The 70,455-nt window shown below is 44.4% G+C and overlaps 4 protein-coding genes across 4 annotated transcripts; 3 read left to right on the top strand and 1 right to left on the bottom strand.

The window, feature by feature from the left end:
* The first annotated feature begins 32,205 nt into the window (after window positions 1-32,205).
* LOC118115187 (uncharacterized protein C2orf81 homolog) lies at window positions 32,206-33,417 on the top strand. The gene is given in 4 exon segments (XM_047341254.1): window positions 32,206-32,530; window positions 32,657-32,869; window positions 32,944-33,082; window positions 33,197-33,417. Coding segments are annotated over 4 exon segments (804 nt in total). The 5' UTR covers window positions 32,206-32,299.
* Window positions 33,418-35,587: 2,170 nt separating this feature from the next.
* Window positions 35,588-51,790, top strand: nol6 (nucleolar protein 6 (RNA-associated)). Its single transcript, XM_035166406.2, has 26 exons — window positions 35,588-35,793; window positions 36,890-37,090; window positions 37,221-37,337; window positions 37,458-37,637; window positions 37,737-37,905; window positions 38,077-38,205; window positions 38,315-38,478; window positions 38,558-38,678; window positions 38,828-38,886; window positions 38,993-39,094; window positions 39,175-39,290; window positions 39,382-39,559; window positions 40,328-40,450; window positions 40,772-40,920; window positions 44,091-44,166; window positions 44,824-44,964; window positions 45,152-45,269; window positions 45,625-45,779; window positions 45,932-46,095; window positions 46,332-46,484; window positions 46,612-46,709; window positions 46,882-47,006; window positions 49,042-49,131; window positions 49,244-49,444; window positions 51,202-51,303; window positions 51,419-51,790. The coding sequence occupies exons 1-26, from the start codon at window positions 35,755-35,757 to the stop codon at window positions 51,566-51,568; spliced, it is 3,420 nt and encodes a 1,139-aa protein (XP_035022297.1). The 5' UTR covers window positions 35,588-35,754; the 3' UTR covers window positions 51,569-51,790.
* LOC118115322 (E3 SUMO-protein ligase ZBED1) lies at window positions 40,914-44,131 on the bottom strand. Its single transcript, XM_035166407.1, has 2 exons — window positions 42,376-44,131; window positions 40,914-42,266 (listed from the first exon to the last, which is right to left on the bottom strand). The coding sequence occupies exons 1-2, from the start codon at window positions 43,873-43,875 to the stop codon at window positions 41,718-41,720; spliced, it is 2,049 nt and encodes a 682-aa protein (XP_035022298.1). The 5' UTR covers window positions 43,876-44,131; the 3' UTR covers window positions 40,914-41,717.
* An 8,088-nt stretch (window positions 51,791-59,878) lies between the features above and the next one.
* aqp3a (aquaporin 3a) lies at window positions 59,879-65,913 on the top strand. Its single transcript, XM_035166851.2, has 6 exons — window positions 59,879-60,077; window positions 63,589-63,715; window positions 63,937-64,074; window positions 64,222-64,337; window positions 64,457-64,674; window positions 64,781-65,913. Exons 1-6 carry the CDS (start codon window positions 59,970-59,972, stop codon window positions 64,965-64,967), a joined length of 894 nt encoding a protein of 297 aa, XP_035022742.1. The 5' UTR covers window positions 59,879-59,969; the 3' UTR covers window positions 64,968-65,913.
* Window positions 65,914-70,455: the final 4,542 nt, after the last annotated feature.

Genomic DNA, 70,455 nt, shown 5'->3' with positions numbered 1-70,455 from the left:
CTCCTGTTGTTGTTGCGTACTAATGGTTTCCCACTCAGGGGGCTTCTCCTGTTGCTGCTGTATACAGACAGTTTCTAACTCAACTGGAGTCTCCTGTTGCTGCTGCGTGCTGACGGTTTCCAACTCAACTGGGGTCTCCTGTTGCTGTTGCATACAGACATTTTCCAACTTGGCTGGAGTCTCCTGTTGCTGCTGCGTACTAATGGTTTCACACTCAGGGGGAGTCTCCTGTTGTTGCTGCGTACCAGTGCTTTCCAACTCGACTGGATTCTCCTGATGCCGCTGCTTATGAACAGTTTCCAAGTCGGAAGGAATTTCCAGATGCTGCTGCGTACTGACTGTTTCAAACTCGGCTGGATTTTCCTCATTCTGCTGCATGAAGACAGTTTCAAACTCTGGTGGAGTCTCCTGTTGCTGCTGTGTACAAGCAGTTTCCAACTGGGCTGGAGTCTCTTGTTGCTGCTGCTCATGAACAGTTTCCAAGTCGGCTGGAGTCTCCTGTTGCTGCTGCGTACAGATGGTTTCCAACTGGGCTGGAGTCTCTTGTTGCTGCTGCTCATGAACAGTTTCCAAGTCGGCTGGAGTCTCCTGTTGCTGCTGCGTACAGATGGTTTCCAACTGGGCTGGAGTCTCCTGTTGCTGCTGCGTACAGATTGTTTCCAACTCGACTGGAGTCTCTTGTTGCTGCTGCATGCTGACGGTTTCCAACTCAACTGGGGTCTCCTGTTGCTGTTGCATACACACATTTTCCAACTTGGCTGGAGTCTCCTGTTGCTGCTGCGTACAAGTGGTTTCTATTTCGACTCGAGTCTCTTGTTGCAGCTGCGTGCTGACGGTTTCCAACTCATCTGGGGTCTCCTGTTGCTGTTGCATACAGACATTTTCCAACTGGGCTGTAGTCTCCTGTTGCTGCTGTGTACCAGTGGTTTCTAACTCAACTGGAGTCTCCTGTTGCTGCTGCGTACTAATGGTTTCCAACTCAGGGGGAGTCTCCTGTTGTTGCATACTAATGGTTTCCCACTCAGGGGGCTTCTCCTGTTGCTGCTGCATACAGACAGTTTCTAACTCGACTGGAGTCTCCTGTTGCTGCTGTATACAGACAGTTTCTAACTCAACTGGTGTCTCCTGTTGCTGCTGCGTACCAGTGGTTTCTAACTCAACTGGAGTCTCCTGTTGCTGCTGCGTACTAATGGTTTCCAACTCAGGGGGAGTCTCCTGTTGTTGTTGCGTACTAATGGTTTCCCACTCAGGGGGCTTCTCCTGTTGCTGCTGCATACAGACAGTTTGTAACTCGACTGGAGTCACCTGTTGCTGCTGTGTACAAGCAGTTTCCAACTGGGCTGGAGTCTCTTGTTGCTGCTGCTCATGAACAGTTTCCAAGTCGGCAGGAATTTCCTGTTGCTGCTGCGTACTGACTGTTTCCAGCTCAGCTGGAGTCTCCTGTTGCTGCTGAGTACAGATGTTTTCCAACTGGGCTGGAGTCTCCTGTTGCTGCTGCGTACAGACAGTTTCTAACTCGTCTGGAGTCTCCTGTTGCTGCTGCGTACAGACAGTTTCTAACTCGACTGGAGTCTCTTGTTGCAGCTGCGTGCTGACGGTTTCCAACTCATCTGGGGTCTCCTGTTGCTGTTGCATACAGACATTTTCCAACTGGGCTGTAGTCTCCTGTTGCTGCTGCGTACCAATGGTTTCCCACTCAGGGGGAGTCTCCTGTTGCTGCTGTGTACCAGTGGTTTCTAACTCAACTGGAGTCTCCTGTTCCTGCTGCGTACAAATGGTTTCCATCTCACGGGGAGTCTCCTGTTGTTGCATACTAATGGATTCCCACTCAGGGGGCTTCTCCTGTTGCTGTTGCATACAGACAGTTTCTAACTCAACTGGAGTCTCCTGTTGCTGCTGTATACAGACAGTTTCTAACTCAACTGGTGTCTCCTGTTGCTGCTGCGTACCAGTGGTTTCTAACTCAACTGGAGTCTCCTGTTGCTGCTGCGTACTAATGGTTTCCAAGTCATGGAGAGTCTCCTGTTGTTGTTGCATACTAATGGTTTCCCACTCAGGGAGCTTCTCCTGTTGCTGCTGCATACAGACAGTTTCTAACTCGACTGGAGTCTCCTGTTGCTGCTGTGTACGAACGTTTTCCAACTGAGGTGGAGTCTCCTGTTGCTGCTGCGTACAAGCGGTTTCTATTTCGACTGTAGTCTCCTGTTGCTGCTGCATACTAATGGTTTCCCACTCAGGGGGAGTCTCCTGTTGTTGCTGTGTACAAGCAGTATCTAACTCCACTGGAGTCTCCTGTTGCTGCTGCGTACCAGTGGTTTCTAACTCAACTGGAGTCTCCTGTTGCTGCTGCGTACTAATGGTTTCCCACTCAGGGGGCTTCTCCTGTTGCTGCTGCATACAGACAGTTTCTAACTCGACTGGAGTCTCCTGTTGCTGCTGTATACAGACAGTTTCTAACTCAACTGGAGTCACCTGTTGCTGCTGTATACAGACAGTTTCTAACTCAACTGGAGTCACCTGTTGCTGCTGCGTACAGACAGTTTCTAACTCGACTGGAGTCTCCTGTTGTTGCTGTGTACAAACGTTTTCCAACTGAGGTGGAGTCTCCTGTAGCTGCTGCGTACAAGCGGTTTCTATTTCGACTGTAGTCTCCTGTTGCTGCTGCGTACTAATGGTTTCCCACTCAGGGGGAGTCTCCTGTTGTTGTTGCGTACTAATGGTTTCCAACTCAGGGGGCTTCTCCTGTTGCTGCTGCATACAGACAGTTTCTAACTCGACTGGAATCTCCTGTTGTTGCTGTGTACCAGTGGTTTCTAACTCAACTGGAGTCTCCTGTTGCTGCTGCGTACTAATGGTTTCCAACTCAGGGGGAGTCTCCTGTTGTTGTTGCGTACTAATGGTTTCCAACTGAGGTGGAGTCTCCTGTTGCTGCTGCGTACAAGCGGTTTCTATTTCGACTGTAGTCTCCTGTTGCTGCTGCGTACTAATGGTTTCCCACTCAGGGGGAGTCTCCTGTTGTTGCTGTGTACAAGCAGTATCTAAATCCACTGGAGTCTCCTGTTGCTGCTGCGTACCAGTGGTTTCTAACTCAACTGGAGTCTCCTGTTGTTGCTGCGTACTAATGGTTTCCAACTCAGGGGGAGTCTCCTGTTGTTGTTGCATACTAATGGTTTCCCACTCAGGGGGCTTCTCCTGTTGCTGCTGCATACAGACAGTTTCTAACTCGACTGGAGTCTCCTGTTGCTGCTGCGTACAGACAGTTTCTAACTCGACTGGAGTCTCCTGTTGTTGCTGCGTACAAGCGGTTTCTATTTCGCCTGTAGTCTCCTGTTGCTGCTGCGTACTAATGGTTTCCCACTCAGGGGAGTCTCCTGTTGCTGCTGCGTACAAATGGTTTCCAACTCAGGGGGAGTCTCCTGTTGTTGTTGTGTACTAATGGTTTCCCACTCAGGGGGCTTCTCCTGTTGCTGCTGCATACAGACAGTTTCTAACTCGAATGTAGTCTCCTGTTGCTGCTGTATACAGACAGTTTCTAACTCAACTGGAGTCACCTGTTGCTGCTGTATACAGACAGTTTCTAACTCGACTGGAGTCTCTTGTTGCTGCTGCGTGCTGACGGTTTCCAACTCAACTGGGGTCTCCTGTTGCTGTTGCATACAGACATTCTCCACCTTGGCTGGAGTCTCCTGTTGCTGCTGCGTACTAATGGTTTCCCACTCAGGGGGAGTCTCCTGTTGTTGCTGCGTACCAGTGCTTTCCAACTCGACTGGATTCTCCTGATTCCGCTGCTTATGAACAGTTTCCAAGTCGGAAGGAATTTCCAGATGCTGCTGCATACTGACTGTTTCAAACTCAGCTGGATTTTCCTCATTCTGCTGCATGAAGACAGTTTCAAACTCTGGTGGAGTCTCCTGTTGCTGCTGTGTACAAGCAGTTTCCAACTGGGCTGGAGTCTCTTGTTGCTGCTGCTCATGAACAGTTTCCAAGCCGGCTGGAATTTCCTGTTGCTGCTGCGTACTGACTGTTTCAAACTCGGCTGCATTTTCCTCATTCTGCTGCATGAAGACAGTTTCGAACTCTGGTGGAGTCTCTTGTTGCTGCTGTGTGCAAGCAGTTTCCAAATCGGCTGGAGACCCTTGTTGCTGCTGCTTATGAACAGTTTCCAAGTCGGATGGTATTTCCTGTTGCTGCTGTGTACCGATGGTTTCCAGCTCAGCTGGAGTCTCCTGTTGCTGCTGCGTACAAGCGGTTTCTATTTCGACTGTAGTCTCCTGTTGCTGCTGCGTACTAATGGTTTCCCACTCAGGAGGAGTCTCTTGTTGTTGCTGTGTACAAGTAGTATCTAAGTCCACTGGAGTCTCCTGTTGCTGCTGCGTACCAGTGGTTTCTAACTCAACTGGAGTCTCCTGTTGCTGCTGCGTACTAATGGTTTCCAACTCAGGGGGAGTCTCCTGTTGTTGTGTACTAATGGTTTCCCACTCAGGGGGCTTCTCCTGTTGCTGCTGTATACAGACAGTTTCTAACTCGACTGGAGTCTCCTGTTGCTGCTGTATACAGACAGTTTCTAACTCAACTGGAGTCTCCTGTTGCTGCTGCGTACTAATGGTTTCCAACTCAGGGGGAGTCTCCTGTTGTTGTTGCATACGAATGGTTTCCCACTCAGGGGGATTCTCCTGTTGCTGTTGCATACAGACAGTTTCTAACTCGACTGGAGTCTCTTGTTGCTGCTGCGTACAGATGGTTTCCAACTGGGCTGGAGTCTCCTGTTTCTGCTGCATACAGATGGTTTCCAACTGGGCTGGAGTCTCCTGTTGCTGCTGCGTACAGACAGTTTCTATTTCGACTGGAGTCTCTTGTTGCAGCTGCGTGCTGACGGTTTCCAACTCATTTTGGGTCTCCTGTTGCTGTTGCATACACACATTTTCCAACTGGGCTGTAGTCTCCTGTTGCTGCTGCGTACTAATGGTTTCCCACTCAGGGGGAGTCTCCTGTTGCTGCTGCGTACAAGCGGTTTCTATTTCGACTGGAGTCTCTTGTTGCAGCTGCGTGCTGACGGTTTCCAACTCATCTGGGGTTTCCTGTTGCTGTTGCATACAGACATTTTCCAACTGGGCTGTAGTCTCCTGTTGTTGCTGTGTACAAGCAGTATCTAACTCCACTGGAGTCTCCTGTTGCTGCTGCGTACCAGTGGTTTCTAACTCGACTGGAGTTTCCTGTTGTTGTTGCATACAGACAGTTTCTAACTCGACTGGAGTCTCCTGTTTCTGCTGCGTACAGACAGTTTCTAACTCGACTGGAGTCTCCTGTTGTTGCTGTGTACAAACGTTTTCCAACTCAACTGGTGTCTCCTGTTGCTGCTGCATACAGACAGTTTTTAACTCAACTGGAGTCTCCTGTTGCTGCTGCGTACTAATGGTTTCCAACTCAGGGGGATTCTCCTGTTGTTGTTGCATACTAATGGTTTCCCACTCAGGGGGCTTCTCCTGTTGCTGCTGCATACAGACAGTTTCTAACTCGACTGGAGTCTCCTGTTGCTGCTGTATACCAGTGGTTTCTAACTCAACTGGAGTCTCCTGTTGCTGCTGCGTACTAATGGTTTCCAATTCAGGGGGCTTCTCCTGTTGCTGCTGTATACAGACAGTTTCTAACTCAACTGGTGTCTCCTGTTGCTGCTGCCTACCAGTGGTTTCTAACTCAACTGGAGTCTCCTGTTTCTGCTGCGTACCAGTGGTTTCTAACTCAACTGGAGTCTCCTGTTGCTGCTGCGTACTAATGGTTTCCAATTCAGGGGGCTTCTCCTGTTGCTGCTGCATACAGACAGTTTCTAACTCGACTGGAGTCTCCTGTTGCTGCTGTATACAGACAGTTTCTAACTCAACTGGTGTCTCCTGTTGCTGCTGCCTACCAGTGGTTTCTAACTCAACTGGAGTCTCCTGTTTCTGCTGCGTACCAGTGGTTTCTAACTCAACTGGAGTCTCCTGTTGTTGTTGCATACTAATTGTTTCACACTCAGGGAGCTTCTCCTGTTGCTGCTGCATACAGACAGTTTCTAACTCGACTGGAGTCTCCTGTTGCTGCTGCGTACAGACAGTTTCTAACTCGACTGGAGTCTCCTGTTGTTGCTGTGTACAAACGTTTTCCAACTCAACTGGTGTCTCCTGTTGCTGCTGCATACAGACAGTTTCTAACTCAACTGGAGTCTCCTGTTGCTGCTGCGTACTAATGGTTTCCAACTCAGGGGGATTCTCCTGTTGTTGTTGCATACTAATGGTTTCCCACTCAGGGGGCTTCTCCTGTTGCTGCTGCATACAGACAGTTTCTAACTCGACTGGAGTCTCCTGTTGCTGCTGTGTACAGACAGTTTCTAACTCGACTGGAGTCTCCTGTTGTTGCTGTGTACAAACGTTTTCCAACTGAGGTGGAGTCTCCTGTTGCTGCTGCGTACAAGCGGTTTCTATTTCGACTGTTGTCTCCTGTTGCTGCTGCGTACTAATGGCTTCCCACTGAGGGGGAGTCTCCTGTTGTTGCTGTGTACAAGCAGTATCTAACTCCACTGGAGTCTCCTGTTGCTGCTGCGTACCAGTGGTTTCTAACTCAACTGGAGTCTCTTGTTCCTGCTGCTCATGAACAGTTTCCAAGTCGGCAGGAATTTCCTGTTGCTGCTGCGTACTGACTGTTTCAAACTCGGCTGTATTTTCCTCATTCTGCTGCATGAAGACAGTTTCGAACTCTGGTGGAGTCTCCTGTTGCTGCTGTGTACAAGCAGTTTCCAAATCGGCTGGAGACCCTTGTTGCTGCTGCTTATGAACAGTTTCCAAGTGGGATGGAATTTCCTGTTGCTGCTGCGTACAGATGGTTTCCATCTGGATTGGAATCTCCTGTTGTTGCTGTGTACAAACGTTTTCCAACTGAGGTGGAGTCTCCTGTTTCTGCTGCGTACAAGCGGTTTCTATTTCTACTGGAGTCTCTTGTTGCTGCTGCGTGCTGACGGTTTCCAACTCATCTGGGGTCTCCTGTTGCTGTTGCATACAGACATTTTCCAACTGGGCTGTAGTCTCCCGTTGCTTCTGCGTACTAATTGTTTCCCACTCAGTGGGAGTCTCCTGTTGCTGCTGTGTACCAGTGGTTTCTAACTCAACTGGAGTCTCCTGTTGCTGCTGCGTACTAATGGTTTCCAACTCAGGGGGAGTCTCCTGTTGTTGTTGTGTACTAATGGTTTCCTATCAGGGGCTTCTCCTGTTGCTGCTGCATACAGACAGTTTCTAACTCAACTGGAGTCTCCTGTTGCTGCTGCGTACAGACAGTTTCTAACTCGACTGGAGTCTCCTGTTGTTGCTGTGTACAAACGTTTTCCAACTGAGGTGGAGTCTCCTGTTGCTGCTGCGTACAAGCGGTTTCTATTTCGACTGTAGTCTCCTGTTGCTGCTGTGTACTAATGGTTTCCCACTCAGGGGAATCTCCTGTTTTGCTGTGTACAAGCAGTATCTAACTCCACTGGAGTCTCCTGTTGCTGCTGCGTACCAGTGGTTTCTAACTCAACTGGAGTCTCCTGTTGCTGCTGCATACTAATGGTTTCCAACTCAGGGAGTCTCCTGTTGTTGTTGCATACAGACAGTTTCTAACTCGACTGGAGTCTCCTGTTGCTGCTGTATACAGACAGTTTCTAACTCGACTGGAGTCTCCTGTTGCTGCAGCGTACAGACAGTTTCTAACTCGACTGGAGTCTCCTGTTGTTGCATACAGACAGTTTCTAACGACTGGAGTCTCCTGTTGCTGCTGTATAAAGACAGTTTCTAACTCGACTGGAGTCTCCTGTTGCTGCTGCATACAGACAGTTTCTAACTCAACTGGTGTCTCCTGTTGCTGCTGCGTACCAGTGGTTTCTAACTCAACTGGAGTCTCCTGTTGCTGCTGCGTACTAATGGTTTCCAACTCAGGGGGAGTCTCCTGTTGTTGTTGCATACAGACAGTTTCTAACTCGACTGGAGTCTCCTGTTGCTGCTGTATACAGACAGTTTCTAACTCGACTGGAGTCTCCTGTTGCTGCTGCGTACTAATGGTTTCCAACTCAGGGGGAGACTCCTGTTGTTGCTGTGTACAAGCAGTATCTAACTCCACTGGAGTCTCCTGTTGCTGCTGCGTACCAGTGGTTTCTAACTCAACTGGAGTCTCCTGCTGCTGCTGCGTACTAATGGTTTCCAACTCAGGGGGAGTCTCCTGTTGTTGTTGCATACAGACAGTTTCTAACTCGACTGGAGTCTCCTGTTGCTGCTGCGTACTAATGGTTTCCCACTCAGGGGGAGTCTCCTGTTGTTGCTGTGTACAAGCAGTATCTAACTCCACTGGAGTCTCCTGTTGCTGCTGCGTACCAGTGGTTTCTAACTCAACTGGAGTCTCCTGTTGCTGCTGCGTACTAATGGTTTCCAACTCAGGGGGAGTCTCCTGTTGTTGTTGCATACAGACAGTTTCTAACTCGACTGGAGTCTCCTGTTGCTGCTGCGTACTAATGGTTTCCAACTCAGGGGGAGACTCCTGTTGTTGCTGTGTACAAGCAGTATCTAACTCCACTGGAGTCTCCTGTTGCTGCTGCGTACCAGTGGTTTCTAACTCAACTGGAGTCTCCTGCTGCTGCTGCGTACTAATGGTTTCCAACTCAGGGGGAGTCTCCTGTTGTTGTTGCATACAGACAGTTTCTAACTCGACTGGAGTCTCCTGTTGCTGCTGCGTACTAATGGTTTCCCACTCAGGGGGAGTCTCCTGTTGTTGCTGTGTACAAGCAGTATCTAACTCCACTGGAGTCTCCTGTTGCTGCTGCGTACCAGTGGTTTCTAACTCAACTGGAGTCTCCTGTTGCTGCTGCGTACCAGTGGTTTCTAACTCAACTGGAGTCTCCTGTTGTTGTTGCATGCAGACAGTTTCTAACTCGACTGGAGTCTCCTGTTGCTGCTGTATACAGACAGTTTCTAACTCGACTGGAGTCTCCTGTTGCTGCTGTATACAGACAGTTTCTAACTCGACTGTAGTCTCCTGTTGCTGCTGCGTACTAATGGTTTCCCACTCAGGGGGAGTCTCCTGTTGTTGTTGCATACAGACAGTTTCTAACGCGACTGGAGTCTCCTGTTGCTGCTGTATACAGAAAGTTTCTAACTCAACTGGAGTCTCCTGTTGCTGCTGCATACAGACAGTTTCTAACTCAACTGGTGTCTCCTGTTGTTGCTGTGTACAAGCAGTATCTAACTCCACTGGAGTCTCCTGTTGCTGCTGCGTACTAATGGTTTCCAACTCAGGGGGAGTCTCCTGTTGTTGTTGCATACAGACAGTTTCTAACTCGACTGGAGTCTCCTGTTGCTGCTGTATAAAGACAGTTTCTAACTCGACTGGAGTCTCCTGTTGCTGCTGTATACAGACAGTTTCTAACTCGACTGGAGTCTCCTGTTGCTGCTGCGTACAGACAGTTTCTAACTCGACTGGAGTCTCCTGTTGTTGCTGTGTACAAACGTTTTCCAACTCAACTGGTGTCTCCTGTTGCTGCTGCATACAGACAGTTTCTAACTCAACTGGAGTCTCCTGTTGCTGCTGCGTACTAATGGTTTCCAACTCAGGGGATTCTCCTGTTGTTGTTGCATACTAATGGTTTCCCACTCAGGGGCTTCTCCTGTTGCTGCTGCATACAGACAGTTTCTAACTCGACTGGAGTCTCCTGTTGCTGCTGTGTACAGACAGTTTCTAACTCGACTGGAGTCTCCTGTTGTTGCTGTGTACAAACGTTTTCCAACTGAGGTGGAGTCTCCTGTTGCTGCTGCGTACAAGCGGTTTCTATTTCGACTGTTGTCTCCTGTTGCTGCTGCGTACTAATGGCTTCCCACTGAGGGGGAGTCTCCTGTTGTTGCTGTGTACAAGCAGTATCTAACTCCACTGGAGTCTCCTGTTGCTGCTGCGTACCAGTGGTTTCTAACTCAACTGGAGTCTCTTGTTCCTGCTGCTCATGAACAGTTTCCAAGTCGGCAGGAATTTCCTGTTGCTGCTGCGTACTGACTGTTTCAAACTCGGCTGTATTTCCTCATTCTGCTGCATGAAGACAGTTTCGAACTCTGGTGGAGTCTCCTGTTGCTGCTGTGTACAAGCAGTTTCCAAATCGGCTGGAGACCCTTGTTGCTGCTGCTTATGAACAGTTTCCAAGTGGGATGGAATTTCCTGTTGCTGCTGCGTACAGATGGTTTCCATCTGGATTGGAATCTCCTGTTGTTGCTGTGTACAAACGTTTTCCAACTGAGGTGGAGTCTCCTGTTTCTGCTGCGTACAAGCGGTTTCTATTTCTACTGGAGTCTCTTGTTGCTGCTGCGTGCTGAGGTTTCCAACTCATCTGGGGTCTCCTGTTGCTGTTGCATACAGACATTTTCCAACTGGGCTGTAGTCTCCCGTTGCTTCTGCGTACTAATTGTTTCCCACTCAGTGGGAGTCTCCTGTTGCTGCTGTGTACCAGTGGTTTCTAACTCAACTGGAGTCTCCTGTTGCTGCTGCGTACTAATGGTTTCCAACTCAGGGGGAGTCTCCTGTTGTTGTTGTGTACTAATGGTTTCCCTATCAGGGGGCTTCTCCTGTTGCTGCTGCATACAGACAGTTTCTAACTCGACTGGAGTCTCCTGTTGCTGCTGCGTACAGACAGTTTCTAACTCGACTGGAGTCTCCTGTTGTTGCTGTGTACAAACGTTTTCCAACTGAGGTGGAGTCTCCTGTTGCTGCTGCGTACAAGCGGTTTCTATTTCGACTGTAGTCTCCTGTTGCTGCTGTGTACTAATGGTTTCCCACTCAGGGGGAATCTCCTGTTTTTGCTGTGTACAAGCAGTATCTAACTCCACTGGAGTCTCCTGTTGCTGCTGCGTACCAGTGGTTTCTAACTCAACTGGAGTCTCCTGTTGCTGCTGCATACTAATGGTTTCCAACTCAGGGGGAGTCTCCTGTTGTTGTTGCATACAGACAGTTTCTAACTCGACTGGAGTCTCCTGTTGCTGCTGCATACAGACAGTTTCTAACTCGACTGGAGTCTCCTGTTGCTGCTGCGTACAGACAGTTTCTAACTCGACTGGAGTCTCCTGTTGTTGTTGCATACAGACAGTTTCTAACGCGACTGGAGTCTCCTGTTGCTGCTGTATAAAGACAGTTTCTAACTCGACTGGAGTCTCCTGTTGCTGCTGCATACAGACAGTTTCTAACTCAACTGGTGTCTCCTGTTGCTGCTGCGTACCAGTGGTTTCTAACTCAACTGGAGTCTCCTGTTGCTGCTGCGTACTAATGGTTTCCAACTCAGGGGGAGTCTCCTGTTGTTGTTGCATACAGACAGTTTCTAACTCGACTGTAGTCTCCTGTTGCTGCTGCGTACTAATGGTTTCCCTCTCAGGGGGAGTCTCCTGTTGTTGCTGTGTACAAGCAGTATCTAACTCCACTGGAGTCTCCTGTTGCTGCTGCTGCGTACTAATGGTTTCCAACTCAGGGGGAGTCTCCTGATGTTGTTGCATACAGACAGTTTCTAACTCGACTGGAGTCTCCTGTTGCTGCTGCGTACTAATGGTTTCCCACTCAGGGGGAGTCTCCTGTTGCTGCTGCGTATCAGTGGTTTCTAACTCAACTGGAGTCTCCTGTTGTTGTTGCATGCAGACAGTTTCTAACTCGACTGGAGTCTCCTGTTGCTGCTGTATACAGACAGTTTCTAACTCGACTGGAGTCTCCTGTTGCTGCTGCGTACTAATGGTTTCCAACTCAGGGGGAGTCTCCTGTTGTTGTTGCATACAGACAGTTTCTAACTCGACTGGAGTCTCCTGTTGCTGCTGTATACAGACAGTTTCTAACTCAACTGGTGTCTCCTGTTGCTGCTGCGTACCAATGGTTTCTATTTCGACTGTAGTCTCCTGTTCCTGCTGCGTACTAATGGTTTCCCACTCAGGGGGAGTCTCCTGTTGTTGCTGTGTACAAGCAATATCTAACTCCACTGGAGTCTCCTGTTGCTGCTGTATACAGACAGTTTCTAACTCAACTGGTGTCTCCTGTTGCTGCTGCGTACCAATGGTTTCTATTTCGACTGTAGTCTCCTGTTCCTGCTGCGTACTAATGGTTTCCCACTCAGGGGGAGTCTCCTGTTGTTGTTGCATACAGACAGTTTCTAACTCGACTGGAGTCTCCTGTTGTTGTTGCATACAGACAGTTTCTAACTCGACTGGAGTCTCCTGTTGTTGCTGTGTACAAGCAGTATCTAACTCCACTGGAGTCTCCTGTTGCTGCTGCGTACCAGTGGTTTCTAACTCAACTGGAGTCTCCTGTTGCTGCTGCGTACTAATGGTTTCCAACTCAGGGGGAGTCTCCTGTTGTTGTTGCATACTAATGGTTTCCCACTCAGGGGCTTCTCCTGTTGCTGCTGTATACAGACAGTTTCTAACTCGACTGGAGTCTCTTGTTGCTGCTGCGTGCTGACGGTTTCCAACTCAACTGGGGTCTCCTGTTGCTGTTGCATACAGACATTTTCCAACTCGACTGTAGTCTCCTGTTGCTGCTGCGTACTAATGGTTTCCCACTCAGGGGGAGTCTCCTGTTGTTGCTGTGTACAAGCAGTATCTAACTCCACTGGAGTCTCCTGTTGCTGCTGCGTACCAGTGGTTTCTAACTCAACTGGAGTCTCCTGTTGCTGCTGCGTACTAATGGTTTCCAACTCAACTGGAGTCTCCTGTTGCTGCTGTATACAGTGAGTTTCTAACTCGACTGGAGTCTCCTGTTGCTGCTTCGTACCAGTGGTCTCTAACTCAACTGGAGTCTCCTGTTGCTGCTGCGTACTAATGGTTTCACACTCAGGGGGCTTCTCCTGTTGCTTGCGATACAGACAGTTTCTAACTCGACTGGAGTCTCCTGTTGCTGCTGCGTACAGACAGTTTCTAACTCGACTGGAGTCTCCTGTTGTTGCTGTGTACAAACGTTTTCCAACTGAGGTGGAGTCTCCTGTTGCTGTTGTGTACAAGCGGTTTCTATTTCTATTGTAGTCTCCTGTTGCTGCTGCGTACTAATGGTTTCCCACTCAGGGGGAGTCTCCTGTTGTTGCTGTGTACTATTGGTTTCTAACTCAACTGGAGTCTCCTGTTGCTGCTGCGTACTAATGGTTTCCAACTCAGGGGGAGTCTCCTGTTGTTGTTGCGTACTAATGGTTTCCCACTCAGGGGGCTTCTCCTGTTGCTGCTGTATACAGACAATTTCTAACTCAACTGGAGTCACCTGTTGCTGCTGTATACTGACAGTTTCTAAGTCAACTGGAGTCTCCTGTTGCTGCTGCGTACCAGTGGTTTCTAACTCAACTGGAGTCTCCTGTTGCTGCTGCGTACTAATGGTTTCCAACTCAGGGGGAGTCTCCTGTTGTTGTTGCATACTAATGGTTTCCCACTCAGGGGGCTTCTCCTGTTGCTGCTGTATACAGACATTTTCCAACTCGACTGTAGTCTCCTGTTGCTGCTGCGTACTAATGGTTTCCCACTCAGGGGGAGTCTCCTGTTGTTGCTGTGTACAAGCAGTATCTAACTCCACTGGAGTCTCCTGTTGCTGCTGCGTACCAGTGGTTTCTAACTCAACTGGGGTCTCCTGTTGCTGTTGCATACAGACATTTTCCAACTCGACTGTAGTCTCCTGTTGCTGCTGCGTACTAATGGTTTCCCACTCAGGGAGTCTCCTGTTGTTGCTGTGTACAAGCAGTATCTAACTCCACTGGAGTCTCCTGTTGCTGCTGCGTACCAGTGGTTTCTAACTCAACTGGAGTCTCCTGTTGCTGCTGCGTACTAATGGTTTCCAACTCAACTGGAGTCACCTGTTGCTTCTGTATACAGACAGTTTCTAACTCGACTGGAGTCTCCTGTTGCTGCTGTATACAGAAAGTTTCTAACTCCACTGGAGTCTCCTGTTGCTGCATCGTACCAGTGGTTTCTAACTCAACTGGAGTCTCCTGTTGCTGCTGCGTACTAATGGTTTCACACTCAGGGGGCTTCTCCTGTTGCTTGCGCATACAGACAGTTTCTAACTCGACTGGAGTCTCCTGTTGCTGCTGCATACAGACAGTTTCTAACTCGACTGGAGTCTCCTGTTGCTGCTGTGTACAGACAGTTTCTAACTCGACTGGAGTCTCCTGTTGTTGCTGTGTACAAACGTTTTCCAACTGAGGTGGAGTCTCCTGTTGCTGCTGCGTACAAGCGGTTTCTATTTCGACTGTTGTCTCCTGTTGCTGCTGCGTACTAATGGCTTCCCACTGAGGGAGTCTCCTGTTGTTGCTGTGTACAAGCAGTATCTAACTCCACTGGAGTCTCCTGTTGCTGCTGCGTACCAGTGGTTTCTAACTCAACTGGAGTCTCTTGTTCCTGCTGCTCATGAACAGTTTCCAAGTCGGCAGGAATTTCCTGTTGCTGCTGCGTACTGACTGTTTCAAACTCGGCTGTATTTTCCTCATTCTGCTGCATGAAGACAGTTTCGAACTCTGGTGGAGTCTCCTGTTGCTGCTGTGTACAAGCAGTTTCCAAATCGGCTGGAGACCCTTGTTGCTGCTGCTTATGAACAGTTTCCAAGTGGGATGGAATTTCCTGTTGCTGCTGCGTACAGATGGTTTCCATCTGGATTGGAATCTCCTGTTGTTGCTGTGTACAAACGTTTTCCAACTGAGGTGGAGTCTCCTGTTTCTGCTGCGTACAAGCGGTTTCTATTTCTACTGGAGTCTCTTGTTGCTGCTGCGTGCTGACGGTTTCCAACTCATCTGGGGTCTCCTGTTGCTGTTGCATACAGACATTTTCCAACTGGGCTGTAGTCTCCCGTTGCTTCTGCGTACTAATTGTTTCCCACTCAGTGGGAGTCTCCTGTTGCTGCTGTGTACCAGTGGTTTCTAACTCAACGGAGTCTCCTGTTGCTGCTGCGTACTAATGGTTTCCAACTCAGGGAGTCTCCTGTTGTTGTTGTGTACTAATGGTTTCCCTATCAGGGGCTTCTCCTGTTGCTGCTGCATACAGACAGTTTCTAACTCGACTGAGTCTCCTGTTGCTGCTGCGTACAGACAGTTTCTAACTCGACTGGAGTCTCCTGTTGTTGCTGTGTACAAACGTTTTCCAACTGAGGTGGAGTCTCCTGTTGCTGCTGCGTACAAGCGGTTTCTATTTCGACTGTAGTCTCCTGTTGCTGCTGTGTACTAATGGTTTCCCACTCAGGGGGAATCTCCTGTTTTTGCTGTGTACAAGCAGTATCTAACTCCACTGGAGTCTCCTGTTGCTGCTGCGTACCAGTGGTTTCTAACTCAACTGGAGTCTCCTGTTGCTGCTGCATACTAATGGTTTCCAACTCAGGGGGAGTCTCCTGTTGTTGTTGCATACAGACAGTTTCTAACTCGACTGGAGTCTCCTGTTGCTGCTGTATACAGACAGTTTCTAACTCGACTGGAGTCTCCTGTTGCTGCAGCGTACAGACAGTTTCTAACTCGACTGGAGTCTCCTGTTGTTGTTGCATACAGACAGTTTCTACGCGACTGAGTCTCCTGTTGCTGCTGTATAAAGACAGTTTCTAACTCGACTGGAGTCTCCTGTTGCTGCTGCATACAGACAGTTTCTAACTCAACTGGTGTCTCCTGTTGCTGCTGCGTACCAGTGGTTTCTAACTCAACTGGAGTCTCCTGTTGCTGCTGCGTACTAATGGTTTCCAACTCAGGGGTCTCCTGTTGTTGTTGCATCAGACAGTTCTCTGACTGAGTCTCCTGTTGCTGCTGTAACAGACAGTTTCTAACTCACTGGAGTCTCCTGTTGCTGCTGCGTACTAATGGTTTCCAACTCAGGGAGACTCCTGTTGTTGCTGTGTACAACAGTATCTAACTCCACTGGAGTCTCCTGTTCTGCTGCGTACAGTGGTTTCTAACTCAACTGAGTCCCTGCTGCTGCTGCGTACTAATGGTTTCCAACTCAGGGGAGTCTCCTGTTGTTGTTGCATACACACAGTTTCTAACTCGACTGAGTCTCCTGTTGCTGCTGCGTACTAATGGTTTCCCACTCAGGGAGTCTCCTGTTGTTGCTGTGTACAAGCAGTATCTAACTCCACTGAGTCTCCTGTTGCTGCTGCGTACCAGTGGTTTCTAACTCAACTGGAGTCTCCTGTTGCTGCTGCGTACTAATGGTTTCCAACTCGGGGAGTCTCCTGTTGTTGTTGCATACAGACAGTTTCTCCGACTGGAGTCTCCTGTTGCTGCTGCGTACTAATGGTTTCCAACTCAGGAGACTCCTGTTGTTGCTGTGTACAAGCAGTATCTAACTCCACTGAGTCTCCTGTTGCTGCTGCGTACCAGTGGTTTCTAACTCAACTGGAGTCTCCTGCTGCTGCTGCGTACTAATGGTTTCCAACTCAGGGGGAGTCTCCTGTTGTTGTTGCATACAGACAGTTTCTAACTCGACTGGAGTCTCCTGTTGCTGCTGCGTACTAATGGTTTCCAACTCAGGGGAGTCTCCTGTTGTTGCTGTGTACAAGCAGTATCTAACTCCACTGGAGTCTCCTGTTGCTGCTGCGTACCAGTGGTTTCTAACTCAACTGGAGTCTCCTGTTGCTGCTGCGTACCAGTGGTTTCTAACTCAACTGGAGTCTCCTGTTGTTGTTGCATGCAGACAGTTTCTAACTCGACTGGAGTCTCCTGTTGCTGCTGTATACAGACAGTTTCTAACTCGACTGGAGTCTCCTGTTGCTGCTGTATACAGACAGTTTCTAACTCGACTGTAGTCTCCTGTTGCTGCTGCGTACTAATGGTTTCCCACTCAGGGAGTCTCCTGTTGTTGTTGCATACAGACAGTTTCTAGCGACTGGAGTCTCCTGTTGCTGCTGTATAAAGAAAGTTTCTAACTCAACTGGAGTCTCCTGTTGCTGCTGCATACAGACAGTTTCTAACTCAACTGGTGTCTCCTGTTGTTGCTGTGTACAAGCAGTATCTAACTCCACTGGAGTCTCCTGTTGCTGCTGCGTACTAATGGTTTCCAACTCAGGGAGTCTCCTGTTGTTGTTGCATACAGACAGTTTCTAACTCGACTGGAGTCTCCTGTTGCTGCTGTATAAAGACAGTTTCTAACTCGACTGGAGTCTCCTGTTGCTGTGTATACAGACAGTTTCTAACTCGACTGGAGTCTCCTGTTGCTGCTGCGTACAGACAGTTTCTAACTCGACTGGAGTCTCCTGTTGTTGCTGTGTACAAACGTTTCCAACTCAACTGGTGTCTCCTGTTGCTGCTGCATACAGACAGTTTCTAACTCAACTGGAGTCTCCTGTTGCTGCTGCGTACTAATGGTTTCCAACTCAGGGGGATTCTCCTGTTGTTGTTGCATACTAATGGTTTCCCACTCAGGGGCTTCTCCTGTTGCTGCTGCATACAGACAGTTTCTAACTCGACTGGAGTCTCCTGTTGCTGCTGTGTACAGACAGTTTCTAACTCGACTGGAGTCTCCTGTTGTTGCTGTGTACAAACGTTTCCAACTGAGGTGGAGTCTCCTGTTGCTGCTGCGTACAAGCGGTTTCTATTTCACTGTTGTCTCCTGTTGCTGCTGCGTACTAATGGCTTCCCACTGAGGGGGAGTCTCCTGTTGTTGCTGTGTACAAGCAGTATCTAACTCCACTGGAGTCTCCTGTTGCTGCTGCGTACCAGTGGTTTCTAACTCAACTGGAGTCTCTTGTTCCTGCTGCTCATGAACAGTTTCCAAGTCGGGGAATTTCCTGTTGCTGCTGCGTATGACTGTTTCAAACTCGGCTGTATTTCTCATTCTGCTGCATGAAGACAGTTTCGAACTCTGGTGAGTCTCCTGTTGCTGCTGTGTACAAGCAGTTTCCAAATCGGCTGAGACCTTGTTGCTGCTCATGAACAGTTTCAAGTGATGGATTTCCTGTTGCTGCTGCGTACAGATGGTTTCCATCTGGATTGGAATCTCCTGTTGTTGCTGTGTACAAACGTTTTCCAACTGAGGTGGAGTCTCCTGTTTCTGCTGCGTAAGCGGTTTCTATCTACTGAGTCTCTTGTTGCTGCTGCGTGCTGACGGTTTCCAACTCATCTGGGTCTCCTGTTGCTGTTGCATACAGACATTTTCCAACTGGGCTGTAGTCTCCGTTGCTTCTGCGTACTAATTGTTTCCCACTCAGTGAGTCTCCTGTTGCTGCTGTGTACCAGTGGTTTCTAACTCAACTGAGTCTCCTGTTGCTGCTGCGTACTAATGGTTTCCAACTCAGGGAGTCTCCTGTTGTTGTTGTGTACTAATGGTTTCCTATCAGGGGCTTCTCCTGTTGCTGCTGCATACAGACAGTTTCTAACTCGACTGGAGTCTCCTGTTGCTGCTGCGTACAGACAGTTTCTAACTCGACTGGAGTCTCCTGTTGTTGCTGTGTACAAACGTTTTCCAACTGAGGTGGAGTCTCCTGTTGCTGCTGCCGCGGTTTCTATTTCGACTGTAGTCTCCTGTTGCTGCTGTGTACTAATGGTTTCCCACTCAGGGGAATCTCCTGTTTTTGCTGTGTACAAGCAGTATCTAACTCCACTGGAGTCTCCTGTTGCTGCTTGCCAGTGGTTTCTAACTCAACTGGAGTCTCCTGTTGCTGCTGCATACTAATGGTTTCCAACTCAGGGGAGTCTCCTGTTGTTGTTGCATACAGACAGTTTCTAACTCGACTGGAGTCTCCTGTTGCTGCTGTATACAGACAGTTTCTAACTCGACTGGAGTCTCCTGTTGCTGCAGCGTACAGACAGTTTCTAACTCGCTGGAGTCTCCTGTTGTTGTTGCATACAGACAGTTTCTAACGCGACTGAGTCTCCTGTTGCTGCTGTATAAAGACAGTTTCTAACTCGACTGGAGTCTCCTGTTGCTGCTGCATACAGACAGTTTCTAACTCAACTGGTGTCTCCTGTTGCTGCTGCGTACCAGTGGTTTCTAACTCAACTGGAGTCTCCTGTTGCTGCTGCGTACTAATGGTTTCCAACTCAGGGGAGTCTCCTGTTGTTGTTGCATACAGACAGTTTCTAACTCGACTGTAGTCTCCTGTTGCTGCTGCGTACTAATGGTTTCCTCTCAGGGGAGTCTCCTGTTGTTGCTGTGTACAAGCAGTATCTAACTCCACTGGAGTCTCCTGTTGCTGCTGCTGCGTACTAATGGTTTCCAACTCAGGGAGTCTCCTGATTGTTGCATACAGACAGTTTCTAACTCGACTGGAGTCTCCTGTTGCTGCTGCGTACTAATGGTTTCCCACTCAGGGGGAGTCTCCTGTTGCTGCTGCGTATCAGTGGTTTCTAACTCAACTGGAGTCTCCTGTTGTTGTTGCATGCAGACAGTTTCTAACTCGACTGGAGTCTCCTGTTGCTGCTGTATACAGACAGTTTCTAACTCGACTGGAGTCTCCTGTTGCTGCTGCGTACTAATGGTTTCCAACTCAGGGAGTCTCCTGTTGTTGTTGCATACAGACAGTTTCTAACTCGACTGGAGTCTCCTGTTGCTGCTGTATACAGACAGTTTCTAACTCAACTGGTGTCTCCTGTTGCTGCTGCGTACCAATGGTTTCTATTTCGACTGTAGTCTCCTGTTCCTGCTGCGTACTAATGGTTTCCCACTCAGGGGGAGTCTCCTGTTGTTGCTGTGTACAAGCAATATCTAACTCCACTGGAGTCTCCTGTTGCTGCTGTATACAGACAGTTTCTAACTCAACTGGTGTCTCCTGTTGCTGCTGCGTACCAATGGTTTCTATTTCGACTGTAGTCTCCTGTTCCTGCTGCGTACTAATGGTTTCCCACTCAGGGGGAGTCTCCTGTTGTTGTTGCATACAGACAGTTTCTAACTCGACTGGAGTCTCCTGTTGTTGTTGCATACAGACAGTTTCTAACTCGACTGGAGTCTCCTGTTGTTGCTGTGTACAAGCAGTATCTAACTCCACTGGAGTCTCCTGTTGCTGCTGCGTACCAGTGGTTTCTAACTCAACTGGAGTCTCCTGTTGCTGCTGCGTACTAATGGTTTCCAACTCAGGGGGAGTCTCCTGTTGTTGTTGCATACTAATGGTTTCCCACTCAGGGGGCTTCTCCTGTTGCTGCTGTATACAGACAGTTTCTAACTCGACTGGAGTCTCTTGTTGCTGCTGCGTGCTGACGGTTTCCAACTCAACTGGGGTCTCCTGTTGCTGTTGCATACAGACATTTTCCAACTCGACTGTAGTCTCCTGTTGCTGCTGCGTACTAATGGTTTCCCACTCAGGGGGAGTCTCCTGTTGTTGCTGTGTACAAGCAGTATCTAACTCCACTGGATCTCCTGTTGCTGCTGCGTACCAGTGGTTTCTAACTCAACTGGAGTCTCCTGTTGCTGCTGCGTACTAATGGTTTCCAACTCAACTGGAGTCACCTGTTGCTGCTGTATACAGTGAGTTTCTAACTCGACTGGAGTCTCCTGTTGCTGCATCGTACCAGTGGTCTCTAACTCAACTGGAGTCTCCTGTTGCTGCTGCGTACTAATGGTTTCACACTCAGGGGGCTTCTCCTGTTGCTTGCGCATACAGACAGTTTCTAACTCGACTGGAGTCTCCTGTTGCTGCTGCGTACAGACAGTTTCTAACTCGACTGGAGTCTCCTGTTGTTGCTGTGTACAAACGTTTTCCAACTGAGGTGGAGTCTCCTGTTGCTGTTGTGTACAAGCGGTTTCTATTTCTATTGTAGTCTCCTGTTGCTGCGGTACTAATGGTTTCCACCAGTCTCCTGTTGTTGCTGTGTACTATTGGTTTCTAACTCAACTGGAGTCTCCTGTTGCTGCTGCGTACTAATGGTTTCCAACTCAGGGGGAGTCTCCTGTTGTTGTTGCGTACTAATGGTTTCCCACTCAGGGGGCTTCTCCTGTTGCTGCTGTATACAGACAATTTCTAACTCAACTGGAGTCACCTGTTGCTGCTGTATACTGACAGTTTCTAAGTCAACTGGAGTCTCCTGTTGCTGCTGCGTACCAGTGGTTTCTAACTCAACTGGAGTCTCCTGTTGCTGCTGCGTACTAATGGTTTCCAACTCAGGGGAGTCTCCTGTTGTTGTTGCATACTAATGGTTTCCCACTCAGGGGCTTCTCCTGTTGCTGCTGTATACAGACATTTTCCAACTCGACTGTAGTCTCCTGTTGCTGCTGCGTACTAATGGTTTCCCACTCAGGGGGAGTCTCCTGTTGTTGCTGTGTACAAGCAGTATCTAACTCCACTGGAGTCTCCTGTTGCTGCTGCGTACCAGTGGTTTCTAACTCAACTGGGGTCTCCTGTTGCTGTTGCATACAGACATTTTCCAACTCGACTGTAGTCTCCTGTTGCTGCTGCGTACTAATGGTTTCCCACTCAGGGGGAGTCTCCTGTTGTTGCTGTGTACAAGCAGTATCTAACTCCACTGGAGTCTCCTGTTGCTGCTGCGTACCAGTGGTTTCTAACTCAACTGGAGTCTCCTGTTGCTGCTGCGTACTAATGGTTTCCAACTCAACTGGAGTCACCTGTTGCTTCTGTATACAGACAGTTTCTAACTCGACTGGAGTCTCCTGTTGCTGCTGTATACAGAAAGTTTCTAACTCCACTGGAGTCTCCTGTTGCTGCATCGTACCAGTGGTTTCTAACTCAACTGGAGTCTCCTGTTGCTGCTGCGTACTAATGGTTTCACACTCAGGGGGCTTCTCCTGTTGCTTGCGCATACAGACAGTTTCTAACTCGACTGGAGTCTCCTGTTGCTGCTGCGTACAGAAAGTTTCTAACTCGACTGGAGTCTCCTGTTGTTGCTGTGTACAAACGTTTTCCAACTGAGGTGGAGTCTCCTGTTGCTGTTGTGTACAAGCGGTTTCTATTTCGACTGTAGTCTCCTGTTGCTGCTGCGTACTAATGGTTTCCCACTCAGGGGGAGTCTCCTGTTGTTGCTGTGTACTAATGGTTTCTAACTCAACTGGAGTCTCCTGTTGCTGCTGCGTACTAATGGTTTCCAACTCAGGGGGAGTCTCCTGTTGTTGTTGCGTACTAATGGTTTCCCACTCAGGGGGCTTCTCCTGTTGCTGCTGTATACAGACAATTTCTAACTCAACTGGAGTCTCCTGTTGCTGCTGTATACAGACAGTTTCTAACTCGACTGGAGTCTCCTGTTGCTGCTGTATACTGACAGTTTCTAACTCGACTGGAGTCTCCTGTTGCTGCTGTATACAGACAGTTTCTAACTCAACTGGAGTCTCCTTTGCTGCTGCGTACTAATGGTTTCCAACTCAGGGGGAGTCTCCTGTTGTTGTTGCGTACTAATGGTTTCCCACTCAGGGGGCTTCTCCTGTTGCTGTTGCATACAGACAGTTTCTAACTCGACTGGAGTTTCCTGTTGCTGCTGCGTGCTGACGGTTTCCAACTCACCTGGGGTCTCCCGTTGCTGTTGCATACAGACATTTTCCAACTGGGCTGTAGTCTCCTGTTGCTGCTGCGTACTAATGGTTTCCCACTCAGGGGGAGTCTCCTGTTGTTGCTGTGTACTATTGGTTTCTAACTCAACTGGAGTCTCCTGTTGCTGCTGCGTACTAATGGTTTCCAACTCAGGGGGAGTCTCCTGTTGTTGTTGCGTACTAATGGTTTCCCACTCAGGGGGCTTCTCCTGTTGCTGCTGTATACAGACAGTTTCTAACTCAACTGGAGTCACCTGTTGCTGCTGTATACAGACAGTTTCTAACTCGACTGGAGTCTCCTGTTGCTGCTGTATACTGACAGTTTCTAACTCGACTGGAGTCTCCTGTTGCTGCTCTATACAGACAGTTTCTAACTCAACTGGAGTCTCCTGTTGCTGCTGCGTACTAATGGTTTCCAACTCAGGTGGAGTCTCCTGTTGTTGTTGCGTACTAATGGTTTCCCACTCAGGGGGCTTCTCCTGTTGCTGTTGCATACAGACAGTTTCTAACTCAACTGGAGTCTCCTGTTGCTGCTGCGTGCTGACGGTTTCCAACTCACCTGGGGTCTCCCGTTGCTGTTGCATACAGACATTTTCCAACTGGGCTGTAGTCTCCTGTTGCTGCTGCGTACTAATGGTTTCCCACTCAGGGGGAGTCTCCTGTTGTTGATGTGTACAAGCAGTAGCTAACTCCACTGGAGTCTCCTGTTGCTGCTGTGTACTAATGGTTTCTAACTCAACTGGAGTCTCCTGTTGCTGCTGCGTACCAGTGGTTTCTAACTCAACTGGAGTCTCCTTTTGCTGCTGCGTACTAATGGTTTCCAACTCAGGGGGAGTCTCCTGTTGTTGTTGCATACAGACAGTTTCTAACTCGACGGGAGTCTCCTGTTGCTGCTGTATACAGACAGTTTCTAACTCGACTGGAGTCTCCTGTTGCTGCTGCATACAGACAGTTTCTAACTCAACTGGTGTCTCCTGTTGCTGCTGCGTACCAGTGGTTTCTAACTCAACTGGAGTCTCCTGTTGCTGCTGCGTACTAATGGTTTCACACTCAGGGGGCTTCTCCTGTTGCTGGCGCATACAAACAGTTTCTAACTCGACTGGAGTCTCCTGTTGCTGTTGCGTACAAGCGGTTTCTATTTCGACTGTAGTCTCCTGTTGCTGCTGCGTACTAATGGTTTCCCACTCAGGGGGAGTCTCCTGTTGTTGCTGTGTACTAATGGTTTCTAACTCAACTGGAGTCTCCTGTTGCTGCTGTGTACCAGTGGTTTCTAACTCAACTGGAGTCTCCTGTTGCTGCTGCGTACTAATGGTTTCCCACTCAGGGGGCTTCTCATGTTGCTGCTGTATACAGACAGTTTCTAACTCGACTGGAGTCTCCTGTTGCTGCTGTATACTGACAGTTTCTAACTCGACTGGAGTCTCCTGTTGCTGCTGCGTACTAATGGTTTCCAACTCAGGGGGAGTCTCCTGTTGTTGTTGCGTACTAATGGGCTCCCACTCAGGGGGCTTCTCCTGTTGCTGCTGTATACAGACAGTTTCTAAATCGACTGGAGTCTCTTGTTGCTGCTGCGTGCTGACGGTTTCCAACTCAACTGGGGTCTCCTGTTGCTGTTGCATACAGACATTTTCCAACTGGGCTATAGTCTCCTGTTGCTGCTGCGTACTAATGGTTTCCCACTCAGGGGGAGTCTCCTGTTGTTGATGTGTACTAATGGTTTCCAACTCAGGGGGAGTCTCCTGTTGTTGTTGCATACTAATGGGCTCCCACTCAGGGGGCTTCTCCTGTTGCTGCTGTATACAGACAGTTTCTAACTCAACTGGAGTCACCTGTTGCTGCTGTATACAGACAGTTTCTAACTTGACTGGAGTCTCCTGTTGCTGCTGTATACTGACAGTTTCTAACTCGACTGGAGTCTCCTGTTGCTGCTGTATACTGACAGTTTCTAACTCAACTGGAGTCTCCTGTTGCTGCTGCGTACTAATGGTTTCCAACTCAGGGGGAGTCTCCTGTTGTTGTTGCGTACTAATGGTTTCCCACTCAGGGGGCTTCTCCTGTTGCTGTTGCATACAGACAGTTTCTAACTCGACTGGAGTCTCCTGTTGCTGCTGTATACAGACAGCTTCTAACTCGACTGGAGTCTCCTGTTGCTGCTGTATACAGACAGTTTCTAACTCAACTGGAGTCTCCTGTTGCTGCTGCGTACAGACATTTTCCAACTGGGCTGTAGTCTCCTGTTGTTGTTGCGTACTAATGGTTTCACACTCAGGGGGAGTCTCCTGTTGTTGATGTGTACAAGCAGTATCTAACTCCACTGGAGTCTCCTGTTGCTGCTGCGTACCAGTGGTTTCTAACTCAACTGGAATCTCCTGTTGCTGCTGCGTACTAATGGATTCCAACTCAGGGGGAGTCTCCTGTTGTTGTTGCGTACTAATGGTTTCCCACTCAGGGGGCTTCTCCTGTTGCTGCTGCATACAGACAGTTTCTAACTCGACTTGAGTCTCCTGTTGCTGCTGCATACAGACAGTTTCTAACTCGCCTGGAGTCTCCTGTTGCTGCTGTATACAGACAGTTTCTAACTCGACTGGAGTCTCCTGTTGCTGCTGCATACAGACAGTTTCTAACTCGACTGGAGTCTCCTGTTGCTGCTGTATACAGACAGTTTCTAACTCGACTGGAGTCTCCTGTTGCTGCTGTATACAGACAGTTTCTAAGTCAACTGGAGTCTCCTGTTGCTGCTGCGTACTAATGGTTTCCAACTCAGGGGAGTCTCCTGTTGTTGCGTACAGACAGTTTCTAACTCGACTGGAGTCTCCTGTTGCTGCTGTGTACAAGCAGTTTCCAACTGGGCTGGAGTTTCTTGTTGCTGCTGCTCATGAACAGTTTCCAAGCCGGCAGGAATTTCCTGTTGCTGCTGCGTACTGACTGTTTCAAACTCGGCTGCATTTTCCTCATTCTGCTGCATGAAGACAGTTTTGAACTCTGGTGGAGTCTCCTGTTGCTGCTGTGTGCAAGCAGTTTCCAAATCAGCTGGAGACCCTTGTTGCTGCTGCTTATGAACAGTTTCCAAGTCGGATGGAATTTCCTGTTGCTGCTGCGTACCGATGGTTTCCAGCTCAGCTGGAGTCTCCTGTTGCTGCTGCGTACAAGCGGTTTCTATTTCGACTGTAGTCTCCTGTTGCTGCTGCGTACTAATGGTTTCCCACTCAGGGGAAGTCTCCTGTTGTTGCTGTGTACAAGCAGTATCTAACTCCACTGGAGTCTCCTGTTGCTGCTGCGTACCAGTGGTTTCTAACTCAACTGGAGTCTCCTGTTGCTGCTGTATACAGACAGTTTCTAACTCGACTGGAGTCTCCTGTTGCTGCTGTATACAGACAGTTTCTAACTCAACTGGAGTCTCCTGTTGCTGCTGCGTACTAATGGTTTCCAACTCAGGGGGAGTCTCCTGTTGTTGCGTACTAATGGTTTCCCACTCAGGGGGCTTCTCCTGTTGCTGTTGCATACAGACAGTTTCTAACTCTACTGGAATCTCTTGTTGCTGCTGCGTGCTGATGGTTTCCAACTCAACTGGGGTCTCCTGTTGCTGTTGCATACAGACATTTTCCAACTTGGCTGGAGTCTCCTGTTGCTGCTGCGCACTCATGGTTTCCCACTCAGGGGGAGTCTCCTGTTGTTGCTGCGTACCAGTGCTTTCCAACTCGACTGGATTCTCCTGATGCCGCTGCTCATGAATAGTTTCCAAGTCTGAAGGAATTTCCAGATGCTGCTGCATACTGACTGTTTCAAACTCGGCTGGATTTTCCTCATTCTGCTGCATGAAGACAGTTTCAAACTCTGGTGGAGTCTCCTGTTGCTGCTGCCTGTTGCTGCTGCATACAGATGGTTTCCAACTGGGCTTGAGTCTCCTGTTGCTGCTGCGTACAGATGGTTTCCAACTGGGCTGGAGTCTCCTGTTGCTGCTGCGTACAGACAGTTTCTAACTCGACTGGAGTCTCCTGTTGTTGCTGTGTACAAACGGTTTCCAACTGAGGTGGAGTCTCCTGTTGCTGCTGCGTACAAGCGGTTTCTATTTCGACTGGAGTCTCTTGTTGCTGCTGCGTGCTGACGGTTTCCAACTCAACTGGGGTCTCCTGTTGCTGTTGCATACAGACATTCTCCAACTTGGCTGGAGTCTCCTGTTGCTGCTGCGTACTAATGGTTTCCCACTCAGGGGGAGTCTCCTGTTGTTGCTGCGTACCAGTGCTTTCCAACTCGACTGGATTCTCCTGATGCCGCTGCTTATGAACAGTTTCCAAGTCGGAAGGAATTTGCCGATGCTGCTGCATACTGACTGTTTCAAACTTGGCTGGATTTTCCTCATTCTGCTGCATGAAGACAGTTTCAAACTCTGGTGGAGTCTCCTGTTGCTGTTGCATACAGACATTTTCCAACTGGGCTGTAGTCTCCTGTTGCTGCTGCGTACTAATGGTTTCCAACTCAGGGGGAGTCTCCTGTTGTTGCTGTGTCCAAGCAGTATCTAACTCCACTGGAGTCTCCTGTTGCTGCTGCGTACCAGTGGTTTCTAACTCAACTGGAGTCTCCTGTTGCTGCTGCGTACTAATGGTTTCCAACTCAGGGGGAGTCTCCTGTTGTTGTTGCGTACTAATGGTTTCCCACTCAGGGGGCTTCTCCTGTTGCTGCTGTATACAGACAGTTTCTAACTCAACTGGAGTCACCTGTTGCTGCTGTATACAGACAGTTTCTAACTCGACTGGAGTCTCCTGTTGCTGCTGTATACAGACAGCTTCTAACTCGACTGGAGTCTCCTGTTGCTGCTGTATACAGACAGCTTCTAACTCGACTGGAGTCTCTTGTTGCTGCTGCGTGCTGACGGTTTCCAATTCAACTGGGGTCTCCTGTTGCTGTTGCATACAGACATTTTCCAACTGGGCTGTAGTCTCCTGTTGCTGCTGCGTACTAATGGTTTCCAACTCAGGGGGAGTCTCCTGTTGTTGCTGTGTACAAGCAGTATCTAACTCCACTGGAGTCTCCTGTTGCTGCTGCGTACCAGTGGTTTCTAACTCGACTGGAGTCTCTTGTTGCTGCTGCGTGCTGACGGTTTCCAACTCAGGGGGAGTCTCCTGTTGTTGTTGCGTACTAATGGTTTCCAACTCAGGGGGAGTCTCCTGTTGTTGTTGCGTACTAATGGTTTCCCACTCAGGGGGAGTCTCCTGTTGTTGTTGCGTACTAATGGTTTCCCACTCAGGGGGCTTCTCCTGTTGCTGCTGCATACAGACAGTTTCTAACTCGACTGGAGTCTCCTGTTGCTGCTGTATACAGACAGTTTCTAACTCGACTGGAGTCTCTTGTTGCTGCTGCTTGCTGACGGTTTCCAACTCAACTGGGGTCTCCTGTTGCTGTTGCATACAGACATTTTCCAACTGGGCTGGAGTCTCCTGTTGCTGCTGCGTACTAATGGTTTCCCACTCAGTGGGAGTCTCCTGTTGTTGCTGTTTACAAGCTGTTTCCAAATAGCAATCCATGCTTACTTCTTTTGACGTCTCTGAAAGGAATTTCAATTTTGACTTGAAAGTTGGTTGAATTAAGTGCTGTAGTAGAAGCAGCAGAATAAAATCCCCTGGTTGCCACTAACACATGCTAACATCCTTTGGTAGGTGGTAACCTAAATTGTGCAGAAGACCTTCAACCGTACAAGGGATATTCAACAGTAGTATTACTGCTTCTTCTTTTTACTGTTGACAAAAGGTAATGACAAAGGTTACATCCACTTAAAGGTCAAAGGTGCTTTCTATAGTGCCTCTGTAGTATGTTGTCCTTGCTGATGAGGCTCACCACTGTTGTCTCATCCGCAAACTTGAGGATGTAGTTTGAGTTATACTATAAAGGCACTACGTTTGTAGGGCATCAAGGGGAACAACAGAGGGCTCAGAACACAGGATAATGGTCCCAGAGGTGTATTTTTCCTTTATGTTACATATGTTTATGTTATGTTTCTTCTAATCAATTAAAGAAACTTTGAGACTCTGCTGAAGTAATAACTGCTATCAGTCAATTTCATGTTTAACATTGTTTATTGTGCATTTGTCTTTTTCTTTTACAAATAAATTACACATAAAATACCAACACCTACTACAAATGTGTATTTCTAACATGATATCAATAATCAATTTATAAAAGTTATGACTATCGTTAATACCTGCGTATCGCAACATCCCTAATAAACACACAACAAAGAAATGGCTAATGTGTGTTCTAGCAAGGTAAATGCCATAGTGCAGAATGATTGCAGGTCTTTTTTCAAAAGCTTGGCGAGCAGCTAGCTTCTACTTTGAGTCTTTCACATCAGTGCTATGAATGTATTACCCCTTCATTCATGATTTCATAGACCACACATTCACTTGTTGGCAGTCAAATCACAAACTGCTCTGTAGACCTGCACTGCTGAGCCCTGTCTGAGTCTTTGCTTTGTCGAAAAACGCTTCACCCTTTCCATCCGCAGCCACCGCAAACACCTTCGTACAAGAAAAGGAGATGATGTTTGGGGAAACTGAGTCTGAATCTGGAGTAAATGACAAGTTGATGCTGATGCTTGTGTTTTTCTTTTACAGGGGTGATGTTCACTGAAAATAAATAAATAAATAAAAGTCTCCTCTCCATCTCATTACAGATTCCACAGTAATCTGTAGTAATTTTATCTTATTAAAACATGGTTTTATATAAAACTGACGTGGTGATCTGTCCCGGTACTCGAACCTCGAACAACATCCTGGAGGACAGAAACCCCCCCTACTGCCGACAGTCAGACGTCTGGCTCATTTTGGTGATTGGATACTCTGGTCGGTAAAATGTTTCCCTGGCGAAGAGAGAAAAAACAAGAGTGAGTTTGATCACAATCAATCATTTGTCAACACAACTTGTCTACTATGGGTCTATAAGCATCCTACTGTATATTACACAAGCAAGGTATATATATATGTCATAAATATATTGCATATCGAAATTCATTAATATTCTACAAAGTGCCAGTGTCTCATGGCCTGGACAATGTTTAGTGTCTTCTATTTTTAAAGTCAACCAAAGTGATTGAATGTTGTTTTTATTGTAATATCAGCCCTGCAAGGCCACAGTAATTTAACTGATCTTTTTGACCAGATAAGGCGCCGTACCTGTGTTCGGCAGCTTCCCTCCTCTGCTCAGTCTTCCTTCAAGTGGTCAATAAGCCCCTGCGTCTGTTCGGCCAGCTTCCTCTTCTCTGCCTGTTCCCTTTTAAGGGCCTCCTCGATTTTCTTGCCTTGGTAGATCTTCACCCCGGCGAACCCCAAACACAGCAACAGTGTCTTCAGGGCCAGGATGTACAGGATTATGGGGACATTGTCCAAAACCTGGGGACGGACAAAGAGAGTTCATGTCTGTTGTGTATTGACCGCCTAAGTTTGTACCTTCACGCTCACTGTTACGCCCCCTTTATGTTACGTGCTTACGTTGTTGCAATCCCCTGTTCTGTGTACAAACTAATACAGGTTTGCGAGCAGTTCTCTAGATGATGGCAATGATTTAACGGATGTTCTATATGTATAGAGCGTTGGACTTCAACAGATCATTGGTTGTTTGCATTGGGGGCTGGACTTTAGAGAAGAAGCTTCTAAGAAGGAAACAGCAGGTGTCTGACTTTTTTTCATTTTTCAGAAGACATACTAACCTATGACTTTAATCCGTTTTCAGGCGAAATATTAACTTACTACTAACTGGAAAGGATGTCAATTTGCTAAAATAAAAATGTAGTTCACATCTAAAATTTAAGTTTGACTTAATTGATCCTATTTTTTGGAAGCTTTGACTGTACGGGTTACAACATAACATAACAAGATTTGAACCATGTCCCAAGGTGTATGAGTTAAAATTCCCACCATCATAGCTATTTGATCAGACAGTTTCTCTTTCTTAGAACCTTTGACTGTTTGCATTGGATTAAACCTTGAACCCACATCAGATGATATATGAGGTAATGTTCAATTAGTTTCAGCCATTCAACAAGAGATGTTAAACTGTCTTCTACACACACCTGCTCCCCTGGATCTTTAGTTTATTGGTGCGCCGGGACTCTGTGCAGGACCAACCTTTTCCATGAGTCAGTGAGAATCCCAGACTACCACCACTTTACATCTTTTCCCTCTGCGCTCAAGAAGAATCAATTTGTCTTTTGTCTTTGGTTGAAGACACAGCTACAGATATTATATATTCAAGTAAAGAAAGATATAGAGTGAAAAGAGATTTTTTCTCATTATTATTTGTTTTGAAGAGGGTACATAATATTTGAATGGAAAAAGGAATTAACTGAATGAAGACATATGGTGCCAAATCATAATACACATTATCTCAATGCACTTTACATAGAAGCAGTTAAAAATAATAGAGAATCCCAACAGTTCCTACAATGAACAAACACTTTGGCGACTGTGGAGAGAAGATAAGTCCCTCATTAACTGGAAGAAACTGTTGGAAGAACCAGGGGGGGCGGGGCATCATCTCCATCTTTTAGTGACCATGATGGTTACAGCAATGAGGGCACCTGCAGTAATTCCTATAGGCGCAGCTACTTTCAGTAGCCGTTTGACACGGAAACCCCAGGATTCAGCCGCAGGAGGTTCTTGAGGCCCTTCGGTTGGAGTCTGCGTGAAGGCGTTTTCCAACTCGGAAAAAGGGTTTGAAAATTTAGAAATATCTAAATCAGTCTCCTGGCTTGCACTGACATCCCTGCAGCAATTTTTTCTTGTGTGTTAGGTTCATTAACTGCATCTTATTCTTCCGGCAATGCAATTCATGTAACTCTTTCTCCTGTTCTGTATAGATGTTATTCTCAGCCAAGAGCTTGTTTAACTCCAACTGAAGCAACGTAATCTCTGATTGGATCTTATCTTTTTCGTCCTGACAAACCCTGTAGAAGGTTTCCAACTCGGCTAGACTCTCCTGTTGCTGCTGCAAACAAACAGTTTCCAACTCGGGTGGAATCTCCTGTTTCTGCTGGGTACTGACTGTTTCCATCTCGGCCTGAATCTCTTGTTAGGGCCCGAGCACCGAACAGTAGGAGACAGTGGGAGGCCTCAGATGTAGGTTTCAGATTGAGACTTTTGAAAGAGAAAATACTGAACCATATGTCATCTCTGTCTTTACAGGAACCTGCATTGATGAGGCAGGATCACAAAGGAGGAGGAGAATGAACAGAAAGGGAAACTGACGAAGGAGATGTAAGAGGAGAAGGAGCAGTCTGCTTTAGGGCGTGTAGCCATATCAGCCATCAGGAAATACATAATATTTTACTATGGAAAAAAGGGGGGGAGACAGCAAAAAAACAACTGAGATCAAATTTGAAAAAAGATGATCATTTGAGTTTTGGTTTTCTTCCTCTGACAGGTTACGACATGATTTGGCGCAATACAAATACATTGAATTGAATAAAGTTGAATTGAAAAGGCCACTGCTGACATTGCGCTTCCGTTATTTCTTCTTCTTCTTTGTTTGGTTCATTGGCGGTTGGCCAACAACATCAAGGTGCATTACCGCCATCTACTGTGTCAACCTGTTCACAGTTTTTGAGGCTTGCATCATACTTCTTTTCTCAAACACTGTTGGAATGGGTTTGCCTTTGACGTAGAACCTTTAATCTGACCTTTTGCCTTTTGATGATGGAGATGCTTCTTAACATTGACTCATCCTGGCCCATGCGATGTTTTCTTCAAGATTTAGAATAGACTGATATTGTTTGTTTGGTTGGCTGCTTGGTTGTTCATCATCAAAGTTATCATATTCTTTATCATCAAACATTTGTTATTTCTCAGTTTCTTTAAATTTTTGGTTGATTCAGCCCCTAAGCCAAGATGCCCCGCTGTGCAGCCAAGTCCAAAGCCGGCAAGAGTAAACGGATGCCATCCGTCCCAGTGACCCCAGCTCCAACGCAGGAGCTGGAAACTACTCCTTGTCGCTTAACCCACACCCAGTTGAATAATATCTTGATCAAGGAAGAAAGGGATGAGATAGTGAGGGACATTATGGATGAACTGATGAGCAAAGTCATGGACGGCTGTTTGAAGGTGTACGTTGAAAGACAGGTACAAATTTGTTTTATTAAAATTTTTCTTCAGTATGAACATTATTTTACCACTTTATGAGATAAGACAACCACACATAATACATGTATATGTAACACCATGATGTTGCTTATCTTTGCCTTTCAGCTAGAACCTTTTTCCGCATCTTGGGCCAAGAACTACCTCACACAGATTTTAGAGCAACAAATCATGTGCCCGGATGAGGGAGAAGGACCAGAGGAAGCATCTAAAACTGAGGACTCAGAGCCAATGCCAGCAACCTTCGATTCCTGGTCTCGAGGAGGTGTGCCTGTTGTCATTGCTACTCCTCGATTATCTCATCCTACTTCTGCACAACAGGTAGGCTACTCTTGATAGGTCTTCTTTGTATCCTTCTGCCGTATATTAATATATGTATTTTATTTTATTCACAGGAGGCTGACAACGTTCAGGTCCCAGCACAAACAGGACCAGGAGACGACCAGCAATGTGATGCAATGGCCCAAACAAACAGCTCTCCAAAGCAACCTGACAGGGAAACAAGCCCCAGGAGGCCTGTCAATAACAAGCAATGTAAAGTGCTTATTCCTCGGCCCCCACAGAAAGTTTGTCTTAAAAAAAAGCAGCAGTTAAATTTTCCTCCTAAGCCTGTTGCAGGCAAATTGCCGCCCATTCTGTCCTGTTCAGCAGCTAAAAAGGATGTGGAGGTAGAGGATAAAAGAGGAGAATATTGTGTTTATAACAATATGGCGGGGCCATCACATCAGTCTAAGGAATACCAATCCATACCAAGACTTGATTCCTCATCCCTGCCTCGACACGGCATTTTTCCTCAGTATGAGATTGTTGACAGTGACCAAACAAAACCCAATCCCAAGAAACCAAGTTGATTATCCAAACTGGTGTAGTTTTTCTGGAGTGCATATGTGGCCTTTCTCAATAGCAAGTATGCGAAGTACGGACTGGCGGACTTGGAAGTTTAGACTCGGCAAGTTCGAATGAGCAGTGGACACTGTACGGTCACCCTGCAATCGGAACTCTCTGCTTGTCTTGAGAGTACTCCGGTTATTTTCCTTCTTTTTCTTCTTCCTCTTCTTCGCAACTCTGAACCGTTTTAAAGATGCAGGGGAGGGACTTCTTGTGCTCGCTGGTATAGCCAAGGTGTCACACTGTAATGCAGTATGTGATGTTGGATTCAATGGCACACCTGTAGAAATTAACCAGCAGCTGTTTTTTTTAACCTCTTCTCTGTAGGCTGCCTCGATGTTTTTAGTGATCCTTCCTATCACTATGGTGTCATCAGCACACTTAATTATGATGTTAGAATCGTAGATGGATTTTCAGTCGTGTGAAGAGGGAGAACAGGAGGGGGCTCAGCATACAGCCCTGTGGTGCTCCAGTGTTCAGTGTTATGGGGGAAACAGATGCTTGTCCATGCGCACCTTTGTCTCGCAATCTTATTGCGAGACTAATTTGTATTAGACTGCAACAGCTTCCCTAATAACGTGCAGAATAAATGTATGCACATAAATCCACTAATATAATGCAGCTTGCGCAAACATCACATATTGATGCATTGTGATTTTAATGGTAAAAACAACAATAAAAGCAAACAATTGTGAAAATATTTTATTCGTTTTTTACTATTTTGAATAGATTTTGACAATATTATATTGACTGTATGGGCATAGTCTAAAGTGCTGAATACAATAAAGTGGACCTTGTTCGATACCGTTTATTCTCATGACACGATCCAGAACTGATGTAAATCCTCACATGATTGTCTGAGCTCCTGATTTCTTCTTTGTCCAGTGAAAAACAAGCTGATTGAACTTATAGTTCGGACTATCAACATCAGAACTAAATACTAATATACATATACATATCATCATCAGCACTTAATCCTAATATTTATGTAAATATCATCATCAGAACTAAACCACCGTACTATATAATTTCAACATTTCAGTCCGGTTTGTTTTATTTTCTTTTTCAATTAAATCTGTTTTGTTGTGAGTAGTGATGTGTCCGTCCGTGTCGAGGCTTCGAAGCGTGTGTCGAGTAATCCAGGAAGACTTTTATGAAGCGCGTATCGGGGCTTGTGTTGATGACGTTTGTGGTGACGTTCAAAGCCTCACGAGCCGGCCGTACCACGTGACTGAGTCAGGAAATGGTTCGCGGGTTTGGCGTGCGAATCGAAATATAAGGAGCAGCGAAACGCAATGGATCCCCCCCCCCCCTCACATTTTGTGGACTTGGGACTTTATTGCACGTTTGTTTGCAAAAAGAAAAGAAACCGCCTGAAACCCAGCACTGTGGAAAAGTTGTTATTTTTAAATAAAAATGAATAAAATCCCTATAGTCCCTATTTTACGTGTTACATGTTACAAGTAACACAAGCATATTCACATCACAACCCTCTGCCCAATTTGTTTCCACTTTCCCTTTTGACCCCGCCATTGTATCATAAAGACAGACACCATATTAATAAGTTCATAATTTATGTATTGGAATCACAAACATCATTCATTCATTTATTCAATTCAAAGCTTCACACACCAAAGCCATGGTGTCATTATAATCACTCTGCCTGTTTCACATTTATTGTCCACTTGATGGCACAGTAGAGCAAATGAAGCACCATGAAGCTTCGGCCCATGAGTGAACCAATTGGATGGAAAGCGTCAATGCTGCATGAAGCTTCATCTCGCCATCACTAGTTGTGAGTGTAAACTATAAACTGTAGAAACTGAAAACATCTATTCTCAGGACGTGTTATTCTGTTTTGAAAGCATTACTACTGTACATTTTGTGCGATCTCCTGATATAAATAAAGTTGTTTTAATAAAACCATCACAGTGTAAGTGCAGTCGGATTCCGCACAGTGTCTCTCCTTTCCTAACTCCTTACGTCTCCTCCTTAACATCTTTACTTGACCTCGCGTCGTTTTCCATCGGAGTGAAGGAGTAGTGGTTAGGAAAGGAGATTATTTGGACTTTTTGAACGCAGCCCATATGGCAGCCTGCTCCTGCAACCTATCTCGCTGTAGTCGACGAGCGGGCGGGCTCGATGAGCATCGAGCCAATTGCCGCTCACCGCTGCAAGCTCTCCACCAATCAGGACAATCATGTCCTGGTAGCAAGTTTAGCTAACCCTGTGCACACGTGAGAGCGCAAGAAGGAAGAGTGGTCTGGATCCAAACTAAAGATATCAGGAGTTATCGTCAACCTGAGAACACATCAGACATGAAAAAGGAGCAGACAGACGCAGAGGAGCCGCTGGAGGTGAGATAGGACGCGTTTAGCATGAACCTAGCTTAGCTTCACGGTGTTAACTCACTGCTGCATGGATGTTGCTCTCATGCTTTACTTACAACTCTACAGTCACGTTACATTGGTTTCCAATACCTACAGCGTTATTGAAACAGAATGACGGTGGTTTGACAAACAACAGAGTTAACGCTTATACAATACTGCTCCTAAATGGTTGAAGTCACGTCTCACAGAGGATTTTATGTTTACATGGGTAATCATATTTCATAGTCAGCTCCACTGACGTGCGGAGTACCACAAGGTTCTGTTCTTGGCCCAGTTTTTTCCACGCATCAGTCATTTTAATGGAGACTTCAATCACTGCAACGCAACCAGATAATGTTAGTCACCTGAGAAATTTAACTTAGTGTTTAACGGCTATCAAAAAAATGATTTCTTGTCACTTTCTGCAGCTAAAGTCAGAAAAAGTATTAATATATGGTCCTGACCATCTAGCAGGCAATTTACAACCTTTTATTGGTCCATTGGCAAGCGAAATTAAATCCACACCCAGAAACATGGGTATCACATTTGATTCGCAACAAAATGTTGAAGCCCATGACATAACCTTATTAAATCTTTAGGAGCTACTGACTCTCAATGCTCCAAGCACTAAATCTAAAATCTTCTAACAACGATTCCTGGTAGTTCCTAAGTCAAGGCTGTTAAATCGGGGTGACCAGGCTCCTGCCATCAGGGCCCCAAGGCTCTGGAATTACTTGCCAGAGGAGATTAGACTTGTCAGCACTTTTTAAATCGATGCTTAAAATATATTTTTTTATAAGAAAGCCTATTAATGCCTGATTTTAACTGGTTTTAACAGATGTTATTGTTTAAATATTTCATTTTATTTTCTGTGTTGTTTTATTCCCATGTATTTTGTGTAGCACTTTGTAACCTTGTCTTGATATATCCTGAAATAAAGTTTTACTAGTATGATAACATAACATTTATCACATTCATCACCTTATGGTGTTCCCATCTATAATAATAACAAACATGTCAGAAGTTGAGTCAGTCTGAGGTGTTGTTGCTGCTGCCTCATGTTGTGCTGTGTGTTGTTTCACAGATGACTCCCTCAGATTCCGCTCATGAGGCGGAGGACACTGAGGCTCCTGTCAAAGCTAAAAGGAGCAAACCTGATGACAAGGTGGTCTACCACCCGGTGAAGCTGTCTCGAAGTGACCTGTACAGACCTCCCACTGCACAGGAGCTCAACCAGCTGAAGGAGGCGGAGAGCCTGTTTCACTGCAGCCTGCTGAAGATGCAGGTGAGACCTGAGAGAGAAGCGTCATCAGAGACATGAGAAGGAAAAGGAAATAAATTTGTCTTAATTCAAGCCTGTTGTACTGTGTAAACATTAAACTTTCACACACTCTTAAATCTATCAAAACTGACAGATGGAGGAGCTGCTGAAGGAGGTCACACTGAGTGAGCACAGGAAACGGCAAATAGATTCCTTCGTCCAGACAGTCACCGGGCTGCTACAGGCTGTGCCAGATTCACCAGAGGTTGAGGTTTGTAGAGAACAACTTTGTGACTGGGATAGTTAGCTTTATCCCTTTCATTCAGCTCTCTACAAAGTTGCACATAGACCCATGCAACCACTTTTTAAAAACTCTTATCTCTGTGTTCAGGTTAGTGACCTGTCTTGGCTGTCAGGTGCAGTTAAGATCCCTTTCCTCCTGATGCCCAAAACGACAAAAGGCAGGTTCCACATGACAACTCCTGCCTCTGTTGATCTGATCGGCAGCTACCCCCTGGGCACCTGCACCAAACCACGCATCATGGTGGACCTGGCTGTCACAATCCCAGGAGTAAGTCACCTGCCTCCTTTTTACAGGCTGAATGCAAAACAAATATTAGATTCTAAGAGACACTGACCTCTTCTGTTCTGCTAATCCCTCTGTTATTAGAATGTCCTCCACCCAAAGGACGTCTTGAACCAGAGGTATCCGAGAAAAAGAGCCCTGTACCTCGCGGGCCTGGCCCAGTATCTCGTATCCTCATCCGAGATCGGAACCATGCGTTATTCATGTCTCCACGGGAACCGACTCCGACCCGTCCTGCTGCTGACCCCTCCTGGTATGTAACTTTTTCATTCACACAATACTGACAGCCTATAAGGGTGTTGAATTTAGTTTTCATTGGATGGATTTTAGCAGTGACTCTTCTTTGTATGTGCACATTGATAAAAAAGTATGTTTTTATCTGTCTATGATTGCGAGACATGATGTGTTGTGGTGTCCATTCAAGACTCTTCCAGCTTCATGGTGCGCGTGCATGCGTGTCCACCTCCTGGGTTCTTTAAGCCCAGTCGTTTTCATCCCCAGAGGAATAATATCCGGACAGAGTGGTACACTGGACTGCAGACGGCCCCGTCTGGTAAGGCTTGTTTTTTAGATATTATCCATACATTTTTCTCAGACAATGATCATAGGGAAATCCTGGAAATATCGCTTTCAAAACCTTTGTCTTTTCTCGTTTTCTACAGAGAGCAGTGAACCACCCACTCCACATTACAACAGCTCTGTTCTGGGGGATTTACTGCCCAGGGCTCACCTCCAGTTTCTTTCTGCTGTCAGCTCCCAGTGCTCAGCTTTTTCAGAAGGGGTGGCTTTGCTCAAAGTCTGGCTTCGTCAGAGAGAGCTCGACCAGGCAAGAGGCTCATTTGATTGTTGCACAGAGCTTATGTCCCTTTTGTATTCTTCTGACCCTGTTTATCTCTGTCTTACAGGGCACTGGTTGTTTTAATGGCTTCCTGGCTTCAATGCTGCTGGCCTATTTGCTAACCACTCGCAAAGTCAGTAACACCATGACGGCCTATCAGCTGCTTCGAAACAGCTTGAACTTTCTGGGTAGGAACATTTGAAATCCACTTAATTCCAGATTTGTTAATATTGTATAATATGTATATAGTATAATGTGATATATCAAAGTAATAATAATTTGCTTTCCACTGTTTTGAATGTCTTGTAACTTCCACACCTGTCATTCTAACCCTCAGCCTCTACAGACCTGACAGTGAATGGGATCAGCCTTGCCAAAAATCCCGACTCTACAGCTGTGAGTGGTCCAGCTTGAATTTAAAACTACAAACCTGGCAATGTAATTTTTTCACACTTCCTAAATGAATCTTTATTATACTATTCCTCCTTTCTTTCCCCTGCAGCCATCTCTCGCCGAGTTCCACAGTGCTTTCCAGGTGGTGTTTGTCGACCCCTCTGGACATCTCAACATGTGTGCTGATGTGACTGCTTGTACCTACAAACAGGTAAATACTTTAAATGTGCGATTATTTTTCACCCGTGAGATGAAGCAACAAGTTTTGACCGTTTTCAAATCGGTTCTCAGCTGCAGCACGAGGCGTCTGTGTCGATGCAGTTCTGGGACAACCCCACGGTGGATGGGTTCCACAGCCTCCTCATGACGCCCAAACCCATGATAAGGACAAGCGACCACGTATTCCAGTACGGCTCAGATCATCAACTAATGCAACAACAACTTTTCTCATTCCGTTTGTCTTCCCATCCTCATCCTGCCGGTTCCTCTTCCACTCAGGTTATGTGAGCTGGCCAAGCTTCAGTCCAGCTGTAAGAAACTGAATCTCCTCAATGAGCTGATGGACCACAGTGGGAATTATGTCCATGCTGCTCTCCCGTTCCTACTGTCACTGCTTCAGCAAGGACTGGGCCAAAGGATTCACCTCATCACCCACTCCCTCTCTCCTGACCCTGAGGTGGGAATGATTTACATTTAGGATATACAGTGGTACACACCAATTTTTTACCTCCAAGAAGGAGGTTGTTTGTTTTGCCATTAGTCTCTTTGTCTGTCTGTTAGCAGGAATTCTTAAAGTAATAATGCAGATATTTTGATGACAAATCAGGCATATTTAGAGGAATGATATCTACATCTGTGCAATTTGGTGCAGCTTGATTGGCTTTAAGGGGACTGTTGGACCTTGGTGGAGGTATGTGCTCCACAAAGTTCCATTCCAGTTACATAATTAGTAAGTAGTCTGTGCTACTATTAACAAAGTCCTAACTATAATGACACACACATACCTTCATCAAGGCAGAACAGTCCCCATGTGAAACCACATTTGTTTTCACTAGATCCCAATTTTTTTGAGGATCTGGATCAAATTGCACACTCATAAATATCAGTCCCTTAAAGATCCTAAATTTATTTTTAAATCTCGATCCACGAATTACTCTTTGTGAAGGAAATTGTTGAAAAACACCCTTTTGCAAAAATGTCCTGGATCCTGCACCAAATGTGTGTGAATTCTTAAAATCATGCTTCTCCCCTCCACAATAATTCATGGTTGTCGTTTTTTCGCAATCCTGCTGTCAAACACAGACAAATACATAACCTTCTCAGTGGAGGTAATTACATCTGCATTAATACTACTACAGCAGTGCATGTTAGTGATTAAAAGTACAGTCTTTTAAACCACTGAAGTTGTTGAACTTGATTCATTTTTTTTTTGGTTTCATCACAGTGGTCTGTGGAGAGTGAAGCCCCAAAACACAAAGCTCAACCTCCTCTCTCCTTCGGTCTGCTCTTGAGGCCGGAGCTGGCCGCCTCTGTGCTTGAAAGAGGTCCACCTGCAGACAGCCCCAGGGTAACCTCACCAGTCTCTGTCTTCTGTGCATGTGTGGAGTGTTTCATTCCTTATTTTTTTTCCCAATGGGGTAACAGTGGTTTCACTTTAGTATATTTGAGTGCAGTATCAAAAGTGCAGTGAAGAGGGAGCACACTTGTACTACATTGTCTCACAGGCTTAAAGTTATACAAGTTATACTCATATTAAAAGAACTGCTCACTGTACCATGGTTAGTATTTAGTATGGTTAAAATATTTTTAGGATTGTACTAATCTAAATGTAGTATTTGTGGCCACAAATTGGTTGCAGTTCTAATATGTCTGACATTTGCCCTGCTAGGCGGCCGAGTTTCGCCAGCTGTGGGGTCCTCGCTCCGAGCTGCGTCGCTTCCAGGACGGCGGCATCACCGAGGCCGTGCTGTGGGAAGGAGAGAGCATGTGCCAAAAACGACTGGTCCCCAAACAGATCATCTCACACCTGCTACAGCTGTATGTATTTTATCATTGGATCAGCACACTGAGACACAACAGCCATCACGTTAATACTGGTTATTATACAGTGGTAGTTTGTTCAGTGTGTTCCTATCTGTACAAATATTCACTTTGATACCATGGTAACAGAGATTCTTCTTTGTTTTTCCTCATTGTTTTTGAAGACAACTAGATGATTTTGAAGAAATGTACATTGTAACTACCATGTACAAAACATTACTTGTGTTTAGGTGAATGATGATGTTGTTGACATCATTTTACCGTTGGCTTTATGTAGCTAAGTATTCAACTGCAATTCAGCTGATATCAACTACTGTAAAAGTGAGTTCCCATGTGGCTCCATGTTTAACGGTTCGCACTCTGGACTTTAAATGAAAGAGTTAAATGCTCAGAGGGACCTGTGGGCAGCTGTGGCTCAGGAGGCATAGAGGGTCAGTTGTTCGATTCCCGTCTCCTAGAGCCTGCATTCTGAAGTGCCCATGGGCAAGATACTGAGTCCCACATTTCTCCTGACCGTTTATAAATGTGTAGTAGAAGAAACACCATATGAACGTGTGAATGGGTTCATGTAACTTGTACTGTAAAGTGCATTGAGCAGCCTCTAAGACAGGTAAAGCGCCATATAAATACAATCTATTTAACTTTTTTTGTTGTCAGCAGTGGGAAAGTACCTGTTGTTAAAGCCCTGTTATTGCCCCTTTCTTTCTGACTGTCCACCGCTGCACCACAGTAGCCTTACTCTATGATTAGTACAGGAAGTCAGTGTAAACCTTCATCATGTTGGGTTATTTAAGTTACGCATTTCGGTTTACAAAGATCATCATGTCAACATGCTCTGGGCTCAGTCTTGTACGCATTGTTGCAAACGCTTGTCCAGACTCAGACAACAAAGACGGTAGCGATACCCCGGGTACGCACAAATAGTGTCTTGCCAGAGTGGCCAGTTTGGGGAATCTCGGTCCGTTCACCCTCCACCAATCAAGGGGGTTTATGTCCAACGAGGGGGCGATGTCTCTCAAGTAGTAATCTACCTGAGCCTCGGAGTCTGTGGCGTAGGAGGAGCTGTAGTTGTCTCCGAGGAGCAACATCATGGTGTTTTTGGTGTCACTTCTCATTTGTGAGGGCATGGCCACCTGGCTAATATCAGGCATGATAAGGGTTTCGTGCTGTTCATCCTTTGGACCCACTGTGGTAGTTATGACATCTAACTTTGAAACCAGCTCGTGCAGTTTGACCTTTGCAGCCAGTCTCCCTGTCGGCGTCAGGAAGCTGAGATGTTTGTGACGAGGGTCCAGCATGGAGGCGATCAGAGCTGGTTTGGACGACAAGTCATTAGAGTCGACCTGCAAACAGTAAAATAACATTAATAAGGGAATATATGAAGAGGAAGATTATTTTTGTCATTATATATACATTATATAACAAAATGTATTTTACTTAGTTTATGCCTACCTCCATGTGACTCCTAAGTGACGTCTGAACTTTCAGCTTAAACTCGGACACTTGTTCAACATCATTCTCTCTTGGCACAAGGTGAGTCTGAATGAGGCTGAACGTGATTGGGTAGATGTTTGAAATGGAAACCTCTGTTTCAGCAGATATGACTGTCGTTGCCCATTTCAATGTTGCCAGCACAGGTGTGAAATTCTCAATTATTTGCCAGTAGTCATCTTCAATCTCAAGGGTCTGGGCTTCCTGTCTGTTGGTGACTGTGCGATCGGAGAGCACAGCTTTAATAGCCCACCTTTGCTCTAGTAAGCGTTCAAACATATCACAGATAGTGTCCCATCGAGCTTTGCTCGACTGGATGAGCTTGTGCTGCGGCAGGCACATCTGAACCTGCTTCTGCTCCAAGGCCTCACCCGCCAGCATGTTGTGACTGAAGTGCTTGGCAAGTTTCCCTGCAGAAATTATGATGCGGACTAAATCCTCACTCAGCCCATTACTGACTGCCTGCTGCAGTGTAGTGGCAAAGCAAGTGGCGTAGTCCCAGCTGACGTGGGAACACGCATGTGCTGACAAAATGTCTTGTGTGTTATTATGAACACACGCGGTCACTTTCCCGTCGATACCCCACGTCTTCACAGTGTTGAGCAGCTTCTCTGTGACGCTGTCTGTAGTGGGCTGACTGTCTGATGACAGCTTGTGTGTCTGCAGCACAGCTGACCTGCCCAGCCACTCCTCCGTTATGAAGGAGCAGGACACTGTGATGTACCTTTGGAAGGGCAGAGCTGTCCAGAATTCAGCAGTGAGAGCCACTTTCTCCACCCTACCCAGCTGCACCACCAGCTCCTCCACCTTCTCATGGAAGTGTCCTTCAATAAGACGTGTGATATCACCAGTAGATGGCATTTTATAATTATGCACTGTGTATGCAAGTAGCTCTCGAAACCCATCCCCGCTAACCACGCTGATGGGGAGCATGTCCTTCTCTATCATCCTGGAGATGAGTTCAGTCACCTCTGCGTGTGTGGCCAGTGACACCCCGTCATTAGGCATCGTGTCCGGGTGCTTGTTCTTGATGTGGTACATCATGCTGGTGGTGCTGCTCCTGTACTTCAGCTTGGTGTCACACATGGTGCAGTGGACCTCGTCGTCCACTTTGATGAAAATGTCCCACACGGAGCTCCGCTTCAGGCGCTTCCTCTCCCCGTAGTCTCGCTCGTGGATGTTCGCGGCCACGTTGGGAGACATGATGTTGACCTGCATGATGTCCTGGTTGTTAGCGGCGCTCTCCTCCTCGCTGCTGCACTGGACGGTGCAGATCACCGGCTTCTCGTCCTCGTCCAGCGGCGCAGTGTACGGATGGTGCCTGCTCATGTGGTTCATCATGGTGCTGGTGGCTCCGCCGCAGTACTTCAGCGTCGCGTCGCATTTCATGCAGCGGACGAAGTTGCCCACTTGTTCGAAGCAGTCCCACACCGAGCTGCGTCTCCTGCCGGTCCGCTTCATGTCCCGAGCCGCTACGGTGCCCAGGGAGGTTTCCGTTAGCTAGCGAGCTAATGCTAACCGCCACCGCAAGAATGTAATAAAAACCCTGAATTATGCCCCAGTTGACTTCAGCACATGCCCTGACAGCAGAATGCAGTGTGGGGGGTGGATGTGGGGATTTGCGGAAGCCTCACTTGTCTCTTTTAAATGAAAATGTGATATTTATTGTCCACCAGACACGCAGAGATCCCCGAGTCCTGTGTGCGGTATGTGGGGGCGATGGTGGATGACGTCATCAAAACGGGAAGTGAGGTAAATCGTTGCGATTTAATTTACATGTTTTTAGACATTTAAAGTGGAAATAAAGTCTATGAGATTCAGTGAAAACAAATATAATTAATTTTGTGTTTTTAAATGTTGGTGTATATTCTTCTATGGGGGCCCGACAGTATCTGTTTACCCTTGTACATATATTTATTTGTTTATTTTCTGAAATGCAATAAGATAGAAAAAAGTAAGGTACATAAATATTTATATATTATACACTTTTCACTACATCGGAAAGGCTATTTGTAGTGGGACATACTTGAGTAAATTGCAATGAAGTAGACATTTATATATACTGTTATTAGTCAATAGGCAGGTATGGTATAAAATATGAATATAATAAGTACAAAAATGGTATGTGCCATATTAAATCGTTATAATTTCACAGTAGTATACTAGATAGCCGTATAAATCTATAAATATGTATATATGTATCAATTCACAAATATACATTGCATTTACATAAATATATAGTAGGTGAATATATCACAATAAGAGGCGTGTGATATAGGCATGCCTAAGGAATAATATAATTGATATACGTTGTACACATAGAAGAAAAGTAATGCAAAGGATGCTGATATGCAAAAGGACATTTTTATCAGCAATAGTGCAAGTAATGATGATAAGTTGTGTCTTCAGGTGCCCAGTACAGGAGAGGAGGACAGTCTGAAGGTGGTTCAGTCTTATGATGACCTGAGTAGAAAACTGTGGAGGCTAGAGGGTCTGCCTCTCGCCATCACAGCAGTGCAAGGAGCTCACCCCGCGCTCAGATACACACAGGTAAAGCCTCTGGTTCTCAACAGGAAAACTGCTCTTATACATTTAATCATAAGCAACATTTTTAGTAATTTCGTATCATTTTAAAGACCTCTTCCATGCAGCTCCTGCTCAGAGAGCTGTTCTAAAAGTGTGGACAGCTGGTTATTGTACATTGTGACTGTTCTAACATGTCAGCTGTGCCTTGCAGGTCTTTCCCCCTCAGCCACTGAAGCTGGACTATTCCTTCTTTGAGAGAGAAAAGACTGCCAGATCATTGGTGCCAAAGGAAGACAAACCGTGCCCCGCTTATATCACCCCTATCACAGGTTAGTGCTTCATCTACCTTCATGTCAGCCCCTGGCTTTCGTGTCTCTACTCTAATAAAATAATAACAGGCAGGAATAGCAATTAAAATGTAAGTGGTACTGCTGAGTAAGTTATGCACTGTTTGCTTTAGAGAATACATTACACATCAATTTTCGCTCTCACTCAATTTCTCTTTTCCTTGCACGTGTGTTCCCTGTAATTTATTTTCACTCTCATGGATGCCGACATGCAAAATTGCATAATATCTAACTTTCAACTCATGTATTCAAAGCTTGAAGATTACAGCAACTTAACCATATATATTTGGCCTTTATAGACTATTAAAACATGTGTTGGTAACCCTCATTCTTGCAGTGATTTGTCACATGGAGGGGAGTGGAAAGTGGCCTCACGACCGCCTCGCCATCCGTCATATCCGCGCCGCTTTTCACAACAGCCTGGGAGAGTTGCTCAAGAACCACCATAATTATACGTGCAGGCCCTGCCCCACACACCTGGATGTCTGGAAGGTGAGTTTGTTTACATGACTCACGTTGTCTCTTGGAATCTTATCATTAGATCGGGGATGTTGTTTAGCAATGGCACAGTTGTTTTTTTTTCCATTGAAGTTCACTGTATTGTTTATTCACATCCCCTCACCTCCATTTGCTCATGTGTCCAGGACGGCTTGGCGTTCCGGGTACAGGTGGCCTATCATCGGGAGCCTCAGGTGCTGAGGGAGAGTGTGAATGCAGAGGGCCTGCTGGTTGTGAGGGACAATGAGGAGGCTCAGGCTCTGGAGATGGCCACAATTCACAAACCTCTGCTCACGAGCACATTACATGGGTAAAACTCAAACAGTGACGCAAAGTAGAACCTGTGTGTGAGAAAGCAGTGTTGCAGCTAGAATCTTAACAGTTATTTTGGGATCATGTTTTCACTTTCTTCAACGTTTGACCTACTTTTCTTCCTCCCTGTTCTTCCTTTTTTTCCCTGTATCATTGTTGTTTTGCTTCCTCTGCGATTGCACTACTACTTTATTTTCTTCTCCATTTCTTTACATTCCATCTTTCTGTTGTCAGGCTGCAGCAGGAGCACCCAAGTTTTGGGGCCGTGTGTCGCCTGGTCAAGCGCTGGCTGGGGGCTCAGCTCTTCAGTGAGGACATTACAGAGGACGCGGCCGACCTGCTGGTGGCGTCACTTTTCCTGCAGCCCGCACCTTTCACTCCTCCTGGGTGACTACCACTTCTACTTTTTTGATAATCCGTGCACGTTTTCAGGGTCATCTGCGAGAACACATTCTGTTTACATCCCTTTGTTAGTTCAGTAGGTCATGTGAGTGAATTTGTCCTCGTTCCCCAGTTCTCCTCAGGTGGGCTTCCTTCGCTTCCTTCATCTGCTCTCCTCCTTTGACTGGAGGAACAACCCACTGGTGGTCAACCTCAACAACCAACTCGCAGGCACGCACACACACATACCCACAAATACACCCCTCTTCTCTCCGTGTCACACAAACAAATCCTTCCTGACCGCTTTCTATTTACACACCCAACATACTTTAACATCCTGCTCGTATGTGTTGCTGTTTCCACACAAAGTTGAATTGTTGTTCTCTTCTTTGGTCACATGCAGCCACTGACTACACAGAAATCAAGAATGAGTTCATGGCCTCCAGGGAGTCTCTGCCTGTCATGTTTCTAGCTACGCCTAAGGACAAAATAACATCAATGTGGACCAAGCGAGGACCTAGTGTACAGGTCAGTGGACACGCAAACGCACGAGCAACACATTTTAATAGATGAGCACTCAATGCTGAATTTTCAAAACAATTATATATTACAAGGGGTCAGTCACAGAAAAAGAGAAAATGGGATGATGACATGAAATAGGTCACAAACACAAAGTTAATTACAAACAACGGTGTAGAAAAGAGTTGCATGTTCTTGGCAAAGAGCAGTCGCATAGTTTCCCGATCCTGGAGCCTTTCCTCAGTGCACACTGTTCTCCTGGATCACACTGTCAAAAGATATGAAACTGTCTTAGCAGTATTGATTAATGATTTACTCTTTATAAGTGAACAGTAAATGTCCCTGGATAGATGATAAATGTGTTTCTCAAAACAGATTTTTAGACGGGATGATTTACTGCACTACTTACCACAGGCAAATAGCCATGCTTTTTTCTCATAGCTGGAAATTGATTGTTCTGAAGTCTTTCCAAAACCTCATGTAAATCATTGATCTGGAAATGCAGAAGTTGTATTTATTACTTTAGCATATAACCAAAATATGAATTAATAAACAACATTCCAAAGGCTCAATGTCACTTAGTATATCCACAGCCTCCTTAGCCAACTCTTTGAAAGCACTTCATAGGTTTTTTGGAGACCATCAGGTTTAGCTCACCAGTTGCTGTTCATTGCCGTTTTCTGACGTGGTGAAATAAGGTAAATGTTTAGTTCTGTATTCCTCTGTGTGGATGTGAGCGTAGCTGTATAAGAGTCCAGCCGTGCACAGTAGTGTCCTAAAAAGATGCACGCGGCAGCTTCCCATGGTGCGTAGCTGACCCAGATAAGTTTCCTGCGCTCGCCCACTTCACTCCCACCTACAAGCCCAACATTGACTCCAAGCCTCTCCCAGCATCCTCTTTTATACGCCGGCTGAGAGCAGGATCTTTGTCCACTGTGACGTCATCTTGGGCTTAATTAGCAAAATTGTAATGTTCAGGTTTATGTCAATTTCCCCCTCTCTGGAAGCTCAGGTTGCATGTGTGTATATATAAATATATATTTTTAATTCACATGCCCACCCTCACTGACTAACAAACCTGAAAACGTGTTTCAAGACAAATTCACAGATGAGAGCGAGTGACCTGGTGTGTTATTTGTAGTTGTTTCAATGCCTCTGAATGACCACTAGGGAGCAGATTGTGATGGAGTGAATCAGAATGAATGTTTGAGTTTTTCTTTCTGAATTCACAAGATGCTTTCGGTCAACAATATGACCCACAGACCACTGACCCAGTAAAACAAATAATTATCCTGATGAATGAACATAATCATCATAATTTGGTCCATCTGTCCAAGAGTAGTTAAAATACAAAACAACATTGTATGCGAAGGAACAAGCTGAAATAAATGTTTGAGGAGTTCAGTGCGTTCAGTAAGGAGAAAGTACCTTTTTAAAAGATCGTGATATTTTCCATTCATCCCATTTTTGTTATGCTGTTTTTATAATTGTGTAAATGAACAGAGAACCTCTTACTCCTTGTGTTTTTATCCCTCTGTTTATCTAAGTGGCTTTGATAAGGCTTATCACTCGGTTCTCACTACACTCCAGGATATTGCTCTAAATGTAATGTTATTTATGATGTCATTGCCTTTGTGTGCATGCAGTTGTTGGTCATATTTTACGTGTTATAGGAAACTGTATTACAGTGATAATTGTAATGGCAGCCAGTAGATTAAATATCTCCACCAAGGCCCAACAGACCCCTTAAATTGAAGCCACACCAAATTACACACTCATAAAAATCATTGCCTGAAATATGCCTCTTTTTATCCCCTTAGGATCCATAAATTATTCTCTGGGAAATTGGTGAAAATAGAAAAATCAAAAAAATGCTTACAATGTTAAATGATTTCTTGTCCCATCCTTAAACCAAGTTTCATGGAAATCTGTTGAGTAGCTCTTCTGTAATCTTGCTGACAAACAATCAAACCATCCAACAAACTGACAGAGATGAAAGCATAACCTCCAGAATGTCTAAAGCTACTTTTGGTTGTGTTTGCAGATGCTGCAGCGTGTGGTGATGGTGGCTGCAGAGAGTCTGAAAGTACTGGAACATCAGCTGATGGACGGCAGCCAGATTCAAGATGTCAGGGTGAGTAACAGTCACTTGAAATCTCTTTCGCTCACCATTTCTCAAATGATCCAATGTTTTAGCGAACTATCATTAAATACCTCTGTACTGTGATACACTTGTTTGTGTGCAGGTGGTCATGCGTCCTCCTCTGGACGCCTACGACGTCTTGATCCACCTGAACCCGAAGCAGGTTCCCCTCCTCGGCCAAGCAGTAGACCCCCCCGCTGTCAACTTCAGCAGGGGCGGGATGACTGGCGGTGCGATCCAGTCCGGGGGGGCCCTGCCCGTCATCGACTACAACCCGGTGTCGCTCTACCTGGCCGAGCTCAGAGTGAGTCTGATCTATCAGGGAAGGTGTCATTTTTACATCACCATGATAAAAATGTAAAGCAGGATTTACGCACACAACTCACAGCTGGATTGCTCAGAGGAATAATGTATGTGACGTCCAGCAGCTTCCTGATAAAACACATAACTGGGAAATACCCAGTAAACTTTCCTGATCGTGCATTGTTCACAAAGCCATGACATTGATGCATGAACACTGATGATATCTCTCTTTCTATTCTACTAAAGCAGTAATATCCATGTTCTTCACCTTCTCTTTTCACACTCGTATACATGACTTGTATGTTAAAGCATAGTTCTCAGCAAGCCTCTTGACGCTTGACCTCTCTCTCTGTCTTTGTCCTTCTCTCTCTGTCCCTCTCACTCCGTCTCTCTTCTTGTTGTTTGTCTCCATCAACCATTAATGCGATGAAAGGACATTTGCTACATTATGCAGCCAATACAGCCTGTGCACAGTTTAAACAAGTGTACACTTAGCCATCAATGACAGGGGTCATCAGTCAATCCGAGAGCTGATATAGAAAAGAATAGAAAGCTTTATTGTCATTGTGCAGGCTACAATGAGATTAGTTCTCAAGTTAAGTACATTTAACATTTTAAACATCAACCACCATACACATTTATTCAGCCTCTAAATGCAAATTTAGTTTGAGATGTAATGATTGCACTAGTTAAACAGGTTCAATGGGTTAAACATGGCAAAGAGCTGCTGCACTCATGCACGCCACCCTTTGACTGAGCTTATCAAATAGAGGTAAATGAAAGGGCGTGTGGAGGAAGTAAACTGAGGTAACTGAAGCTGTTTTCAGACTTGAACTCCAGAGACTGTCCCCACAATTGTGTTTTTCTGGAGTTTGCCTTTCACGTATGAACACTGCAGCATGTATGGCACAACTTTTTCATCCTGAGATATTTGTTTCCTCTTCAGTTTTGTGTTTGTCGCATGTAAGAAATGTCAACACAATCTCTCACTTGCTGTGCAGCGGACCTCCTGCTGTGTTCACAAATGGGCACATTCGGACATTACCCAGAAGTTTTACTACGGGGCTTGTAGGAGAAAGTCCGGAGCCTCTTACTCGGATGTTCTCACATACAGATTCATAGTATTCACAGTATAACATGCAGATCAAAGTGCTTGACCTAAAACAGAAGAACGCAAGCTTAAAAACAGAACATAGTAAGACGGGGAAATATGTTACAACAAAAATTTATGAAAAAAATGTAAAATAATTCATTGAGTAAAGCAATGTTAAGATTATAAAGAAAGAGAAGTCATGGTTGAATTAATTATAACAAAGGTTTGAGCACTTTTTGAACTGTGTTGACAGAATGCACGTACAATGTGTAGTGTGAGTGAGTTCAACAGCGTTGACGCATGATTACAGAAAGCTGCCTCAACATGTTTGTGATTCATTTAACAAGTGAGCAGATTGACACATAATCCGATTGATAATAAATAAAGTAAAATAAAGAAGGTGTCAGTCTAATTTCTGGCTTTAGTAACAAGTAAGACGATTTAAAAATATATCCCTAGTGTAACTGGCAACCTGCACAATGATGCTACTACTGGTGTGATGTGTTCTTTTTTACCATGTTTGGCTACGACCAATTAAGAAGTAACAATTTATAATAAGGATATAATATAATAGGATTTGCTTTTAAAATCGACAACTGCAACAAAAAACTCTGCTTATTTCCTGAACTTCTGCTGCTCCATCACTTAACCTGATCTATTTTCAGGAGGCGTTCGGAGACCTCGCTCTCTTCTTCTGTGATCCCCATGGTGGAACAGTGATTGCAGTTTTATGGAAACCGAAGGCGTTCATCTCGATGCCTTTTAAGGTAAAGGTTAAGTTGCTCATGTCCCCTACCCCTATTATGATGTCACGTCCATCATGCTCATTTTTCACCTGTCAACATCTGTCACGCCGACCTTATGTTTTACTCTCTCCCTCAGACGTCGCAGGTGTCTGCTCGGAGCGTGGAAGTGACGGGGGAGGAAGTAAAGACTGTTCCTAACGTGGAAGCGATTCTGGAGGACTTCCTGATCATGGGGAAGGGATTGATCAAATCAGTGGACGCAAGGACTGAAAAATGGTCATTTTAGAAAATTCTAATATTCAAACACACGCACCTCTTTCTCCGTAATCTTTTTACCATCTGACATGTTCACCACACAGTATATTTGATCCATTTGTTTTGTTTCTCTCTGCCTATTTGAAAAGGAACAATGTAAACAACAATGAATTGTGGACCTCTTTTCAACATTATGTATTGTTTGTTTTGGTGTAGCTGCATCACACCCAATAAATACATAACTACTCTATTATTTTAGTTTCAGTGTTTTTGTTGCAGTAGAGCTACAATTATTAGTTTCATTGATCAGTTGACCAACAGAAAATTAATACAGTTTTGATAATTGATTGATTAATCGTGGAAGTCAAGGTTCTTTAATGTGATAAAATGCTGATTTTCAATATTTTCTATCGTTGCAAATGGAATATATTTAGATTTGGATCGTTGACTTTACAAAACGAGTAATTTAATAGCATCAGATTGGACTCTAGAAAAGATTGTTTCACATTATCGAAGCTTAATTGACCTAATCAAGAAAATAATAATAACTTTGTGTGACAGTTTTGTATTTGTTTGCATGCATTTCGAAACTTTTCCAACTGTTCCTCCTTGGCATCGATGCAGAGATGCAATGCTGCCTGTGCCATGTGTCATAGTTTTATATTTGCACAACAAACACAGTGCTGACAGAAAAAGCTGGGAGGCCGTTTCAGACAGTTTATGAAGAGTTTGTCGAGTCTCGTATCGCATAAAGCTGTGGATGGGGCTTAAACGGCTGCAATCATGCAAGCATGATTATTGGACACCAGACAAAAAGGGCTCAGTTGTGTTGTGTAAGCATTCCTGTGTAGCACTTATGGTTCAAACTTGTAGATTTCAACCAAAGGAAACAGTTTGAGGCCTTAGCATCTCCGACAACAAACAAAAAAAAATCACAAAAACTAAATTGTGATTTCAAGAATGAGAGGAAACTTTAATTTGTATTTATCGTGAGATCGTTCCTACTGTACATTTATCCTGCAACTCCTTTTCACCGCGCAGAACCTGAGCTTCTCTTGAGTAGGAAAAAATACAGCAAATTGAAATGTACAACAAATCTGACGACCATTGCCCGATGCTGCATCTCTGTTCTTATGATAAACTGCACATTCCAGTGCAATATTGTCTGAATGATGTAGTCGCATTAAATTTGTTTTTACCCAAACAAGACTCCCCATGAATATTGTTACAACAAATGAGATGACTGAAAAAGCATGTAAAATTAGTGTCTTGTTTTTCCTGATCTACACACAGCTCCCTGATTTACCAGGGATAGTTGCTAAAGTGGAGCTCTGAGTTCACAGTCTCCTGTTATCTGTTTATTATTGTAACATATTAAACAGGTTGTTTATTTTCACAGCCTCAGTGACAGTCCACAGTTATGGTGATGCAAATAAGAATACGCTTCTGAGCCCATCATTTGACAGTAAGTATTCTAAGAAGGCATTTGTCAACAATCTGTGATCCAGAAGCAGAAGGAAATCCTTTTCGTTTGGTTGGATTTTCTTTATTTAACTTGCACATTAGGATTACTCTCTCTCTTTCTATTTCTCTCCTTGACGGGTCATCTAAGGTTGAATCATCTAAGCAGCCTGTGCCGGTTACAGATAATGAAAGGGCGGGTGTAACGTGTAGTTGTTTTTCCACAATATGTTTATTGTCATTTTCTTATTTTCTTTTAACACATTGAAAACATATATTAACAACAATTTGAGACCAGAAGTACGTACCCGACATAGACATACATATCCACACCCACACACACACACACACACACACACACACACACACACACACACTCCCCTGCATCGATACCAGGTAGAATACAAGTAAGATGAAATACAGTATTACCCTACTTTGTTTACCATCTACTTTCATGATGTTCATGTATGGTTCCCAGAGCTGAACAAAGTCTTTTACGCTTGCCCTTAGCAATGTAAGTTAGTCTTTCCAGACCGATACAATCCGAAAGCTCCCGTATAAACATTCTCAATGATGGTGCATCCACACTCTTCCAACAGAGTGCAATAGCTCTCCTGGCTCGAAGAAGTCCAAAGTCCAGAAGTTTGGTCCGTTTCGATGTTTGTATAAGGTCCTTTGGATATGAAGGAGTTTGACATTTAGAGGGACTTTAATGTTAAACAATTCTGACAAGCATTTTAAAACATCTTTCCAGACATTTTGGATCTTTGGACTTTCACATAGACAATGATGTAAAGTACCTTTCTCATCTAAACATTTTGTACAAACATCTGCAATATTAGCAGACATATGATGGAGCTTGGTAGGAGTTATGTAAATTCTCATCAACCATTTGTATTGGAGTAATTTAAACCTTGTGTTTGTCTGTTTTGGTGTAACGTGTAGTTAATGGAATACTCATCACTGTAACATCATGTCCTGATCCACACTAAGCGATAAGGTTGGACAAAGGAAAATCCTTGTTTAAACAGATTGTAAAAAGTCAACAAGTTGTCATATTTTGTATTAGTATTGTTAGTTAGGAGATTTTTTTAAGACTATGGAGAGGACAGGGGCATCCCAGGGGCCAATCAGATTTAAGCTGTCATGGATGTATTATGCAGGTTGTTTTTTAATATATATAAAGACTATTGGCCTTGTTTCCACCAGTTCTATTTGGTCCGTGTGACGTCAGCCCCTCATGTCTGTGAGGTTCTTTGCAGACCTCTGTAGTTTTTCCCACTTGCACCACCTTAAATATCCACTTTAATAAATGCATAAGGAAAAAACAATGTCTATGGATTGACTGATTGCAGTTCATGTCTGCCGCGTGTTTGTCACATCAGCACTGCTCGACACGACAGTTTTATTGTCGTGTGCCGGTTGATGATGGATTACTCGCAGTGAGTATTACAGCGTTACACAAGCTGACATGTTGAGCTACGTCCTACCATGTGTATGTGCTTGTGTCTGTGCAGCTGTTGACAGACGACATGTTGTTTTGTTTACAGTGCAGCATGATTATAGAGAAAGTGGAAATGTACCAGAGAGCGGCTGTAGGCACCATATACACAGGATTCAGTAAAACACACTCTGGGTGTTTTTAATGAGGCCTTGTGAGTACCTCGTGTATAATAAACTGTGTCTGTGTTGAGCTTTAACACTTTTTAGTGTCTGTAATTCACAATCACCAGGAAAGGGATTGAGCAAGAAGACAACAAATTCCGACTAATTCCTGGCAGTGAGATACAGTGGCAGAGGTCGGTGCATTAGTCATGTATCTCATGACGGGACATGACGGCAGATTTTCTCTTTCACACAGTTTTTGTCTGAGATCATCATGCGGCTCTTCTGCAAGGCGGCAAATGCATTCATCATGTGAGGCTTATTGTTCTACATCCAGACATTAAGACGTCTTTTACGTTGGAATGACGCGTCAAAGTAGCTGAAAAACCAGAAACACAACTTCATGGACAGGTTTTTTTGTCTTTTCTACCACAAAGAAAATGGAGATTGAAGTGTATTAATTCTTTGTTTTCTATCTGCTTTTCCAACTTGTGCTGTCTTTCCTCAGAGGTATCAATCTCCCTTTACCCGTGCTGTCTTCCAGCACCTGATGAAAAACAACTGGCCACACTGGCACCACCACCGGAGACAAACACATCTGGTAGGCACATGGTACGTGTGTGTGTGTGTCCATCATTTATAGACTTTTATAAAACACTGATCAGTGCCACATCCTAATGACCTCAGGAGTTTGAAAATTGTAAATGAGTGTCAACAGAAATTCTTGTTGCCTTTTTTTTAAACATCTCCAATATTTGCAGCCACCACTATTCTTTTCTCTGTCCGTTTTTTTTTTTCTTTCTTCTGAGCCAAACAATTCCAGGAAAAGTAGTTCAAAACCATATGGGCCAAAAATGCAGCTTCTCTGGCCTGAGAGATGGGATTCCTTCTGGAAGCCCACATCGGTTAAGTGAGGCAGAGAGACAAAAACAAAATAGTAGAGTGGGTGCACAAACACACCTACAGCCGTCTCTGTGGAAAACGGCTGGTGAGGTCAAAATGGTATTAGGAATGAAAACATACCACAAGATCAAGTGAAAGCGATCCAGTAAGACAAATAAACAAATTCACTGTTTCTGTAAAGTGCTAAAATTTATATATTTTCACACCTGCTATGTGTTAACCAGGGACATTGAAACTCATCCAGGTGTTCACTGGGTAGGTACAGGGAAACAATGAGGAGAGGGAGTCCAACAACAAGTCGTGTTTTTTGGAATATTTTTAAATTTTTAACAAGACCCACTAAACCTTAACTGACCCACCCATGTATAAACTAAAGAAGGAACTCACCCAAAAGGAGCAGGTAGTAGTTAGACGTTAGTAAAGTAAATGTAATTAACTTGTGAATGGGTACGAAATTGATAAATGAAGAAGGTAATGTGAGCAATGTAAACAGTTCTGTTCTAACTCATTTAACTGTGCAATACTCATTTCTATCTGTGCACTTCCATGGCTAATGTGCAATCCAGTTACACTGTATATATTCTGCTCACACCTGTTTACACTGTATATAATATTTCTATTCTATTTTTATATTTCTTTGTCTTGATATTGCATGTTTGCTTATTTATTACTTATGTCTTTTTTGACTGCGCTATTTACTGCTGCTGCACAGCAAATGACACGGTTGTGGGACTAATAAAGGATTATCTTATCTTATCTTATGCTATTTCATCACACTTCCTCGTATCGTATCTTATCTTATTTCTACATCAGATCTTGTGTAGATGTTGGCAATGTGTCAATATAGGTCAAATAGTGCAGCCACTGGACTGTTTGGAGGAACCTGAGTATGGGTCTGCGATTACACCGGCCTCACCAAAGAGCCTGGCGTACAGTGTCCTCCAGTGACGCTGTAAAATGATTCATATTTACCTGAAATTACTTGAATCACACACATTCATTTGCATCACAATCTCAGCCAGCATCCTCAGACGACAGCATTTACGAACTTGTCATCATCTTCCATCCCCGTCTTCCCCATAGAAACAGTTCACTGTGAGCGGTTGAACAACTTTTCGTGACGCATGTCTTTTCAACTCCGGCGCTGTGACTTGTATGACTCAGATCCCCTCAGGCCCCTTCAGTGATGAGACATCTGTAATTTATTGAAGCACTGTTTGGCCAAGCTTTTCCAGAGAGCTCATTCAGCACTTCAGCAAAGTGGAATATTTTCACAATAAGACATGAGCCAACTTTTTAATCTGATTTAGCAGTTTTATGTTTATAGCTCACAGTGATATACTTAGGATGACAATTTAAAAATGTGCCAAATTCTCCACAGATATGTTCACAAAATAGTTCTGCAGTCTAATGTGAAGGTGATCCGAGCTGATAATCTTCTCCACTGTCACAGCAAACTAGGCACATAGCCCAAAGCAAACAAAAGAAATGGTGCACCGATTCCTACTGATAGAGGCATAGCCGTGAGCTTTTAAACTTGGAAATGTTCTCACACCTCCATAGAAAGCAGACAAAGAAGGTACAATATGCGGTGATGAGGTTTCAGACAGGGAACAAAAGAACGGGTCAGAGAAAATGAGGTGAGGGACAGAAAGGGAAAAGAGAAGGATGTGTGTGAACGTGTGGGAATGAACCAGTGAGGGCTGCAAACAGGAATGCATTGCATTTGTGCATTTGTGTGTTATTTCTACTCCTGTGAGGACCAAATATTCCATGTGCATTACATTAAATTACATTGCATTTAGTGGAGTGTAGACTATCTGCTGTCCTGATGTCAATGGGGAGCTCGTTCCACCATTTAGGAGCATTCGTGATTTTGTTGAGTGGCTAGCTCGCAGTGAGGGAGCAGCAAGCCAATTGGCAGATGCAGGGCGGAGTGGACTGGCTGGGGTGAAAGGTTTAACTATGTCCTGGATGTAGACTGGACCCAAACTGTTCAGTACCAGCACGGTACGCAAGTTCTAGTGTTTTGAAATTGATGCGGGCAGCCACCGGTAACCAGTGAAGGGAGCGGAGGAGCGGAGGAGCGGAATAGTGTGAGAGAACTTAGGTAGGTTGAAGACCAGTCGAGCTGCTGCACTCTGGATGAGCTGCAGAGGTCGGATGGCACTAGCAGGCAGACCAGCCAGGAGGGAGTTACAACAGTCTAGGCGTGAGATGACCAGGGCCTGGATCCGAACCTGCGCCGCCTTCTGAGTGAGAAGGGGACGTGTTCTCCTGATGTTGTTCAGCATGTATCTACACGAGCAGGTTGTTGCAGCAATGTTGGCGGTGAGGCAGAGTTGACTGTCGAGGCACTTCCAGGTTCCTAGCAGTCTGGGGGGAGGCTACCACGGAGTTCGATTAGATAAGATTATTTTCCCTGGAAGGAAATCTAGTTTGGTCTTGTCTAGGTTAACTTTCAGGTGGTGTGCGGACATCCACTGAGAGATGTCAGTCAGACAGGCAGATATGTGTTCTGTGTTTCAGATTGAGGAAAAGAGAGGATTAGTTGGGTGTCCTCTGCGTAGCTGTGGTAGGAAAGGCCTTGTGAGTGAATGACAGAGCCGAGAGAGTTGGAGTATAGAGAGAAGAGGAGAGGACCCAGCCAGGACAGAACATTGAGGTACCCCAGTAGTGAGATTACAAGGTTTGGACACAGATCCTCTTCAAGTTACCCGGTAAGTGCGGCCATTGAGGTAGGATGAGAGCAGGGAGAGAGCAGAGCCTGAGACACCCAGATCCTGAAGGGAGTAAATAATGATCAGGTGGTTCACTGTGTCAAATGCAGCAGAAAGGTCTAGAACAGTGGTCGCCAACCCGTTGATCGCGATCTACCGGTCGATCTCCCAGTCTTCACTGTCGATCCCCCAACTCTCTGGACTCACTGTCTGTTGTCGCGCCGCAGATCAGCTGTGTGTTGGTTGTCTGTTTTTCACACGCACTGTGTGTCCGCTACTGGCGGTGGAGTTGCCGGTTTATCTACTGCATTTCCTTCAAGAACAAGTTGGTTTATGTACTAAACTAAATGTCAGGACTCTACGGTATGAAGATGCGCATCTTTCAGTCTGTCGATAATAATCAAAGCCCCGTTGGAACAAATGAGTGGATTTAGAAAGTGAAACGCTGGAGTGCTTTTACTTTGAAACGGGTTCAGAAAGTGTTTATCTGATGAATTTATGTCACAAACAAATGGTTGCAACACTTTCTGTATGCCTTTTCAAAATAAAAGCACTCCAGCTTTTCTGTTGATGGAGTCCATTCCCTTGTTTAAAAAGTTTTTTTTATTGTGAAATATTTGCAGGAGCGGAAATTTACTCTTGCCTCCTTCAGAGAGTTAGGGAAAAAACAGCCAGTTGACAGGGAAGTGTTAATGAGATGGTTGAGAAAAGGAAGAAGGTCGGGAGCAATAGACTGGAGAATGTACGAGGGGATGGGGTCAAGGGGGCAGATGGTTGGGCGGGCAGAGGTTACCAGGGTATGAATAAGTGGGATATTTGAACTGGGAATCTTTCAAAGGGGCTTTAAGATTTAAATTTGGGTTTAGAATTAGATTTAGGATTATGTTAATTTAAACCTTTTGACGTTTGGTGGATTAAAGTTGATTCAGGCTATGTTACCTGTAAACAGGATCTTGAAATGTAGGTGCTTCATTTTTCTGTCTGTGCAGGATATTTGTCCATATTTACTCTATTTGCATAAACTAAGAAAGAAACTGACTAGAAAGTTAAAAAGAATAAAAGCAAAAATGTTAGGCACGGAGTTTCTAAGATGAATATTGAAAGTGCCAAACAAGTAAAGCTTGGTTCAAGGTAAATATCAGTCTGACACACTTGGTTTAAACTGTAAATCTGTTTTTTTCAAATAGGAAGTGCAACAGATAACGGCACATGTCTAAATTTGCGTTTAATTCCAAATAATCAAACTAGAAATTACAAAATACAAATACAGTTCCTTGCAGAGAAACATTGCTATCCCACTTACTGTCTTTTCTGTATTCAATTTTGAGAGAGGCCTGCTTCAAAACTTCACACATTTTTTAAATGCAAAATTCTAGATTGATAATTCATCATATATATATATATATATATATATATATATATATATATATATATATATATATATATATATATATATATATATATATACAGAAAGGTTATGGGTTTCAGGTATGACGGCGCTCACAGGTATTAGTTGTGTGCGTGCGTGAGTGCATGTGTGTGTGTATGAGAGACAAAGGTGAATCACACAGTGACAGGCAGGGAGATGCAGTGCAGAAGGTGGAGCTCACACTTGGCTCCATTCCAAGTACATCTGGGTTCTATAAGAGGAGCCCGGACTTCTCAGCTTCACAGCCGCTCAGGAATTCCTACCTGCCTACAACGTCCAGTGTCCCCTCATCAGTCTCTGAGAAGAAGAAAAACATGGGCAGACAGAAGATATATTTGGACAAACTGTCCCGCTTCTTCCAGATCCGCAACCTGTTGCTTCGGCAGGCGCTGGCAGAGTGTCTTGGCACCCTCATCCTTGTGGTAAGTGTGTGTGTGATCACAAGTGTGTACACACTTGATTGAATTGTGTCAATCATCTCATACTGAAATAGCTGTTAATGAAAAGGGTACAAAGTTCATGCATTGTATTATACTGCATGTTGATTCTTTTATGTTCTCTAAGTGCCCTTTAACAATTACTTTTTTCTATTTTCTTTTGATGTTGCAATATGATCAATGACTCTTCATGCAACAGTGTTTGTGCTGTCGTTTTTATTTAACGGCATGTTTTAAGAAAAAAAAGAACAAAAATAGAAAGTGTATTTAATTTCTGAGCCATACATAGACTTCAAAGGTAATTATGTGACATCAGTGAGCCAATGATTGTTTTGGATGTGTGTAAATGTCAAGTAATGTACATTGGCAAACTGAGTTCAGAGCAAACAGGTAAGTATCAGGTTATTCAGGACTGTATGTGCTGTGGACAAAACCATATTCACAACAATATTTGCTTTTTGGAGCTGGGATGCAGCAAGATCTCTCATCACATCTCAGGGAGGTAGTAGTGTGTGTGTGTGTGCATGAGGACACACACACACACACACACACACACACACACACACACACACACACACACACACACACACAAACACACACAAACACTTACAAAGAAACAGGACAGTTTGTGCAAGGTCATAAAATCTTGATCTGAACACCAGCAGAGGCATACACTTCTTTGGGGTCTAGACTGTGGGCAATGTACTGTAGTAAACAAACCAAATATAAAGCCACATAGCTCACTTAGTCTGAGGGAAAACATTTCTTTCTTTCCACTGTTTTGGCAGAAATCTGTCACTTCGGGCGAATTAATTTTTTATAGTTAATACTTTACCAACCAGCTTAGTGGGCGACCTAAAGGATCCTCTTAGAGATTAAAGCTCATTGATTTACAAAGACGTAGAGGCATGCTGCATTTAATCGTTTTTGTTTAAAGAGTTTTATTCTAATGCAAAATCAAACTTAATGTCAAATATACACACGAGTACATTGTAAAGATGTGCAGTGGAAAACTACTCAAACATTAAAGCCCGGAGTGAAAACATTTGTTGTCGGTAGTTGTTTAGTATGTATTATGACAACTAATGGTGCAGAAAGGTGTGGTGTACTTATTGAACCGGTGACACATGGAGATGGCAGCACTGGGTAGGTAGGTCAGTGGCAGAACAATAGGTATCACATCACAGACATTTCTCACATACCCTCACTTCCCATATCTCATAGAGATCAGACACAGACATCTGATTCTGTTATTGTCTCTGTTTACGGGTTACATACATTTTTACACACAAAGCAAACTCTTTAGTTTATTGTAACATATTAGTTATCGCCTGCTAGTGTGAGATGACTCAGAGGTAATGTGTGTGAGGGGTGTGTCTAGGTGTGTTCGTGGGTGTGTCCCTTTGTAGTCCTGACACAGCGTCAGTAACTCTAGGTATTTTAGACAGGATATTTCTGTGTAGTATTAATGCTGAAGACATCTAATAGAAATATCTTATGTATGCTTGAAGGCCCCCCCATGGGCAGGTAATATATTTGGCCATCCTGCCGTAACCGTAACCCTCATTACACTCTCAGAGAATACACTGCATTTTATTTTTATACCTTTTTAAAAGAAAAATATTAACAATCAAAAATACAAAACTTTCTTTTTACTGCACTTGAGTATCTATATCTGTCATTTTCAACATAAAAGAGCTGATTCACCATAAATGTGTGTAATTCATAGTAACCCAGGGCTGATTCTACAATACTGAACCTAATTTTAGTTTTATGGAGGAATAGTTTTATCTTATACAAAGCTCTACATTTTTTATAACTTTTATCATGTATTATAGGATTGGTCAGGTTAGAGAGCCAACCAACAAAATGAATGTGTGTTTGAAAAGAACTTCAGTGACACGTAAATCGTTAACAAAGCAATACCCAACAGCCTTACTGCGTTTTCCACTTCAAACCACTGCTCCCTGCGTTGACCCGGATCGCACTCATGTGGAGGCCTTTTCAGGCCTTTTCTGGGATTTAGAGTCTAGTTCCAGGCCAGCAGTTTTTTTCTTTCTTGCCTTCAGCTCCTAACCAAATGCCAAATCTTGGTTTCAGTAGACTGTCGACTGTGGGTTGTTTTTTTACAAGCTCCCCAACTGTGCTAAAACCTGGGAGTAAATGCATGGCCAGCTGATTCGGGCGAGGGAATGTTGGTTGGGTGTGCAGTTACCCAACCACATCATTATGACAGCAACATACCAAGTTGCTGTAGTTGTAGAGTGAACACACTACTGAATGTGAGCGCGTCAGAGTTAGGAGTAACACTTAAGGCTCTGAGATTAAGTGTCGGATTAACATGAAACCTTCCTGCTGAAAAGGGATAGTTCCCTTTAATAGGGGAAGTTGGCACTAGTGAGTGAATGGCCCATCATTTGGAATCCGATGCCTGTGACATTAAGAAAAACTAGTGGAGGTAAAAGTGTGAAGTGAACATTTTTAAGTGTTAGCCTTTTTCTTATTTTCACATCACACAAGCTCATCATTGCACAGCACCACCAGTAAGATATACCTGCCCACAGCCCCAAAACAAAACAGATAAGAACAATTCTAACGTGGGGCTGATTTGTGGAGTGTTTTTCCAGTTGAACGGACGGTCTCATCAGGGGTGGGAACAGAGTTTAGACTGAGCCCAGTGATGATGAACGCCCCTCAGGCGCCAGTCCCTCTGAGTGCACTTCCCTCACACTAACCTCAACATCTGAGTCGTGTGGTCGGACTGAAAAGCATCCTCGTCAGGGGGCTCAGAGAGCAGCAGCCTAACAATGGACCACACATACCTGTACACACAGGGAAACACATACTTATACACAGAATTACACGCAGTGAAAAAGGAAAAATAGTTGGAGCAACTTAAACAAATTACTTCAACTGCAACACAAATTAATAGTCTGTTCAACTTAAATTTAACACGTTATATTCACAACTATAATTTGTAACGACTCAATTTATTTGTGTTACCAATTGAAGTAATTTTTTTATGTTGGTAAACAATTTTCCTTTTTCAGTGCAGTGTGGCACCTGTTTGGCCCAAAACACTTTGCCTTAAAACACATGTGTTTTTTCTCCTTTCCACCTAAATCCGCTGTGTAAGTAAAGCGACAATTCTCCGCCAGTCAAGGCCGACCCAGTGACCTTTCTGCAACACTGTACTCCTGTGTACCATTATGAACACAATAGAGCGCATTTAATGGGGCTTCCTTCCTTCCTCTGATTTCACTGATAATGATCACATTGCCTCATTTAACCCCTTGGTTTGACCTTAATTGAGTGAAAAATATATTTCACAAGGTTTTTTGTTAATACAACACTGAGAGAGTGAATACACTTCGTGCATGTTGTGTAAAACTTTAGTCCATGTTAAAAAAATGACTGATCGTTGCTACACCAATTACAACTGATCATTATTGGTTACTAGTTTTAACTTGTTCTTCTCCTTCTTCTCTCTCTCCAGATGTTTGGCTGTGGTGCTGTGGCCCAGCTGGTGTTGAGCGGCGGTTCCCATGGCATGTTCCTCACCGTCAACTTTGCCTTCGGCTTTGCTGCCACCTTAGGCATCCTGGTCTGTGGACAAGTATCAGGTATGCAAACAATTTCACTGGAAATGTCATCATCCAAATAAAAGTTCTCAATGACTTATTTGGTTTGGTGTGTAGGAATCAGTCAGTTCGGAGCTTTACTTGGATCCTGTTTGCAGGATCACATTTTAACCAAATGTGTCTCTTATAATAATAAGTCTGTGGTTTGAGTTTGTTATCGGTGTTGCAGCTTTATAATGTGTACTGACCATGTACATTTACAGGTGGCCATCTGAACCCTGCAGTGACTTTTGCCCTGTGTCTACTTGGAAGAGAGCCCTGGAAGAAATTCCCCATGTATTTCCTCTTTCAGACAATCGGCGCTTTCTTTGGTTCTGCCGTCATTTTCGCCATGTACTACGGTAAGACATGACGTCCAGATGTGGAGCAAAATTTAAAATAATCCTTTTGCCACCAAATATGAACTGATTTATGTTTTGAAGTCATTTAAACAACTGTTCTCAAGAGAAAAATATCTAATGCTACATTTTTGTTGTTTGTCCCTGTAGATGCTCTGTGGGACCATCCCGGAAATTTCAATGTGACTGGTCCTAATGCCACAGCTGGCATCTTTGCCACGTACCCTGGAAAACATCTCACTATTGTCAATGGCTTCTTTGATCAGGTACTCTTTAGAAAAGTTGAAACACCTATGATACACTAAATGTCCTTTTTTTAGAATATGGATGATACAGCTCAGGCATCTCACTCACAACTTTCTCTTTTCTGTGACCCTCTCTTCAGATAATTGGCACGGCAGCGCTAATCGTTTGTATTCTGGCTATCGTGGATCCACACAACAACTCCATCCCCCAGGGGCTGGAGGCCTTCACTGTGGGATTTGTGGTTCTGGTTATTGGACTGTCTATGGGCTTTAACTCTGGATATGCTGTCAATCCTGCCAGAGACCTCGGACCACGTATTTTCACTGCGATGGCTGGGTGGGGCATGGAGGTCTTCACGTAAGAGCACAGACTTTTTATCTATGCATGAACTCGTCTTCACCACACTCTCACAGCTCTCACTGTCCCATTTGTATTATTCACTCTTTCTTTTCTCACTCCTTAGGGCGAGAAACGGCTGGTTCCTTGTGCCCATTTTCGCCCCGTTCCTCGGCACCATCATCGGCGTGATGATCTACCAGCTGATGGTTGGCTACCACCAGGAAGGAGAAGTACGTGACAAAAAGAGCTCAGAGCAGGAAAACGTCCGACTCACCAACGTCGACACCAACAACTCCAAAGAAGTGCACTGAGTGTGTTAAGAGATAAGCCTCCACACACTCGGAAAGATGCACATTCTGTAAATACCGACACACACCAGCCTTTTTCCTTACACAACTGTAGAAGCCACAAGTGTTTTTTTTTTTTTTTTTTAAAACCACCTCAACAGCTGTTGGGTCAACTCCCAAGATGGCTGTGTGAAAACAGGCCACTCTTAACTTTATCATGTGATTGTATAACAATGTAGAGGAGCAGTTGTATATGAGTGTAGAGGAAAGAAACTGAACTTTAGAAAACACAGAATTACATTAATTCTTTTTAAGAGATGAACAGTTGGATGTTCGTGTGTGTAGCACTCACTTTCAACAGTATTGTATGCTTTATACTAAAATAGTTTTTCATCCCTTTTTATATGTATCTCCCAACCAATCTATGCATTTTGTCAGTCCAGGGCCTTTCAATGTTAATGTTTGAATTTGGGGAAATTGTCAGAAATTTGTGCAATTTAAACTTGAACTCAACGGCTCAAATATCTGCAAATGAATATTGTACATTCAGAAAAATTGTGCTATACGTCACCTCTGCTGTTTAGAGCTGACAGATGGTGGTGAGGATCCCACATGCTTTACTTTACCACTGCTGCAACTGTATCAAAGCTGCTGTCATTTTCAACATAGTATCCCTTTACCATGTCAAAGACTTAATCAGCAGCTCCCACACACGCTGACAAACTACTGTGACATGTCATCAGCTCGCAAACTTGACTATTTACCCTCTGTCGGTAGCAAATGTCACCAGAAGCTTTGGTAGCCTTGCCTTCTCAACTATCAGGCTGTCATGTTCAATTTGTATGACTCCATGGTTGGGCGCTGAACTGGACTGTGAGCACCTTTATTTTTTTCTTAGGTTTAGGGAAATGCTTTTGTATTGATACAATAAAGTTCTGTTTTTATTGTTGCAGGAATGCAGCTCACGTTACTCTCCTGTTAATTGTTTCTCATTTCTGGTGGAGGGTGTAATCGAATTACATCAGAAAACAATTCAATTGAACCTTTGTGGGACACCTCTAATGCACAGTATAATTTTTTCTCAGGAAAAACTGCTTACACTCTCTAATGATAAGGGTAATTTGGTTTGTTTGGATAGGGTGGGCAAAATGTCTGTTCATTTATAAATTGCTTTTTTTTAAAGGAGACTGTTGTGTATTTACATGAAAAACTAAACTTGTACTGAAGACTGAACATTAAAGGACCGAAAATATTGAAAACCCAAGACAAAATTACCATTATTCAATATTTCTGGATCAGTTTGAGCTCAAGAAAGAGATAACATACGTATTTTTAAAAGAAAAACAGCTTAAGAAATATATCTGTTGTATATATTGTTCTTTATCTATATTCTTTATAGGATAGTACCAGCAGTGTCCAAAGTTAAGAGCTGGGCAAGAAACAAGAATACACACAGTGATCTCTCTTTGCTCTCAGCTGTGCTCTTTAATAATGATTTCCAGTGCCAGAAGGAGACCTGCTCCATCATTATGCACTGCACAACTGTATTTTTGCACTGCTATTTCAAGCTTTATTCTCTATTTCAAGGCATACCTCAGTATCCACAGACCAGAACTGGGCCACTGTCCTTCAGTGCATGAATCAAATCTGTCCTGGTCCTCCATGCTCCATGAGGTCCTTTTGGTAGAAATACTAAGATTAAAATAAATAATCCCACCAATATTGACAAGGTATGGACTTCAAATCCACTCAAGCCATCATCTCAAGCTTTCTCAACAACTGACAAATCAAAACCAGTTACCTGCCCCCATACCAAAACCTTTCAACCAGCAGGAGTTCCCCAGGCGTGGTTTTGAGTCCCTCTTTTTTTTCCTTTTATAGATTTTTGGCAAATACTCTGACACAACCCCCCAGCCACCATAGCCAAAGTTTCAGTTTGCAGACAACCTATGCTTATGGTTTAGATTCAAATCTGCAGAACTAGCGGCAAAATATCTCTACACAAGCATTAATGTAATAGAAATCGGATTAAATGTAGAGAATCAACCTAAACCCTACCAAGATACAATGCATCAATTAAATGAAACCACATTTAAATTCACTAGATCTGGATCAGCACCGAATTGAAAACACTCATAAATATCAGTCCCATACACATGCCTGATTTTTTATCAAGATCCATGATCTATTCTTTTGCATAATCCTGCGAACAAACAATAGACGCAGATAAAACATTATTAGCTACAACCATAACAATTTATATCAGCAAAGAAGAAACCTTCTTCCATGCAACATTTCAAAACAACATGGATTGGACAGATCAGTAACCTCAACCAATCGGCAAACAAAAGACTTGACCATCTCCAAGCCCTCGAAAGAAAGCCTGGCACAGAGAGGCACAACTGGTTGTCACACATCACAGAGTTTGGATTCTGGCGAACTAATATGAATCAGCGTTTTTTGCATAATTTCTTCCAACAGGTCTTAGCAGGTCAGCTTGCATGTGTAGAGGAGATTACCAATTTAAGTCACACAAAACTCACACAGACAGGTTTAGACAATTTCCTTTTAATCTTGATAACAAAGGGAGGCTGCTACGTAATTCATTTGGAATCATGATGGGAAACTGTTATGATCACAACTTCTTGCCTTTTAGAAATGTAATGAATTGACAATATAGACAGGATCAAACATCATAAAGTATTTATAGTACATTAATATTAACAATGGATCATATCACTACTTGTATCTGAAGAAGGTTTCTTGTTGTGATGAGGAAAAATCCCCCTAAAGTTCTTGACTCGTTTGGTTTTTCGGTCTGCAACTTTATTGTTTTCATTCCTTCTTACTGAAATCATTTATGACCTTTTTTTTAGCTACAGTAGGTTTCTGGGGAAAAAGGTTTAACCCTATGAACACAGTACCTGCATAGTTCCAAATGGCAAAATGACAAAGTTAGAACCTAGAGGGGAGTTGGTGGAGACCAGAAATAGAGCTTAAAGAGAGTGAAGATTTGACTTAGGCTTGCCTGACGGTTAAAGCATGACTGCTGTTTGTCAACAGGCTTGCTGAAAATCAACCAAAATATGCCAGTGAAGTGTTTACAACTAGTTTTTCCTCAGGCATCTAAAAGATCTGTTTTTGCAGGTTTGAGATACACTTAGTCTTTTCATTAAATTGCCAACATAATGAAAAATGGGACGTAGATTAATAATGTACCTTATGAACATTTGGTAACAGTTGAAAATTATGGCACTTTCATGATATTCATTCAAATTAATTTATATGGTTATTACGGTGCCATTGTGATTGCTTTTACATTGAGACGAATAGTTTGACATTCTTAGCAAATGCACCTATATACTTTTGTGTCATCATGGACATGGGGCGAGAGACTCTGCACGAAGTAAGGAGCTGGAGGCTATTAGCTTATTAAAATATAATGGGTGGCAGAAGAAATTACTAACCTGGCTCTGTTGGAAGTTACAAAACTTGCTTTACAACATCTCGTAACACACCTTTTAATGTCAGTTTAATTCTTGACACAAACAAATGAGAAAAACCACTCTATGGACTACGTACCTGATATGTGATTTCTTTTTTCTTTTACAATGAAGAAAGTCAGCCAGTTTTTAAGCTAAGTTGAATGATTACTGACTGGAGTTCCACACTTAATACAGAGGAATGACAGCGGTGTCAATCTTCTCATGTAGCTCTCAGCAGCAGTATTACATTTGTGATTATGTAAGCTGTCAGAGATCTTGATCACATCAGTAGCAAGAATACTCAAAACAGCTCTTCACCACAGGCGATGAAATAAAAGTTTAGGTTTCTGGAAAGTGACTGCAGTGAAAAATTAAAACCATGGTAATGAAATGAGCAGCGGTTCCCTGGAATGAAGGAAACTCCTCGAATAAAACTTGATGGTGCACATGTACAGCAATCACAAAGAGTATACACAACGTGCAGTTAATGGACTCAAACCACCAGAATGGTCCTTTAAAGAGCTGATGCAAGCAGCACTAACTGGCATTATGGCTGTGGACATGTGTTTTCTATCTTCAGCTGCCCTGCTAGGTACACGATGCTGCCTGAGGCTCCAATGGAATTCTATCATTGGATCAGGTTTGATGTATTATGGCTCTGTAAGATATTGTTTCAGCAGATTTTTAACATTTATATTGTGATATCATTATTTGATGTCTTTGGGACATGTATGCAAGTTTGGTTTAATGTAGAATCTAGCGGGGGTGGGTGGAGGGGTGTTTGTCAGTGCCCTTCCTTAGTGACCAAAAAGAGACAAAGACAAGCCGACCAGTTGTAACGAGCAACACAAAATACCATGGCAGGACGTGCTTCTTGTTTCAGCAGGCCCTCAGCTTTACAAGAAAAACAAAGACGTAAAAAGTTATTATAATCACCGAGGCAAGGCACAAGCTTCTAACATTACATCTTGTGGCAAGGGGCATTTTCAGAGCCTGTGAAGGCTTGATATAAAAAAAGCCCCAACAGAATGCTTTCATGCTTAAACAATATAATACCCTCAATATAGCATCTCACATACCAAGTATATTCCTTTCTACAGGATCTGGTATTGAGTTTATCCCTAAAATCTCATTTCTATCCTCTCGGCTCGCTCACTCAGGCCAGAGTCTCATCAAAATATTTGCACCTGGTGAGATTTCAGAGTTGTGTACCACACTTTAACAGGAAAAACAATCAGATGGATAGGTGGGAAACACAGTCCGTAACCTTATATTTTAATGAAAGGAAGAAGGAAAGAAAGAATCTGCGTGAGAGGTGAATTGTCCTGCGTAGTTCAAACAACTCTCACACTAGGTTTTACAAGGCAATAAAATGTATGTCACACTGTTGTAGGCAGTGTCTGGTTCAGACTGGGATGCTGTCTGGTCTGAATGAACCACCTGAGGGAAGAGTTGGTACACATGTGCAGGCCATGTGTGATAACACCAGTGTTTACTGTGGACTTTTAGAGCCACAATGAATCCAAATAAGAGACAGCTACATCAAATTCAAATTCCACCTCTGAGGATCTCCGGCAAGGCCCAACAGTCCCCTTACGAAATCACATTTATATTCACTCGATCTTGATTTTATCATATATCAGTCCCCTATACAGTATATGTCTGATTTTATCAAGATCAATGATTTATTCCATTCCAAAAATGTTGGAATGTGCCCTTTGTCCCAATGTTAAAGAAGTGAAAAAAAAACTCTTGAATCCGCCCCCTGATTCAGATTCGCAGGAACATTTAATGATCTTTCCTGACCGATACTGAATCCTTCCACCAAGTTTCATGGTAATCCGTCCCGTAGTTTTTGGGTAATCCTGCTAACTAACAGACAAAAAAACATTTTGGGATAATTCCATACAAATGCACTAACATCCCGAATAACATGAACAAACTTTATAAGCTTTTGCAACATTATACGTACATCCAACAAGAACAAGAAACGAAGAAAGTTTGTGTTCGATTATTAGGTAAAACTG

The sequence above is a fragment of the Hippoglossus stenolepis genome, chromosome 9, assembly GCF_022539355.2.
Source record: "Hippoglossus stenolepis isolate QCI-W04-F060 chromosome 9, HSTE1.2, whole genome shotgun sequence".
Lineage (NCBI taxonomy): Eukaryota > Metazoa > Chordata > Actinopteri > Pleuronectiformes > Pleuronectidae > Hippoglossus > Hippoglossus stenolepis.
The sequence above is the reverse complement of the archived record's forward strand: the minus strand, read 5'-3'. Positions and strand labels throughout refer to the sequence as shown.

What these genes read in the sequence shown, in the direction of transcription:
- LOC118115322 (XM_035166407.1), bottom strand. Translation starts at nt 43,875, where the DNA reads ATGAAGCGGACCGGCAGGAGACGCAGCTCGGTGTGGGACTGCTTCGAA. An exon ending in CACTTAGGAGTCACATGGAG is followed by an intron (nt 42,267 to 42,375) that starts GTAGGCATAAAC and finishes TACTGTTTGCAG; the next exon opens with GTCGACTCTAATGACTTGTC.
- nol6 (XM_035166406.2), top strand. Translation starts at nt 35,755, where the DNA reads ATGAAAAAGGAGCAGACAGACGCAGAGGAGCCGCTGGAG. An exon ending in AAACAGCTTGAACTTTCTGG is followed by an intron (nt 38,679 to 38,827) that starts GTAGGAACATTT and finishes TCTAACCCTCAG; the next exon opens with CCTCTACAGACCTGACAGTG. An exon ending in CCCTCTCTCCTGACCCTGAG is followed by an intron (nt 39,560 to 40,327) that starts GTGGGAATGATT and finishes GTTTCATCACAG; the next exon opens with TGGTCTGTGGAGAGTGAAGC.
- aqp3a (XM_035166851.2), top strand. Translation starts at nt 59,970, where the DNA reads ATGGGCAGACAGAAGATATATTTGGACAAACTGTCCCGCTTCTTCCAG. An exon ending in GGTCTGTGGACAAGTATCAG is followed by an intron (nt 63,716 to 63,936) that starts GTATGCAAACAA and finishes GTACATTTACAG; the next exon opens with GTGGCCATCTGAACCCTGCA. An exon ending in CATTTTCGCCATGTACTACG is followed by an intron (nt 64,075 to 64,221) that starts GTAAGACATGAC and finishes TTGTCCCTGTAG; the next exon opens with ATGCTCTGTGGGACCATCCC.